Genomic DNA, 60,948 nt, shown 5'->3' on the forward strand with positions numbered 1-60,948 from the left:
ATTTTGATGGGGGCAAGCATTCAGTTTGCCAAGGGGTTGTCCTAGTAGTGGACAACCCTTTTAAAGGGGTGTAATGGTGCACTCAGACATTGCCAACTCCAAGTCTCCTCCTTTTACGTTTGAAATAAAAGTAATTTTCTCAGACACTGTGCCCCTAATGTACAGTGCTAGAGATTTCCATATAGAGGATTTTCAAGTCCCCTATATTACTGTACAGCATGTATATTGAAGGTTCTCCCTTTAACTAAAAATTACTGTCAATTGTAAGTAATGTTTTTCAAATTCTATTGGATGATTCGGCCTGATCTTACAATTTCCCATTACCCCTACACAATCTTTGCACAGGATGACGGGAGGCCCTGGATCACTATTGGCAGTAGAACATGTTCTTTATAGCTTTAACCCCTCTGCAACCTTGAGTTTTTACATTTGTGAGTTTCCATGTTTTGCTCCCCTTCTTTCTAGAGCCATAACTTCTTTATTTTTCTGTCAATATGGCCATGTGAGGACTTGTTTTTTTTCAGGACGACTTGTACTTTTGCATTACACCATTGGTTTTGTCATAGTGTACTGTAAAACGTGAAACACTAAGTGCAAAAATAATGCAATTCCACAATTATTTTTTGTTTTGCTATTTTACAATGCTCGATAAATGCTAAAACTGACCTACCATTATGATTCTCCAGGTCATTAAGAGTTCACAGATAACAAGCATGTTTAGGTTCTTTTTTAAGTGGTGGAACAAAAATTCAAAGTTTATTTTAAAAAAAAGAAGAAAAAAAAGTTGCCATTTTCAGAGACCAGTAATGTCTTCATTTTTAGTGATCTAGGTTTGGGTGCAGGCTTATTTTATGCGTGCCGAGCTGACATTGATACCATTTTGGTGTGGATACGATATTTCTCCTTCGCCACATTGGGGGACACAGGACGGTGGGTGTATGCTGCTGCCACTAAGTGAATACACAAAAAGGGGTTAACTCCTCTGCAGTATACACAACCTACTGGCTCCGGATCAAACCAGTTCACGCTTAGTGTCCGTAGGAGGCACACTGTGGTCTGCTATTGAGACCATACTATTTTATTTAAATTTTTCTATTTTTTTATTAATTTCTCTTTCCCCCACGACGGACCACGGAGAGAGGGGATCCGCCCAACGGGGACAGGAAACCTACAGATAAAAAGGTGATTTCCTGTCCCCATAGAGAACCTATAGACTCACCATTGTCGCGGGATATTGGGGCCGACCAGTCTGAAGGACGACAGCGGGGGTTCCCTGTTCCGGCTGGGGCGGTTACCTGAGGCACCACCGCTGGGGTCAGCGGGCCTCCAGGTTGTGCGGCAGAAGCTGTTCCAGAAGACCACCTCTCTAGGGTGCAATGGCGCCCTCCCTCAGATGCGTGGCTGGAGACGTCCGAGGCTGCCCTGGGCTGGGGCAGGTACCTGGGTGGATAGAGTGCCAGTGGGCGCCGGGATCCCCACGCGCCAGCAGCATGCATGGAGCAGAGCGCCGCCAGCCTCTGCACAAAGCATTTCAGGGAGCCCCGTGGATGGCGACAGTGCACGGGGCGGCGCAAGGCATCTCTGGGAGCCCCGTGACAGTGCGCACGCGTGGGGCGCCACCGGATGTTGAGCAGCAGCGCGAAGCATCTCTGGGAGCCGAGGGGCTCGGCTTGAAGATGCAAAGGCGTTGCGCGCCCGGAGGGGGAAAAAAAAACAAACCGCCACTCCGACTGGCATAATAGTACTTAAAGGTGCGCAGGGGACACAGCGCTGCCGTTCCTGGAACCATTAGTACTGAACCTCCAGAATAACCGCAGCTAGACATGTCCTCTGACACAGGACACCAGCAGCAATCGCCGCAACAGCACCGTAAGAATGATTCCAAGGGGAACCAGTCACAGCGATGCCGCAGCCGTTCGGAGTCCCGATGCAGCAAAGATTCCAGTGGGGGTAGGGGTCCCAAAAGACAAGCCTCTAGCAGATCCAGGGCCCCCTTCAAATTCGGTATCCTTCGGCCTGGTGGGTAAGTGAACTACGTGAACGTATATACTGTAACTAGGGCCTGTAGACCTCTTATAGGGGAAGAAGTGCACGCCAAAAGCCAACCACAAGATTTGCCCACTTTGTAAAGAGGAGCTTCCCATAGCGTGGGGGAAAAGGCTCTGCCAACCCTGCATTAAGCACACACTATGCATGGAATCTCCAAGTTTTGCCTCTAACCCTAATTAAACATCAAGTAGAGAACACCTTCAAATCCCTTCAGGGAGAAAGTAAAAAGCATAAGAAGCCTAAAAGTAAGGACCCCGAGTCAGATCACAGTGATAGGGAGAGCGAATCTTCTTCATCAGGTACAGACAGCCAGTCACCCGACTCCTCGTCCTCTGCGGAGGGGGGTCGCAGCTGTTTCCCTATAGAGGAAACGGATAACTTAATAAAGGCAATTAGAACCACTATGGGACTGGTAGACACCAGGCCCAAAAGGACCATTCAGGATGCCATGTTCAATGGGTTATAGCAGAAGAAGGAAATCATTCCCTATGAACGATAAAATTCAGGCGCTAATACAGAGGGAGTGGAAAAGGCTGGAAAAAAGGCCCCCGAGCCCCCAAAAGAAAATATCCTTTCATGGGGACATTGAAGGATCCCATGGACAAAAAAAAGTGAATACGTTCCTGGGAGGCAGCCGGAGGAGGACTAAAACCCGCTATAGCCGCCACTTGCACAGCTAAAGCCCTGATGGTGTGGTTGGATCAGTTGGAGGACCAACTAAAGAACAAAACCCCAAGAGATGCAATCCTAGACTCTGTCCCATTGATGAGAGGAGCAGTGGCCTTTCTAGCGGAAGTATCCACAGATTTGATCAGACTGACAGCCAGGGCAGCCTCATTTTCGAACTCAGAATAGCGCTATGGCTCAAATGCTGGATGGGAGACCTGCAAACAAAAACAAAACTTTGCTCCATTCCCTGTGAAGGCGAATTCCTTTTCGGGCCTACACTGGACAATATACTTGACAAAGCAGGGGATAAGAATAAGTCTTTCCCTAACCCATCCAATTTCCCCTTCAAACGTTTTCGGAGCAGGATATTTATCCAGAGGAAGCCACCTAAAAACTCCCAGAATAAGTGGGAAGACAGGAGAGGCAAAGGGAAGGGGTTAATGTTCGGGAAACGAGCAGACAAGAAACGACCCCAATGAAGGTGTCTCCCAGGTAGAGGGAAGATTGGGCCTCTTCTTCCCAACCTGGGAAAAGATATCAAGCAGTTCCTGGATCCTAAGCATCATAAAAACAGGCCTCAAATTAAATTTCCACACCTCACCCAAACCCTTTTTCTTTTCCGTCCACATCTAGGGAGGTTAGCCACTGTGCCATGGGCTTTAAACTTCTTGATGACATTGCGCACGGTAGACACAGGAACATTCAGGTCTTTGGAGATGGACTTGTAGCCTTGAGATTGCTCATGCTTCCTCAAAATTTGATTTCTCAAGTCCTCAGACAGTTCTTTGGTCTTTTCTTTTCTCCTTGCTCAATGTGGTACACACAAGGACACAGGACAGGTTGAGTCAACTTTAATCCATGTCAACTGGCTGCAAGTGTGATTTAGTTATTGCCAACACCTGTTAGGTGCCACAGGTAAGTTACAGGTGCTGTTAATTACACAAATTAGAGAAGCATCACATGATTTTTCGAACAGTGCCAATACTTTTGTCCACCCTCTTTTTTATGTTTGGTGTGGAATTATATCCAATTTGGCTTTAGGACAATTCTTTTTGTGTTTTTTCATTTAAGACAATTAAATGAAGATAATAATACCAAAGAATTTGTGTTTGCAATCATTTTCAGGAAGAAACTGAGTATTATCTGACAGAATTGCAGTGGTGTCAATACTTTTGGCCACAACTGTACACTCCTTTTCTGAATAATTGGTTGACCAAATGTGGCACATATTCAGGGCTATTTAGGAGTTTTAGGGTTCAGCCATCGTGGAACGGGGGCGCCAATCTCGATTGTGTTTAGGGTGCCAACCTCCGTTGTTAGGCAGCTTTCATATCAGTACCCCATAGTAGGGTGTAATAGGTGACACGGTTGCTTGTTGTTTATGTGGTTGTTTTGTCTACTATTTAGGCTTCATTAAAGGTTGTTTTTATGCACATCTGTATCTAGAAGTTGTTGTAAGGGTCCTTGGTTTACTTAACATAACCATAGATGCCCTCAGGCAAGAGTGTCGTCTCCCAGAAGGGAAAGTCCTACACATAAAACAGATAGCAGCAGGGCCAATAACGCATACAGTAACAGCACTGAGGAAGGTCATGTCCCTGCTCGGCTCAATAACAGCCTGTTTACCAGCTGTTCAGTGGGCCCAAGCTCATAAAAGGGATCTCCAGTGGGAAATAGTAGCGGCAGAAATTTCTTTTCACAGAGATTTAGAAGGGCGGTTAGACATCTCACCCAAAACAGCTCACTGACTGCAGTGGTGGACGGAGCCATCCAACCTATCCAGGGGGGGTCCCTTGGGTGGTACCGGTCCCTTTAGTCCTTACTACTGCTGCAAGTCCCAGGGTGTGGGGGATTCACTTGGACAACCAGGTAGCACAAGGATTCTGGACAGAGGGCTAAGATGCAGCCTCATCGAGTATGAAGGAACTGTTAGCGGTGAAGCTCGCCCTCCTGTATTTTCTGAACTCCCTCAGGATCCACCACGTAAGAGTGCTCTCGGACAACCGCACAGTAGTCACTTACTTGAAACAACGGGGGTACGAGATCCCGCGCCCTTATGGAAGTGACAATTAGTTTTCCAGTTTGCAGAGGGAAACCGAGGTTCACTGACAGCGCTACATATAAAAGGGGCAGACAATGTGACAGCGGACTTCCTAAGTTGCACACAGCTGAGACAGGGTGAGTGGGAGTTGAACCAGGAAATTTTCGATCAGATCACAAAACTATGGGGGAAACCCAATATAGACCTATTTGCCAACAGGGCGAATCGGAAGGTGAAAACCTTCTGCTCTATAGACGCCTCCGGAAACCCAGTAGCCCTGGACGCACTTATGATCCCCTGCCACTTTCCCCTTGCGTATGCGTTCCCACCAATAGCCTTAATTCCATCAGTTCTGAGGAAGATTCGGGAGGACAAAGCAAGGGTGATCTTAATAGCTCCCTTCTGGCCAAGAAGGACTTGGTTCTCTTGGTTGAGGAGAATGTCCATCTCCAACCCTTGGGTCCTTCCGGATATCCCGAACTTACTCTCACAAAGCCCAGTACTGCACCCTCAGGTGGCGAACCTACATATGATGGCCTGGAATTTGAAAGGGCTCAGTTAAGCAACAAAGGTTTCTCCCCAAATTTAGTGTCTACTCTCCTACAGAGCAGAAAACCAGTAACCACTAAATTGTATGGAAGGATCTGGAGGAAGTTCCTTTCAGTATCAAGGGCCAGCTCGGGTGGGAATGTACCTCTAGCAAAGATTTTAGCGTTCCTGCAAAAAGGCTTAGAGCAAGGACTAGCTACCAGCAAATTGAAAGTTCAGGTGGCGGCCCTTGGGGTCCTATACAACTATGACTTCGCAAGGAACCATTGGTTTTCCAGGTTCATTAAGGCAGCCAGTAGATCCAGTCCTATGTCTTCTCTAAACACACCTCCCTGGGATCTAAACTTGGTGCTCTCAGCTCTGACCAAGCCCCCCCTTTGAACCTTTACTAGAAACACCAATAAGCTAATATCACTTAAGACCTCCCTCTTGATAGCCCTGACATTGGCCCGTAGAATCAGTGATATCCAGGCCCTGTCAGCCTTCCCTCCATTTACGCAGATCATGGATGACAGGGTGGTACTCAGAACAGACCCAGCCTACCTACCGAAGGTAGCATCCCGTTTCCACAGAACTCCCTCCCCTCCTTTTGCCCCAATCCCAAAAACAAGGGAGAGGAAGTTCTACACACATTAGATGTCAGGAGATGCCTAATTAAATACCTAGCGGCCACCAGGGATTGTAGAAAGGATAGGTCTCTTTTTGTGTGCTTCCAGGGGCCAAGAAAGAGGCGGAAAGCAACAAAGAGCATGCTGGCGAGGTGCATAAGAGACGCTATCACCTTGTCATACTCGTCACAGGGTGCGGACATCCTGGACAGAGTAACAGCCCATTCTACAAGAGCGGTGTCAACTTTCTGGGCAGAGAGAGCAGGCGTCTCGATTGAGCAGATATGTAGAGCTGCTACTTGGTCCTCTCCTTCAACTTTCTTCAACCACTATCGGCTGGACCTAGCCACTTCCTCAGATCTAACCTTTGGTAGAAGGGTGCTGGAGGCAGTGGTCCCCCCTAATTCATAGACTCTGCAATTCTCTCCGTGGTGCCGTCATGGGGGAAAGATAAAAGAGGTTACTTACCATTAACGGTATTTCTCTGAGCCCATGATGGCACCCGTATATTCCCTCCCTACACACGGGGGTGCATACTTATTGTAAATACAGTTTAGTCAAATAGTCACGTGGTGTCTCCTCTACGCACTTTAATGATTAAGAAAAAATTTCTATCAAGTTGTTCATGTTAGTATTAGGCTGAAGTTCCATTAATGCTTTGTAAAACAACTGATGCGGGAGAGAGGTACCGCCTTTTTATCTTTAGGTTTCCTGTCCCCGTGGGGCAGATCCCCTCTCTCTGTGGTGCCGTCATGGGCTCAGAGAAATACCGTTAACGGTAAGTACGCATTTTTTACTTTTCTACGTTAAAGACTGGGGCGACGGACCCTTTCACGGGGCCAGTGTCCCACAACCAACAACAGGCTAGCACGGGGAGTGTCACCTCCCTGTATCCTCTCCAGCGGCATGGGATGCCGGGCCTGAGCTATCTTGGGGCGACGGTTCCCTTCAGGGCGCCAATCTCCCAGCAACATACGAGAACATGGAGTGTCTCCTCCATGTACCTCTTTCTGAGCCAGGCCACAGCCGGATAATAGCCCCGTGAAATCCTAGGGTAGTGAACCCTTAGGATACAGAGGTCCCCCTTGGCGTTCGTGTTGCTCCCACTGCACCACCACTGAGGGAACAGCGGTACTGCAGGGAACTGGAGGTCCCTCTCCACCTCCCCCCTCCCAAGGGGATGGTGGATGGAGGGTTCCTGCACAGACTCTGTTGCTGCCCTGACCTGTTATCACAGGGAGGCGGCTCTCCTATGATCCCCTCCGGGCCCGGTGGTGAGTACTTGATCGGGGACGGGGGGCTCCCGAGCGTGTCGCGGGTCCGGCTGCCTTTTCCGGCCAGGCACCGCTACTTTACTCCCCAGCTTCGGCCCTTGCTAGGCCGCAAGCCGGTATCCCCGCCCACCGGCCTGGCGCTTCTTGCATAGTGCCTTCCCCAAATCTCGGCCATATTCAGCCTGTGGACCGGAACCTAGGCGCCTGTATCCTGCACCACGCAACTCTCGGCGCCTTTATCCTACATCGCGTGCAATCGCTTGGGAACAAGGCTGCTTAGGGGCACAGGACCTGGGTAAGTGCCCTGCCACACTGCCCTCAGGCCCCCCTCTTCCCCTCTTTTTCCCCTCATAGTGCCCTGATGAACTTGCAGCAGCACACATAGCCTTCCCTGCAGTACATTAGGAATTAATAGTGGTACAACATGTCCCTATCTAAAACCTCCAAAAAGTCCACTAAAACAGTGTTTTTTGCTTCATGCTCCTCCTGTCAGGCTGCGCTACGAAGAAAACACACCACTCCGCTCTGCGATGCGTCATCCCTACATGAGCCCCCCACCATGACTAGCCCCCTGAGTGCATTTCCTCTTTATCGCAATCTATGGCTTCGTTAACTAAAGCGATTAAGTCCCTTCGGGACCCCTCCAGGAGCAGGAGCTCAAATCCACCTGTCTCAGAGAATTCCCCCATATCAGGAGAATCATCGGCCTGCAGGGCCGTTCTCGCTTAAAACACAGACAAGCGTCAAGGAAACGGGTACATAGCTTGTCCCCCAGGCCTTCAAGTGCCTTGGCATCCGTTAGCTCCGTTTCTCACTCTTCCTCTCCAGGGGCTTATAGCGAACATGATTCCGAAGCCGAGTCGGACGGGCCCCTCGACCTAAAGTCACCAGGCTACAGCAGTCAACCAGTCCCTGCGGGTCCACGAAGAGCATACTACGGCCCGCAGGATAACACAGTGCCCTTTAAAAGGGTCAAGCATCCTCATAGGGTGTTTGACAATCACCCTGAGTTTGAGGACATAGATCGGCGACATAGAGAGCGGAAAGACAAACGTTTTGTAGGTCAGGGATCTCTTGAAACCAAATATCCTTTCTCTCCTGACCTCCGCAAACAATGGACAGAATCCTCTCCAGTGGATCCTCCTGTATCCCGTTTAACTTCCAAGACTCTTCTTTCCTTGCCGGATGCATCCTCTATTAAAGATCCTACAGATCGTCTAATTGACAGCCTCATCCGTTCGGTTTTCGAGGCATCAGGCTCGGCACTTTTTCCCTCCTTTGCAGCTACCTGAGTGTTTACAAAGGTCATGGCGGCGGTCATGTCCATTCTACACTCTCAGGACGTAGTCTTCTTTTACCTAGACGACCTACTGATAAAAGGGCCAACCTTCCAAGCCTACGAGGAGTGCGTCCAAATTTCGTTGTATACCCTTTCTTGGTTAGGCTGGTTGATCAACCTGGACAAATCTCCCATTCCAGCTCAGCGAATATCCTTCCTGGGCATGATTCTGGACAGTTCCTGAGGGTTGGTGATTCTCCCTCAGGACAAGGTCTTAGCCCTGCAGCAGGGAGTCCGGGCCCTCTGCCAACCGTCTCCTCGTTCCATCCGTTTCGGCATGAGAATCCTCAGGAAGATGGTAACCGCAATGGAAACAATACCATTTGCGCAGCTGCATCTCCGTCCCCATCAACACTCTCTTTTAGACGTGTGTGACGGCAGGCCATTCTCCCTCAATTGACTGTGTCGACTGACCTCTCGGGTCAAGCAAGCACTCCACTGGTGGACGCTCAGTTCCTCCCTCCTACAAGGAAAGTCCTCTCTACCAGTCCATTGGCTGGTGGTCACCACCGACGCCAGCCTACTTGGCTGGGGAGCCGTTTTTCGGTGCCACACTTCTCAGGGGACGTGGTCCCCTCAGAAATTACATCTTCCCATCAACGTCTTGATGATCAGAGCGATTCGCCTGTCCCTGTGGCGCTTCCATCGTCTCCAAGCAGGCCGCCCCATCCTTATCCTGTCGGACAATGCCACAGCTGTGGGTTATATCAACCATCAGGGCGGCACTCGCAGCAAACCCGCAATGCACGAGGTAGAACACATCCTTTGCTGGGCCGAAAGGAACCACTCGGTTATCTCTGACGTTCACATCCCAGGAGTGGAAAACTGGGCTGCAGATTTCCTCAGATGTCAAGGCCTTGCCTTGGGAGAGTGGTCTCTCCATCAGGAGATTTTCCAGCAGATCTGCCTTCGTTGGCATCCTTGTTCAATGCCAAGGTGCCAAAGTTTGTGGCTCGGTCCCGGGACCTGAGGGTCATCAGGGTGGACGCGCTCGTCCTTCCATGGAGTCACTTCCGGCTTCCCTACCTGTTTCCCCTGTTGCCCTTGCTTCTGAAGGTCATCAGGAAGATCAAGGCGGAGGGGGGAACTGGTGATCCTGGTTGCTTCGGACTGTCCACGTCGAGCGTGGTACGCGGGGTTGGTCCAACTGGTTGCAGACGTCCCTTGGCGACTACCAGATCAACCGGACCTGCTTTCTCAGGGTCCAATTTACCACCAAAACTCAGTGGCCCTGTGTTTGATGGCTTGGCCGTTGAATCCAGGTTTTTCCAGCGAGGTAGTTTCCACCATGATTAATGCTAGGAAGCCAGTGTCGGGGCGTATTTATTATAGGATCTGGAAAATGTTTTTCGAATGGTGTAGAAGCAGACGTCACCCTCCATTGATTTTCAACATTCCCACCATTTTCAAATTCGTTCAGTCCAGCTTGGACTCAGGGCTGGCACCGAGCGCCCTCAAGGGACAGGTCTCGGCCCTGTCTCTCTTGTTCCAGCCCAAGATCGCTTCCAAACCTCAGGTGAGAACATTCTTTCAGGGAATCTCTCATGTGGTACCTCCCTATAGAGAGCTCCTAGGCTCCTGGGACATTAATCTGGTCCTAGGTGTTCTATAAGAGTCTCCTTTCGAACCGTTGCAGGACATCTCTCTGTCACGTGCCCCGTCCTGTGTGACGCGGCCAGCAGGCCGGTAACTAATACAACAAGACACGGGGATAGGGAAAACCTGGGTAACAATAACAATGGTGGCCCTGCGATAGGGAACGGGGACGTAGAGACCTTCTGCACTCCCGTGAGTCAGTGTCTCTACACTCCTAACGTGCCCTAAGCCGGTTCCGCACCAGGCGCCGATCAGGAACCTAAAAACCCTGACTCGCGCTGCACCTAAACCCTCACTAGGGAAATGGTCGGTGTGGAAACATCCCACCACTGCACTAAACACACATAAGGAAAAGTGACAAAACAGGGGAAACACCACTTAGCTTTGCTCTGTTGCTTACGCTCCCAGCAACAGAGCCCAACACCTGCGTGCATCTTTTCCTTCTACCGGATCCAACACCATAGTGCAGCCTTGGAGCAAACAGAGTCCACCAACTGCGTGCAGATGTCCGGAAACAGAGTCCAGCAAATGAGTCCAGCTTTTCTGCCAAAGAGTCCAACATTTTGAGTCCAGCTTTCCAGCAAGCGAGTCCAGCATCCTGAGTGCAGCTCTTCACCATAGCAGCCACTCCACCAAGCAATGCCAGCCCTCCTTGCGGACACCATAGCTGACACTCCACCAAGCCATGCCAGCGCTCCTTGCAGACACCATAGCTGCTACTCCAGCACTCTGACTGGGCTGCCCGGGATTCTCGTTCAGCTCCATCCTTCACCCAGGCTTGCTTGTAAATGAGGAACTATCACCAACAGTGATTGACACACCTGACACTCTTTTATAGAGCAATCACACCTGTTGCATAATCACGTGCACAAACTAAGGTAACCAGAGTGCAATGACCCTAATGGCCACCGGGGGGAAACTACAACTGAAACCACCACAGTGCAATGACCCTAAAGGCCACCTGGGGCAAAACCGCCTTTGGCACACAGCCAAAAGGAAAAAAAAAAGCTTACTTTGTGCATTTAATCTGTCAGATCCAACCTGGATCATGACACTCTATCTCATCTCGTGGAAAGTTGCCTTCCTGGTCACAATTACTTCAGTCAGAAGGGTCTTGGAGTTAGTTGCTCTTTCCTGCCAAGCTCCCTTTCTGACCTTTCACCAAGACAAGGTAGTCCTCAGGCCGTCTCTGCCCTTCCTTCCCAAAGTGGTGTCTTCTTTCGACATTAACGAAGATATTGTTCTACCCTCATTTTGTCCAAATCCGGTGCACCGGGTGGAGAAAGCTCTTTGGATCTAGTGAGGGCCCTCAGAAGGTATGTATCTAGGATGGCGCCTTTTCGCCAGACGGACACCCTGTTCATGGTCTCAGTGGGGCGCCGGAAGGGATCAGCTGCTTCTAAGTCGACAGTAGCCAGATGGATTCGGTTGGCTATTCAAAAAGCTTACTGTGTCAGAGGCAAGCCTATTCCAGTGGGGATCAAGGCACACTCCACTTGGTCGGTAGGCGCTTCGTGGGCCATTCAGCATCAAGTGTCGGCAGAGCAGGTTTGTAAAGTGGCGACCTGGTCTAGCCTTCATACCTTTTCAAAGCATTACAATGTCCATACTCAGGCATCGGCAGATGCGGGCCTGGGTAGACAAATTTTGCAGGCAGCGGTAGCGCACCTCTAGACAGCGGGTGCCGGGAGTTTACTCTGTATGAGGTTTTTTCCCACCCAGGAACTGCTTTTGGACATCCCACGGTTCTGTGTCCCCCAATGTGGCAAAGGAGAAACAGGGATTTTTGTGTACTCACCATAAAATCCTTTTCTCCAAGCCACTCATTGGGGGACACATCACCCACCCTGTTGGCCTGTTGCCTATGATAGTTTTCATAGTTGACATGTTGTATCTACTGTTAATTTATTAATCTCCTACTGCTTTGTCACTGAACTGGTTCGATCAGGAGCCATTGGGTTGTGTATACTGCAGAGGAGGAGTTAACCCTTTTTGTGTATTCACTTAGTGTCAGCCTCCTAGTGGCAGCAGCATACACCCACGGTCCTGTGTCCCCCAAAGAGTGGCTTGGAGGAAAGGATTTTACGATGAGTACACAAAAATCCCTGTTTTGTTATCCCGTTATTGCATTTTAATGCAATGTTGCGGCGACCAACAAAACCTAATTCTAGCGTTTTTACTTTTTTTTTATCATTGTGCCGTTTACCGATTGGATTAATTCTTCTTATATATAGATCGGGCAATTCTGAATACGGCGATACAAAATGTTTTTCATTTTTCCTTTGTTGTATTTTGAATGGGGCTTGATTTGAATTTTTATATATACAGTGGGGCAAAAAAGTATTTAGTCAGTCAGCAATAGTGCAAGTTCCACCACTTAAAAAGATGAGAGGCGTCTGTAATTTACATCATAGGTAGACCTCAACTATGGGAGACAAACTGAGAAAAAAAAATCCAGAAAATCACATTGTCTGTTTTTTTTTTCATTTTATTTGCATATTATGGTGGAAAATAAGTATTTGGTCAGAAACAAAATTTCATCTCAATACTTTGTGATATATCCTTTGTTGGCAATGACAGAGGTCAACCGTTTTCTGTAAGTCTTCACAAGGTTGCCACACACTGTTGTTGGTATGTTGGCCCATTCCTCCATGCAGATCTCCTCTAGAGCAGTGATGTTTTTGGCTTTTCACTTGGCAACACGGACTTTCAACTCCCTCCAAAGGTTTTCTATAGGGTTGAGATCTGCAGACTGGCTAGGCCACTCCAGGACCTTGAAATGCTTCTTACGAAGCCACTCCTTCGTTGCCCTGGTGGTGTGCTTTGGATCATTGTCATGTTGAAAGACCCAGCCACGTTTCATCTTCAATGCCCTTGCTGATGGAAGGAGGTTTGCACTCAAAATCTCACGATACATGGCCCCATTCATTCTTTCATGTACCCGGATCAGTCGTCCTGGCCCCTCTGCAGAGAAACAGCCCCAAAGCATGATGTTTCCACCACCATGCTTTACAGTAGGTATGGTGTTTGATGGATGCAACTCAGTATTCTTTTTCCTCCAAACACGACAAGTTGTGTTTCTACCAAACAGTTCCAGTTTGGTTTCATCAGACCATAGGACATTCTCCCAAAACTCCTCTGGATCATCCAAATGCTCTCTAGCAAACTTCAGACGGGCCCGGACATGTACAGGCTTAAGCAGTGGGACACGTCTGGCACTGCAGGATCTGAGTCCATGGTGGCGTAGTGTATTACTTATGGTAGGCCTTGTTACATTGGTCCCAGCTCTCTGCAGTTCATTCACTAGGTTCCCCCGCGTGGTTCTGGGATTTTTGCTCACCGTTCTTGTGATCATTCTGACCCCACGGGGTGGGATTTTGCGTGGAGCACCAGATCGAGGGAGATTATCAGTGGTCTTGTATGTCTTCCATTTTCTAATTATTGCTCCCACAGTTGATTTCTTCACTCCAAGCTGGTTGGCTATTGCAGATTCAGTCTTCCCAGCCTGGTGCAGGGCTACAATTTTGTTTCTGGTGTCCTTTGACAGCTCTTTGGTCTTCACCATAGTGGAGTTTGGAGTCAGACTGTTTGAGGGTGTGCACAGGTGTCTTTTTATACTGATAACAAGTTTAAACAGGTGCCATTACTATAGGTAATGAGTGGAGGAAAGAGGAGACTCTTAAAGAAGAAGTTACAGGTCTGTGAGAGCCAGAAATCTTGATTGCTTGTTTCTGACCAAATACTTATTTTCCACCATAATATGCAAATAAAATGAAAAAAAAACAGACAATGTGATTTTCTGGATTTTTTTTTCTCAGTTTGTCTCCTATAGTTGAGGTCTACCTATGATGTAAATTACAGACGCCTCTCATCTTTTTAAGTGGTGGAACTTGCACTATTGCTGACTGACTAAATACTTTTTTGCCCCACTGTATTTTATTTTTTTTAATATTTATAAACTTTTTTTTTTTTTCACTTTTTAAATAGTCTCCATGGGAAGCTCCAATCACTTGATCACTTGTGCTACACAGAAAGCAGGGCTTTAGCCCTGCTCTATGTAGCTAAAATAATCACTTGCTATGAGCCCCGACTGTTGAGCTCCGCTCATAGCTATCCAGCAATGACAACCACAGGGATCTGGTCTGGGTGACGTCACCTAGAGTGGGGAGCTGGGAATTGAAAGACGGTAGCTGCAAGGGGCCAAACGCCAACACGTTTCGAAGGTGCACGGACCTTCTTCGTCAGGGCTGCTGGCCTAGCTGCCGTCATAACCTTAAATAGGGAAAGAGAAGCCCGCCCCTCCACAAAAAAGCCTTCCTTGCATATCGAAAATTAAGAAATGACCCCACACAACGGTACATAAAAAACTTAGGTGTTTTAGCCTTAAGAGGTAAAACTTTGGGAGTACTCACTAAGAAGGAATATCACTTCATTTTTAATAAAACACCTAGTACGGCAATATTTTATCATCTCCCTAAAATTCACAAGAATGACACTTGCCCACCAGGAAGACCAATAATTTCGGGCATCAATTGCCTAACGTCTAATTTATCTCGGTATGTCGATGTCCATCTTCAAAAGTGCATGTCAATTATTCCCGCCTACCTTAAAGATACTACCCATGCTCTTCAGATATTAGAAACAGTTCAATGGAGTATTGAATTTATTCTGGGTACTTTGGATATAAAATCCTTATATACAATAATTAACCATGCTAAGGGCTGTGAGGCAGTCGAACATTTTCTCGATAAATTAAATATTTATACGGAAACCAAATCTCGCTTCATATTAGACAGTATTCTGTTCATATTAGAACATAATTACTTTATGTATGAGGGTCAGTTTTACCTCCAAATATGGGGGACAGCTATGGGTACAAGATTCACACCCAGCTACATGAATATATACGTAGCCAAGTGGGAGGAGTCTCACATTTTTCAATCTGTCAACCCTAGCCTAATATTGTGGCGACGGTTCATTAATGACGTTTTGTTCATCTGGAGAGGCCCCCAAAGCGAACTAGACACATTTATTTCTAATTTAAATACAAATGACTTTGGTCTTGAATTTACAGCGACAACCAGTACCACTAGCGTCAATTTTCTAGACCTAAACATTTTTATCGAGGATAACCAATTATATACAAAATGCCACAATAAGCCAGTGGATTCTAATGGTTTTATTAATATTGACAGTTGCCATCTCCCAATATGGCTGGAAAATATTCCTAACGGCCAATTCACTCGTATAAGGCCTCTTTCACACATCAGGTTTTCGCCGTCAGGCGCGATCCGGCGCTTTTGACAGAAACCGGATCCGGCGAAATGCAATGCCGGATCCGGTTTCCCCCCCATTGACTTGCATTTGCGCCGGATCGCGCCGTATGGCCATGCGTTTCATCCGGTTTTCGCCGGATCCGGCAATGTGTCGCGATCTGGCGTCTGGAAAAAACGGCTACTGTAACGTTTTTTGTCTCCGGCGAAAAAGCCGGACACGCCGGATCCGGCGTGTCCGGCTTTTTCATACAATGAAAGCCTATGAGCGCCGCAATGCGCCGGATCCGGCGACAGCCGGATCCGACGGCCGGATCCGGTTTCTTTGGTCTGAGCATGCTCAGTAGCTCTGCCCACAAGACATATATAAAAGCAAGACAGTGGGACCCACAGCCACACCCAACATGCCACCCAAGAAAGCAACCAAGCGAAGCAGGAGAAGGCAGGAGACCACTGCAGCACCATCAGCACCACCACCACCCCAAATGGAGCAGCAAATGGAACATGCTGAGGAGGGGAGGCCAGCAGCAGATGAGAGATGGTAATTATCAAATCCCCCATTCCTCTAAACTAGGGCTATTGAATATCAAGATATTCATTGGCCCTTTGTTTCTCTTTATTCAACAGCCGCCCAATAGATGCATCAGCAGCAGCAGCAGCAGCAGCAATGGCAGCAGCTGGAACACCACCCACAGGCATGGAGTGTGGCCACCTGGAAGACAGCACATCATCTTCTGGGAGCCCTCCCTCGCATCGTCAGCGTTTGACGGTAAGTTTTTATTTCCAAAATCCATCATCTCTGTAATATATGTCTATTCATTGCCTTTTATTTCAAAACAGGATTCCCAAGATGAAGAGGAGCTCCCAGAAGAAGAAGGAAGGGGTGGACAGACACCTGGAGTGGGCTCACAATTGGTAAGTTTTTTGCATCAAACGCAGAAACACAACATCACACTACACACAACACATAGAAAACAATGTTCTGCAGACCACACACAGCAAACAAATGCCTACATCCAAAGACATAACATTTTTTGTTTTCTTCTCTAGTCTTCCCAATCTGGTGCTCGGCCAAGAGGTCCTCGCAGTGCCTCCCAGGGTCGTCGGCGACACCAACGCGGCGGTCAACAGCGTGTAAGTATAAATATTTTTGCTTTGTTTTTTTGCACTTTTTATTTCATTTCTTTTGTGGAGGCTAATTATGTTATTTTTGTCTTTTTCTTTAACAGCCTTCACAGCGTGCTCCCGACTCTGACGGTGAGGATGGAGGACTCGATGTGGACCACCTCATCGATCTCGTCAGAGAAAGGGAGCCGCTCTGGAATATGGCTGACCGCCGCCACGCTGACCTTATCGTTACCCGACGACTCTGGGAGGAAATTGTTCGCTCCTTGTGGGCCGCTGGGAGGACCTCGATGTTCGGGACCAGATTAAAGAGCGTAAGTATACACAGTACCGGTTGCTTGATGTAAACCAGTGTTTCCCGAACTCCAGTCCTCGTGGTCCCCACGGATCATGTGTTCAGGATTTCTATTTACTATGGAAATCCTGAAAACATGATGACCCCTGGGGACCATGAGGACTGGAGTTTGGGAAACACTGATGTTTTATACTAACCACTTTGTCCTTTCTCGTTTCAGGGAACAGAATTGTGAATCTGTGGCGGTCTGTGAGGGATCGTTTCAAGAAGGAGTTCAATAAAGAGATGCGGGCCCCGAGTGGATCTGGAGGACGCAGGAGCAAGTACAAGTACGCAGAAGCCCTGTCGTTCCTCCGGGAAACAATGGTCACTAGAAGGTAAATATTACACACCACATGTGAAAAAAAATGTTAGATGTAAATTTTTTTTTTCAGCCAGGGCCATACCATGTCAGTATTTTAATTGTTTTTTTTTTTCTCTTTATTCCACAGCACGGTGAGCAGCACTCGGGAGCCTGCACGATTGGACCCTTCTGAGGCGATCCCTGAGGAGACCGGCACCGAGGGACACTTCGACCGCCCCGGTACATCTGCACCTTCCCAGCCTTCCCACACATTCGACCCATCTGTCCCATCCACCAGCACAGGAGCATCGTGGCCGCCTACATTACATGAAGCTGCTGGTGAGGAGATCGCTTTCCCTTTACCCCACCCTTCTGCCCCTGCCACCTCTAGTACACCTGCGGGTACTGGGCGGCAGCGGCAGAGGGGTCAGGAAAAGACTTATGCGCCAGAGTTCTTGCATCTGAATGCATCTTTCCAGAACTGTCTAAAAGTCTTGTCAGAGCAAATCTCCGCAGGCTATCAGCGTGAAGACACTTCTGCAAACCATGCATTCAGAAGCAAGATCTTCGCCAAACCACACCTTTTTCAGGTCTGTTGTGGAGCGCATGGAAACACTCTCTCCTGCCCAGCAGATGCATGTAATGCATTCATGCCACGCTGCTCTACAGCAAGTTACCTCCCAACCTCCTCCTCCCACCACAGTAGTTCCTCCACCTGCACCCCCTCCAGCCACTTTCCATCCTCCCCCTCCTATTACATCTACACCCCCTCCAGCCACTTTCCATCCTCCCCCTCCTATTACATCTACACCCCCTCCAGCCACTTTCCATCCTCCCCCTCCTATTACATACCATCCACCTCCCCAGCACCATCCACCTCCCCAGCACCATCCACCTCCCCAGCACCAGCAACCTCCCCAGCACCAGCAACCTCCCCAGCACCAGCAACCTCCCCAGCACCAGCAACCTCCCCAGTACCAGCAACCTCCCCAGTACCAGCAACCTCCCCAGTACCAGCAACCTCCCCAGTACCAGCAACCTCCCCAGTACCAGACATCTCCCCACTTCCAGCAACCTGCCCCGTACCAGACATCTCCCCACTTCCAGCAACCTGCCCCGTACCAGACATCTCCCCACTTCCAGCAACCTGCCCCGTACCAGACATCTCCCCACTTCCAGCAACCTGCCCCGTACCAAACTCCTTCCCCATACAACTTGCCATCAACATCATCTGCTCCTACAGTCCCTGCCCAACCCTCCACTCCACCACCCACCACCTCTTCTGCTTCCCACATGTCCACCCATTCTGTAGTTTTTTCCACACCTTCACCTCTAACTGTTCCTTCCCCACCACGATCCCAGTCCTCTCTCCACACTCCCAGTGTCGAAGTGTCCCGCAGCCCCTACAGCAGTATTTCCACCACACACTACACAGATTTATAATGTGTGTATTTAAATAAAAATGACCAGTTTTATGGTTTCAGTTTTATAGTTTCAAACAAGTTTATTAAAATTTTACAAAAGTTTACTAAAAAAAACATTTTTCAATAAAAGTTAAATTATTTTACACTGGTTGTCTGTCATTTCTTTCTGCGGCGAAAAAGGTTAAATACAGGGTATTTAAAAGATGAAATGGTATTCAAAACTAGGTATATAACTGTGGGTAAATTTTAGCTTTTTGCCACAGTTGTGTTCCTGGTTGTGTTTGAAGCAAAGTATTTCACCTAAAAAGTTGTGTTTATTGTTGGTGATTTCCTAACAATGTTCACAACTTTTGTTAAAAGGTGAAATACTTTGCATAAAACACAACCAGGTACACACCTGTGGCCTAAAGCTAAAAATAGAGACCATGACAAGATAGCCAACTTTGGTTGGCAAAGGTATATACTGTTGGTACAGAAGGTACACAAGTTTGGTTGGGCACAAATCTTTCACACTCTGTCATCCTGCCAGTGTACTCTGCCTTGAGGTGACATAAAGTATAGTGCAAAATTGTCCCTCATTACTGAAACCGTCACAGAACTTCTAGTGGTAATGTCATGGTAATCTTGCAAGGTGGTTTCTTCAGAGGTGTCCTCAATGGAAATGGGTTCCTTGCAGATAACAAAATTGTGGAGTACCACGCAAGCTTTGATCACCTCGTCCACAGTTTCTGTCTTGAGGTTGATCGCAGTCAATAGGACCCGCCATTTGGCTGTCAGAATACCAAAGGTACATTCAACCATTCTTCTTGCTCTTGTGAGGCAGTAATTAAAAATGCGTTTTGGTCTTGTCAATCCTCTGCTAGAGTACGGTTTCAGAAGGTGTTCTGACAGCTGGAAGGCTTCATCCCCTACACAGACAAATGGCATAGGTGGACCAGATGTTTGCGGCAGCGGTCTAGGTGGTGGGAACTGGAAGGTGTTTCCATACAGTTTACGCCCCATGGCAGACAGTTTGAAAACTTGAGAGTCATTGGAGCGGCCATAGGCCCCAATATCAACCACAATAAATTTGTATTCCGCGTCAGCGATGGCCATGAGGACAATTGAAAAATATTTCTTGTAATTGAAATATTCCGATCCCGATCCGGCTGGCTTTACAATGCGGATATGTTTCCCGTCCACAGCGCCCAAGCAGTTGGGAAACTGACATATCTATAGAAACTTTTCTGAAATTTCAATCCACCTCTCTGTTGTGGGCTCTGGTAAAAACTCTTCAGCTAAGGAGTCCCACAGTGCACGGCATGTGTACTTCACAATTCCAGATATGGTGGAAATCCCTAGTCTGTACTGGAAATGCAGTGACGAAAGGGATTCTCCAGTTGCAAGAAATCTGTGGGGAATTAAAAAACAATAAATTAGTTTTAAATCACAGCATTACATACCAAAACTGACCTATAACACTTGGAGATACAAACTACCACCAACAAGATTGCAGTGAAAGTGTGCTCTGATGCGAGCATATCCAATAAATGTGGCTTACCTTAAAGTCACCATCAGACGCTCTGCGGGTGAAACAGAGAAGCGGCAATAGGTGTCCGCTTTTCTTATGAGGTGTGCAATGCGCTCCACCAAGTAATCAAAATTCTCCATTTTCATCCGCACATATCCAAAAAATTTCTCCGGGTTTCGTCGAAGGTCCATGCAGAGTGTAGAATAGACCCCACGCGTCATTCTCTTGGCTGTGATGGGGTGGATCCACAAACGTCGTCTACGATGCCTGATGCGCTGCTGTCTCGCTCTCTCCTTCTCCAGAACAATCACCCTCAAACGATTCGCCTCCGCTGTAAAATCCGCCAAATTCTTCAAAATATTTCCAATCACAACATCCATCTTCGCCAGTAACTTGCTCTTCTCTCCAACCTGCACTTTCTCCTCTACAACCTGTCAAAGAAGGGCTGTAGGAACATGCTATATATAGTTTTCCAGTAGCCAATCCCGTTCGGAAGGCCACAAGGGTCAATTTTAAAAACCGGATCCGGCGTAATCCGTCGAAAAACGGATAGAAAAACGGATGAACCGGATGAGACGGATCCGGTTTTGTCTGTCAAGAAAAAGACGGATCCGGCAGAAAACCGGATCCGTCACATCCGGTTTTACGAAACATTTGCCGGATCCGGCGTTCCGGCACGACGCCGGATCGCGCCTGACGCCGAAAACCTGATGTGTGAAAGTAGCCTTAGACGCAACTGTACAAGGATCCAAGATTATGAGGATGAGGCAGCTATTTTAACTAAACAGTTTATGAAAAAAGGGTATCCTAAACAGTTAGTGGATGGAGCCAATGAGGTGATTAGAATATCATGTAGACATACCCTGATACACAAAAATCGATCAGCTAATGATGTAACATTGAATGTACCAGAACAAATTCGTAAGTTACCCATCATTACGCAGTTCCATCATGGTCATAAAAAATTCATTAGGATCATCCAGAAACACTGGTCTATACGTCAATCAGATAAGGTAGTGGGTGAATTTTTACCCAAATACCCAAGATTTGTTTTCAGAAAATGCCAAACAATAGATAATACGCGTATTGTGGCACCTACAGTAGGTAACATGAATACCAGAGCCTTGAGGGCGCAAGCCTCTGGCTTTACACCGTGCAAACAATAGGTAATATTGTGGCACTTACAGTAGGTAACATGAATACCAGAGCCTTGAGGGCGCAAGCCTCTGGCTTTACACCGTGCAAACAATAGGTAATATTGTGGCACTTACAGTAGGTAACATGAATACCAGAGCCTTGAGGGCGCAAGCCTCTGGCTTTACACCGTGCAAACAATAGGTAATATTGTGGCACTTACAGTAGGTAACATGAATACCAGAGCCTTGAGGGCGCATGCCTCTGGCTTTACACCGTGCAAACAATAGGTAATATTGTGGCACTTACAGTAGGTAACATGAATACCAGAGTCTTGAGGGCGCAAGCCTCTGGCTTTACACCGTGCAAACAATAGGTAATATTGTGGCACTTACAGTAGGTAACATGAATACCAGAGCCTTGAGGGCGCAAGCCTCTGGCTTTACACCGTGCGGTACATGTTTTTGTTGTACCCGCACAGAATTTAAGAAAAAACAATTACATACATTTCATAATTCTAACGGCTCCCAGGAATTTCGCAATAAAGATTGCATGTCCTGTAACTCCAGAGGGGTGATTTATTTAATTATATGCCCTTGTAATAAGCTTTATGTGGGTCGCACAAAGCGTAGGCTTTTGGACCGAATCAAGGAGCATTTTAATAATATTGAGAAGGGTTTTATTGGACACCCCCTATCCAGGCATTTTAGAGATTATCACAAGAGATCAGTAAAAGGGGTAGTCTTTTTTGGCATTCAGAGGGTATTTGAAAATGTGAGAGGGGGTGACTATCTCAAACGGATGTCACATATTGAATCGAAATGGATTTTTACCCTAGATTGTCTAGCCCCTAAAGGGTTAAATCATGAAATAGAACTCTATGCCTTATCATGATGCCAGATCAGACTATCCATGCCCTATTCTTTATACTGTTATATAAAAAAAAAATTTAAAAAATATATTTACAAAATATGTATAATTTATTTTATCTTTTCACAGAATAACTTGTGAATTACACTTCATGGTGAAAGCTGGAAGCTATCAAAATATAATACACAGATTAATGGTTTTTTTTGGTTCATCCCTGCAACCAAAAGCTGCAATTAAGGAGGTTATCTGGGGGCCATGTTATTTTTTTTCCTGTAAGTCCAAGGGTATGTGCACATGTTGCAGATTTGCCTGCAGAATTTTCTGCATGGAATCTGCATCTCTTAAAAATCCACGCGTTTTTTGTGCGGATTCTTTGCGGATTAGCATGCGTTTTTAGTCCTGCAGATTTCATTAATGGAACGGTTGTCAGAACGCATGCGGATCCGCAAAAAGAATTGACATGCTGCTGAAAATAAACCGCTGCGGATTCCGTGCGGAATTTTTCACAGCATGTGCTCAGCTTTTTTTTTTTTTCCCATTGAATTACATTGGTTGGTCACACACTTGCGGATCTGCAGCAAATCCGCAACGTGCCCACATACCCTAAGAACTTACAGGCAGGTAGTTGCTAACTACCTGCCTATTCTGCTCGCTGCCAATCTTTGCCAGCACAGAGTGGTCACGAATCGCTCCTGTCGGCGATCCTGAGGCTTCCAATAACATCACGTCGGCAGAGGAACAGCTTCTCTTTCATTCCACTTGATGGGATGTCTCTTCCAAAGTCATGCTGATTGATAACTTCTAAAAAACTCTTTTTTATATATATAAAAACTTATGAGTGTAACGCCAATCACAAACAAATAGTGAAATCCCAACAGGTAAAGTGCAAAATAGTGCCTACTCATACAACTGCATCAAGCAATTTTCAGCCATAAATAAGTACAGTACAAAAGCTTTCAAAGACCTAATTTGCATATTGACTGTATCCTGGAAGAGCTGTACTCTTGACATGAAGCAGCAGAATTTCCAGCAGGAGCGGGCTGTGATTGCTGTCAGCAGGCATTTGGCACAACAGGCACGTAATTGCCTGTCAGCTTTTAAAATAGAGAACTGCTTTAAGTGACTGAAGAATAGTATGTACTATGCCCTAAGGCCTCATTCAGACATCATTACTTTTTGTTGCATAAACAGACTGATTTTTCATCAGTATTTTGTCAGTGTTCCAGTCTGTATTCTCAGTGACTTTCTTGTATGAAAACATATTTAGTTGCAAAACTTTTCCTACCTGTTGCAATGTTAGCAATTATCAGTGTTTCGTGTTCTGTTGCAATGTTAATAGCAGACAGTACATGGATGCCATCTGTGAGCAATCTGTGATTTCCATGGACCTTGAAACTTGGATGGGTAATTTTGATTTGTGACTTGTATCAATAACAGACATGGCTGTGATTTTTCTTTTCAGATGCGCAGTCTGTAAAAAAAACAAAAACTGGACACGTGAATAGCTCCGTCCATTAAAATGGGTATCTGTTCTACCTGCAGAAAATACAGAACACATGAAATACGGTGTCTGAATGAGACCTAGCAGCATTTTTTTTAATGCAGAAAAATGTATGGTATAGCACTGAAAATATGACTTTTTTTCTTTTAGTTTATTGTAAAAAAGTAAAATAAATTTGATATAGCTGTAATCTTACTGAGCCACTTAACAAAGTTTCCTGTTTGTTCAGCATGTTAATGATTAAAATAACAAAAAAGGCAGAATCATTTTTTTCTATTTTTCCCCAAAAAGAGTCAAAGTTAAGTTATATGAACTCCAAAATGGTGCCACTGACCAATACAACTCGTCCCACAAGATACAAGCTGTGGTTTGATACACTCTTACATGTTGACATTGTAACACCAAGAAAGAAAAGTTGTAGAATTATGGGAATCACTGGATGGATAGACATGTTAGTGAGAAAAAAAGAAAACAAAGTTTGCAAAAGAATCTCAATTTATTCAGTATGGAATATGAGTGACACATGCAGAAATCCTCACACTTAGCCTCACTGATAGCAGCCAAGGTGTGAATTAATAGTTGTGTGAGGAATGTTCTGCACTTGGGCAAATCATCAAGATCCTTTGCTGACGGCTCCCTGTATAGGTTCTCTGACCAATGACATCCCAGATCTGTACAATAGGGAAACAAGTCTGGAGACACTGCAGGCCATGTTAGCACCTTTAGGCCATGCAAGGTGCTCACAGTAGGATGAGAAACATGTGGCCTGAGGTTGTCATGTTAAAAAAATGGCTCCTGGGATGCGTTGGAGAAATGGCCATACTACTGGTTCCACCACCACATCAAAGAAATGTTAAGCTGTTACTGTACCTAGAATGAGGACTAGAGGGGTCTGGCTACCATAAATTATGCCACCTCACACCAAAATTCCAGGAGTAGGACAGGAGTGACATTTTTTATGTTGGCCTCTGTGGCTTTGCCCACCCAGTAAGAAAATTTTATTTGCATCAATACATTTCATGCCTTTGGCTAAAGTGCCAAAAACATATGTGAACTCTGCAAATATTAAAAAATAAAATACGCATAAAAAAGGTGACCACTAATGCCAGACTTAGTGGGGTGCACAGCCATCTCCAATGCATTCATACACATGGACATAGATGGCACACCCAGGTGTATCACAAAATGTTGCTGAATCACTACAAAAAACTGATACAGAAAGATGACCAACCGCACATAACAATAGGCAGAGAACAAGCCCCGGGAAATAAGATACCAAGTAACACAAAGTGACAAAAATCTAAGATAACAATACATAATATACACGATGACGAAGAGATCTGGATTGGAGACTGCCACACGTATTGCAATGAATGTATATAGTTTTGTTTTCACTTTGACAGTGAAGAAAGTTTTTTTCTCTGGATAGAAATGAATAGGTAGGGTCCACTGCTTAGAGGAGAGGAATCTGTAGTCAGATGTCAGTAATGAATAGGAGAAAAAACCGACCTTGTGGAGAAAACCTTCACCTAGGGCTCATGCCCACCACCAATATTCTCATGAGAGCTATCTGTGGTTTTCACAGGACTTGTACCTATGATACCCGTCCCACCTCATCCCTAACCTCGCCACAGTCTTCATCCCAACCCTAACACACCTCTTTAACCTCTCACAAATGGTGTCTTCCCCAATACTCTGGAATTCTCTTCCTGAGGAAGTGGTGATGGCCAACTCACTGAATGAATTTAAGTAAGGAATGGATGCTTTTCTTGGGAGTAACAGTATAGAAGGTTACGAATAACAGAATATTATAGGTAGATGGTTGACCCAGCTTAGGGGAAGGAATTTTTTTCCCTATGGAGAAAATTGGCTTCTACTCTGTGGGTTTTTTGCCTTCCCCAGGATCAACAATGCAGAACATCTGCACTAAAAATAGGCTGAACTAGATGGACATAATGTCTTCCTTCAGCCTTCAAAACTGTTACTATGTTACTATGTTCAAACATGCCTCAATCACACCCATCCTCAAAAAACCCTCCCTCCACCCATCCTCTGTGTCTAGCTATCGCCCAATATCACTTCTCCCTTATGCCTCAAAACTACTGGAACAGTATGTCCATCTTGAACTATCCTCCCACCTCTTCTCCTGCTCCCTCTTTGACCAGTTACAGTCTGGCTTCTGACCGCATCACTCATCTGAAACTGCCGTAACTAAAGTCACCAGCGACCTACTAACCGCCAAGAGCAAGCAACACTACTCTGTCCTTCTAGTCCTGTCTTCTGCCTTCGACACTATGAACCATTCCCTCCTGTTACAGATTCTCTCATCTCTTGGCATCACAGACTTGGCCCTATCCTGTATCTCGTCATATCTAAAATCGGACAGTCAGTGTCTCCCTCTTTCACTCCTCACCTCGCCCCCTGTCTGTCGGTGTTCCTCAAGGCTCAGTTCTAGGACTACTATTCTTCTCCATCTACACCTTCGGCCTGGGACAGCTCATAGAATCCCACGGCTTGTAGTATCATCTATGCCGATGACACGTAGATCTACCTATCTGGACCTGATATCACCTCGCTACTGACCAAAATCCCACAATGTCTGCTATTTCAGCTCTCTTTTCTGCTCGCTATCTAAAACGGAACATGGACAAAACAGAATTCATCATCTTTCCCCCACCTCACTCTACCCCTCCATCAATGTCAATGGCTGCTCACTTTCCCCAGTACTGCATGCTCGGGGTGATCCTTGACTCTGCCCTCTCTTTCAAGCAACATGTCCAAGCCCTTGCCTCCTCCTGCCGACTCAAACTCAAAATATTTCCCGGATCCGTGCATTCCTTGACCAAGAAACCGCAAAAACGCTAGTGCACGCCCTCATCATCTCCCGCCTTGACTATTGCAACCTCCTACTCTCTGGCCTCCCCTCTAGCACTTTTGCACCACTCCAATCCAGCCTACATTCTGCTGCCCGACTAATCCACCTGTCTCCCCGTTATTCCCCAGCCTCTCCTCTCTGCCAAGCCCTTCACTAGCTTCCTATTGTCCAGAGGCTCCAGTTAAAAACCCTAACTATAGCATACAAAGCCATCCACAACCTGTCTCTTCCATACATCTGTGACATGGTCTCCCAGTACTTACCTACACGCAACCTTCAATCCTCTCTGGATCTCCTTCTCTGCCCCCCTCTTATCTCTTCTTCTCACAACCGAATACAAGACTTCTCCTGTGCTTCCCCTATACTCTGGAACTCTCTACCCCCAAAGCATCAGGCTTTTTCCTATCACAGAAACCTTCAAAATGAATCTGAAGACCCACCTCTTCCGACAAGCCTACAACCTGCAGTGATCCTCAGGCTGATGAACCGCCACATGACCAACTCCACCCTCTCCTAGTGTATCCTCACCCATCCCCTGTAGACTGTGAGCCCTTGCGGGCAGGGTCATCTCTCCTTCTGTGCTTGTGTGTGCCAGTTTTGCTCAAGTTTATTGCACTTGTCTATATTTGCACCTTTCACATGTAAAGCGCCATGGAATAAATGGTGCTTTAAACATGTATAATAATGATATTCTATGGAGCTATGCACATGACCAATTTATTCCTTAAACTAAGTTGTTCATTGGAAGACATGTTCGATTTTGATCCGAATGTTGGATCAAAATCAGAAATGCAAATCTATGGATCCGCATAAAAACTTACCACACTTGGATGACATCTGAGTGTGGTCCAATTTTCACATACTGACCAAATGTCTCGCCACGTCCGAGAAAGACCGATGCCACTCAATGTCTGATCAGAAATATCAGAGTATTTTTTCGGAGGTGGAGAAAATAGTTGTGTGACCCTACCCCAACCGACAGACTGTCTTACATCTGAAAACAGACAAACTTGTCTGGTCTCTTGTTCCACCAGGATAATAAATCTAGTGAAAGGGGTCTGTGGTGAAATCTGCCCGTGGAAAAGCCACTATGGAGGCACTCGAACCCAGCAACTTTGACACTGCTCTAACCCACATGAGGTCTCCAGATATCAAGCTGCCCCCAGAGAATCTACTCCAAACTTGTCAGAGTCTGGCCTCATTCAGATATCTGTTTTCATGGATGGCATGCGTACCTGTGATAGTTTATGGGGTCATTCACATGTCTGTGGTTTTTCATGGACTGAGCATTCTGAGGAAAATTGTGGAGACATGTCCGATTGTAATCCTAGGGTTGGCTCAAAATCAGCAATGCAAGTCTATGGGTCCGTGAACAAATTGGACCATACTGATGACATCCAAGTGCGGTCTGACTTTCACGGACTGACAGAATGCCAATCTGACATGAGAAAAAAAGTTGCAGCATGCTGAGAATGGCTCCGGAATTTGGATCGTGCTCGCCCATTCTAGTCTGTGAGTACATGTGAAACATCGGACTGCACTCAGAATTAAGTTCTCCATCCTTTTCCGCACCTGTGATACGATTGTCCCATGTAAGAGAATTGGCGCACACTAAGAGGAGAGCCAATAGCATAATCGATCCGATTCTCTCACATAGAAAAACATCGCTCTCGTGACCCTGGCCTTATCACAATCAGTCCGTTTTTCTCGTATGGGAGAAAAACTGACGTATGAATGAGGCCTGTGGGCAATGAACAGATATTCTGTATTTAACACGTGCACAAAGCATCTGATTCTTTAGATGGCGTTATTAGCGAATTCTCCCAATTGACTAACACCAACAGAGTGAAAACGTGACGTCTAAAACAATCAAAAACATAGTAAAGGAAGAAAAATTAAAAAATATATAGTACTGTAAAGATCTAGAAGTCTAATAGGAGACACAGATTAGCTATATAATTTATATAATGGAAGTTTACTCCAATTAAATAAATATATATATATATATATATATATATATATATATATATATATACTGTATATTCATCGACTGAGCCTGGAAAGTACACGAAAAATCCACAAGACGGAAGCGGAGTGATGCTACAGTGAGCAGTACAAGCGGAAAGCAAAAAGCCTGGAGGCCAACTTACAGGACACGTATAGCCCCTATATAAATCGCATCTTTAGGCCTCATTCAGACATTCATGAGTCTGTGTTCTATCCGTGTTTTTGAACTCATTAGATGCAGAAGATCTGTAGTTAAGGTAAGGCATGGATTCCACACATGACCGTTTTTGTCAAAGCCAAATACCAGGAATATAAAAAATGAAGCAGCTGTGTGTAAAATATGACATAGGAGAAATAGACAAAACCACAGCGTCAAAAACGCGACAATGCATTCAAGAAAAATGCACTCAAAAATGCAATGGAAAAACCCAAGTCACTTAATTTATTCAATTAGGTGCTGAAAATTTGCAACATCAAAAACTCACTCAATACTTAATACTGATGGGAACGCAGCCTCCCACTATGAGCTTTCGATGAGTTTTTGATGTGGATTTTCTGCACTAATTAATTAAATTAGGTTACCTGCATTTTTTCATTATGGTTTTGACTGCGTTTATTACATGAGTTTTTTTGTCTCTTTACGCTGAATAAATAAAAAGCACAGTGGACGCAAGATTTCTATAAATCTGTCTTTTGCTGGAACTAAGTTGCATTTTTGAAGAAGCAAAAATACACAGTGTCAAAAACTCATCATGGGCTTACAGTCTTAGGGGACGATTCATCAAAGCTTTTATGCCATTACACTGTTGTCGAAAAACCAGCTGGCGTCAGCTCTGCCAAAATGGGCGAAGTAGTGGAGGAGGACAAGGGGTGAATACGCACGCTCGTCAAGTTCACCAAAATTCTTGGCGGTTTTTTATGCCAAGAAATATTACGCCAGGTGCACAAAGGTGCATGCCAGACTGGAGTTGCACCAAATTTATAAGAAAAAAATGAGTAGCCTAAATTAACTAATTAGTATAAAATTGCTGCAGAAAATCAGCATAATCCAAAGCGCACCAAATACTCGCTGTGGGAATTTAGCCCAAGACGTAAAGCTGGTGTTTGTGAATAAGCCTATGTGCACACGTTGCAGATTCCGCTGCGGGTTTTTCCGCGTGGAACCGCAGGTAAAGTGACCTGCGGTTTTGCCTGCGGTTTCACACCTCTACTATGTTAAAGGTGGGAAACTGCCCAAACAATTGACATGCTGCGGTTTGTAAACCGCAGCAAAACCGCACTGTGAGCACAGCGTTTTTGAAAACCCATAGGCTTTCATTGTACTGTACTATGTCAGCGGAACTGCTGCGTTTCCGCAGGGCTAAAACCGCTGCGGAAACGCAGCAGAATCCGCAACGTGTGCACATAGCCTAAGATGTGTGTCGAAGCGAACGCCGCTGCTCGTAATGAATTTGATAAGCAGCGGTCACCACGTTGCCAAAATGGGACATAGACACCAGAACTCCCAAAGTTTAGATGCAGTTGCACCTAAATATTGTGATTTTTTTTAAAGCTTTTATGCCAGACTTCTGCTGTGAAAATTTGATTAATCGGGCCCTCTGTGTGCATGTGATTACTGCAGCAATTTAGTCACCGTAGAGCTGTAGGGAGTAGTGATGAGTGAACGTGCTGGAATAAGGTGTTATCCGAGCATGCTCGTATGCTGAATATCTTTGGCGTGCTCGAATACTATGTTCAAGTTCCCGCGGCTGCATGTCTCGCGGCTATTCAACATCAACAACACATGCAGGGGATTTTCTGTTTGTTAGGCTACCCCAACTTGTGTTGCGGCTGTTGAACAGCTGCGAGGACTCAAACATAATATTCGAGAACACCAAAGACACTCAGCACATGAGCATGGTCCGATAACACCTTACCCCAGCACTCTCCTCATTAATAGTAGGGAGTAATCCTCAGGGTGTGTGCACACGCTGCGGATTCTGCTGCGGTTCCGCAGCAGTTTTCAGTTTTTGCTGCACTGTACAGTACCATTATTCCCTATGGGAATAAAAATGCGCTGTGCAGACAGTGCGGATTTTTCCGCGCTGTTTTGAAACCGCAGAAAGAAATGACATGTCAATTCTTCTGCGGATTCTGCTGTGGTTTGCCATCTCCTCCATTGTGCAGATGAAAAACCGCAGGGCAAAACCGCAGAGCAATCCGCAGGTAAAACCGCAGGTCTTTTGACCTGCAGATTTACCTTCGGATTTTACAAAATCTTCGCGGCCAAATCCGCACCCCAATCTGCAGCCTGTGCACGTACCCTCACAGTCAGAAGCAGGAGGTGCCTTGCATGTGTGACTGACATAGAGGGTGTGACCGACAAGGAAATTAATGAGTTAAGCTGATTCCCATAAGGTTGGGAGATTTTTTGCTCTTGTATTTCTTTTTAAGCAGAGAGATATGAATACCGCAGAATTGGTGCTATAGAGGAATGGTTGGGTGGCTGCAGGAACACAATGTCCAGTCATGGTCAATTAGGAACTTCTAGACACTTCTGTTTCTAGAGAACAAAGGCAAGTACAGAGCCAGCATGTGTAACACAAGGAACCGCGTCCATTGTATCACCTATATGTATGAGGATGTCTCTGTGCTTCCCACGGCTGCTTCAGACATGGCCGTGAGTACATCGAGACAGTTTCAGTTAAGCCTGGAAATATCTAAGCACATTACACCCTGAAGGTCTGGTCTAGTGATGTGGATGGCAAAATAAGTGCACCATTTTTTTTTTATTTATACATTTTTACTTTTTATAGAATTTGCTTAAAATCAGGACTGTTAACCAAAATGCATGTAATGTCAAGTCCTGAGTTTGATGGTTCCAGTCTGGGTCTACCTATGCAAAACTTCTAGATTAGGCCACGTTCACACATTCAGTATTTCAGTCAAAACCAGGAGTGGAACAATGAGACGAAAAGTATAATAGAAACCCGTCACCACGTCTGTATTTATCACCCACTCCTGGTTTTGGCTTACAAACACTGATCATGGGAATACAACCTTAGGCTTTGTTCACACGTTGCAACTTTTGTTGTGTCTTTAAATGTAAATTTTAAGCTGCGTTTTACAGAAACAGCGAAAGCTATGAGATTTTCTTTTTTCCCTAACTAATTTGGAAAACTGCCACGTTTTTGCGAACTGCAGCATGTCACTTCTTTCAGCTTTTTTTTTTTTTTTTTCTTCCAGCCTCTTGCAGTGCTTTTCACCTGTGGAATAGTGCAGCAACAACCGCAGGTATCAGGTTTTGGTGCAAAAACCTAAGGAAGTTGCATCGTGTGTGTTGTTGTGTGTGTGTGTTGTGTGTTTTTTTTTTTTTTTTTCTTCACACTAAAGGGGGTTTTACACATAGCGATATCGCTAGCAATATAGCTATAACGTCACCGATTTTCTGACGTTATAGCGATATCGCTATGTGTGATACTTACCTCCGACCGCGCAGCTCCATTTCTCGTCGGCCGCTATCTGCTGGTGCTGACGAGTGACGCGGACGGGAGGACGTCAGGATCGCTGCATGTGAAAGGTAAGTAACGACTGCTGCATCGCTGTGAGATCTTCCTGTGTGGCAGCTCACTAGCGATTATTTAGCGATGCACCAGCGATCCTGACCGGGTCGTATCGTTGTCGGGATCGCTGGTGCATCGCTAAATGTAAAAGGGCCTTAACCTTTATCAGCATGCACAAGAGGCAATAAAAACTCAGCAAAACCTGTTGTTTTTCTAAGCAGTTTCTTTACTACCAAGAGAGCAGGTTTTGCCTGCAGGAAAAAAATGCAGTGTGTGAACCTAGCCTTAATGTCATTCACCTGTTTCTCTCAGAGATTTGGGCACAGCTTCAGGCTACATTCGGACGGACACATTTGTGGTTTAAATGGCACATAGCACTGAGCAACATGGACAAACACCAGATGTGACGGCCCTTGAATTACCATGTCCGTCTGAACGTAGCCTTAAGGTGAGTTCACACTGCATTGTTTAGAGTTCAAAACGACAAGACTTTCCAGTAGAAACGACTTAATGTATTTTTTTTTTTTTTTTTTCTTTTCTCGCCTGAAGCAGTTTTGACTCTTTGGAACATCTTGTTTTTCTTTTATCCTGATTCTTTACCCCCTCTCGATGAGATGTGTGCCTAGTTTGGAGAGGTCTCATTCAGGATCTGTTTCAAAGAAGTGACATAAGCTTTATTTTTCCAACCAAATGTTTTTGGAAACCTCTTCAAAAAAGGAAAAAAAAAAAAAAAAAAAGCTTAGAATACTCCAGTCCTCATATAAACTGCAAAGTGAGTTTCTCAATATAAATTCACTGGGTGAGTGAAAAAACATGGATTTCTGCATGGTATACGTTGTAGAGGCTCAATTGCAATAATAACAAATGAAACTATATTTGACTTTTTTAATGTTATTTATTGATATGTAAATTGGATACCATACAAATGAAAATTCATATAAAAAAATCGTCGTTTTTTTTCTAGATGATATAGGGATAATTCTTCAATCACCTGAGCCTGGCCTTAAGGGCATATTAACACTTCGCTATTGTGATTTCACCCCCCCCCCCTTGGCAAGAACAGTGCTCTAAAATTAAAACATTTGAATATGACTTTAAATCAGGCCAAATTCATATGGAGGTATTATGACCTAGTAGCGTTGCCATGTAGCTTCCATAGACTCTTATCTTTTGGCTACGTTCCCATGATGTCCTCTTGGTGACTTTTTGATGATGCAGATTTTTTTGCACCGATTACTTTTTTTTTTTCATGCATTTTTATGGCTTTTTTTTCTCTAGCATGTCATGTTTTAAATAAAGCTGCTTTGTTTGTGATATTTGATGGTATTTGGCTTTGACAAAACTTTTTTGACACAGTCGTGCATTACATGAGTTTTTTTAAATTTACTTTTTACGTGCGGATTTTCCACAACTGATGAGTCATATGGGGAAAAACTTGCACGTAAAACTCACCATACCCACAAGAAGTTGACATGATGGGTTTGAAACATGTACCGCAGGTGAGTTTACGATGTTTAAAAAAAAAAAAAAAAAACAGTGGGCAGGAGACTTCTATAAATCCCATTCACTTTGCTGGAACTGTAAGACGCTGTTTTTGATGTAGAGAAAATACAGTTTTCCTAGTCAGTAATCAGGTAAAAAGTGCCAATAGCTCGAAACACCGTGTCTGCAAATTGAGATTCTGATTTGGCTTTGTCAAAGTCTTATTACAAGACTCGTTAAAGGGTTGATTGTGACTTGTAGGATCGCTACTACCAATAGGTGGCGCTGTAGAGTAAAAGTCCTCTTTCTTTCTGAAGAGGCAATTTGCAGGTAAAAAGTGTGATCAGCTATTAACCCCTTTGCGACATGCACCGTACTAGCACGGCGCATGTCGCATCTCCCCCCCCCCCCCCCCCCCCCCCTTTGAAGTGGGCTCCGGCGGTGAGCCCACCTCAAAGCCGGGAAATGTCAGTTGTTTTCAACAGCTGACATGTGCCCGCAATACCTGCAGTGGGAATCGCGATCCGCTCACGGCTATTAACTAGTTAAATCCCGCTGTCAAACTCTGACAGCGGCATTTGACAAGCGCTTCCAGCCATCGGGCCAGAAATACGCTCACTGGTGACCCGCGCCATATGATCGCGAGTCACCGGTGTGTCGGCATGACAACCAGAGGATGTTGATGCCGGATTGCTACGAGCCCCACCCAGTGGTTGGCGCTCATAGCAATGCAGTAATTCTGCTACATAGAGGCGATCTGATCATCGCCTCTATGTAGCAGAGCTGATCAGGCTATAGCAGCTTCTATGATGTTTTTCTGCACTTTTTATCTTTTCAGGGTGCAATTGGGCCCAAATGGTTCTGTAAACTGTGGCCTCTGTTCACATGAGATGCATTCTAGTTGGCACTGGGCAGCCCCCCTATATGGTGTTACTAAGAGGCTGTGAACCATATGCTCTGCATTCCCTATGTGAACATTGCCACATACGGATTATTTTTTTGCACTCGTGTGCCATACGGCCAATCCCTGATTGTAGGCTGGCTGTTTCATTAGGTATTATTGCACCTGTGCAGTTGCCATTTTACTTGGGTCCGCTGCACCCTGTTAGTGCATTTGTATTGGGTTTTTTTTCTCAAATATTGGAGGATTCATTCCTCTTTCTGTGGTTTTCATGTTAGAGTAGGACTGGCAAGTGTAAGGAACTATAGCAGCTTCTAGCCTTCCATGGAGGCTCCATTCAAAATAAAGCAAGTAAAAAAAAAAAAAATCAAACATACACATTTGGTATTGACACGTTTAGAATCGCCCGATTCTATCAAAAAAAAAAAAAAAAAAAATAAAATTAACCTAATCGCTAAATGCCGCAGCGAGAAAAAAATTAAACGCCAGAATTCCTTTTTTTTTGGTCACCTTGACATTGCGTTAGAATACAATAACGGGCGATCAAAAGATCATATCTGCACCAAAATGGTCTCCTTAAATACTTCAGCTCGGCATGCAAAAAACAAGCTCTAACTCAACCCAAGATCATGAAAAATGGATATGCTAAGGGTTTTCGAAAATGGCGCTGTTTTTTTTTTTTTTTTTTTTTTTATTCACCACTTAGATAAAAATGAACCTAGACATGTTTGGTGTCTATGAACTCATAATGACCTGGAGAATCATAATGGCAGGTCAGTTTTAAGGCCCTTTTACATTTAGCGATGCACCAGCGATCCAACCAGCGATCCGACCCGGTCAGGATCGCTGGTGCATCGCTAAATGATCGCTAGTGAGCTTTCATACAGAAAGATCTCACAGCGATGCAGCAGCGACGCAGCGCACGATACTTACCATTCACACACAGCGATCCTGGCGTCCTCCCGCCCGCGTCCACGCGTCGCTGGACGTCACAGCAGGAAGCCCAGCAGGAAGCAGCCCGACGAGAAATGGAGCCGGACATTCTCGCGCGATCAGCGATGGACAGCGGGGGAGCCGGTCGCTGGTAAGTATCACACATAGCGATATCGCTAGCAATATCGCTATAACGTCACAAAACCAGAGACGTTTTAGCGATATTGCTAGTGATATTGCTTAGTGTAAAACCCCCTTTAGTATTTAGTGAACGTGGTGAAAAAAAACAAACCCAAAAGCAAGTGTGGAATTGCACTCTTTTTGCAATTTCACTGCACTTGGAATTTTTTTCCTGTTTTTGAGTACGCGATATGGTACATCCAATGGTGTCGTTCAAAAGTACAGCTCGTCCCTCGTCCCGCAAAAAACAAGCCCTCACATAGCCATATTGACAGAAAAATAAAAAAGTTATGGCTCTGGGAAGAAGGGGAGTAAAAAAAAAAAATGCAAAAACGAAAATGGGCTCTGGCGCGAAGGGGTTAAAATCATATATTTTTTTTTTTTTTTGCCATGATACAACATGTCTGAGGAGAGAGAAACTACGTCCCCAAGCCTCCCTCAGTACCTCCGCCATCCCCTGGCCCTCTGTCTCCTTGATGGAAAAAAAAAAATGGTAGGCGCATGTTCAGTGTTCGCGAGATGCAAATGTATATAGGCGTACTCCGGATCAAAACTAGGGGGGGGGACAAGCCATGGACATGGGCTGTAAAATTTTAGAACGAAAAAGGTGAATTAAACGAAAGTTTCAAGAAAATTATATGTAGTTCTGGTCAGTTAGAAACTACAGTCACAAGATGGCGCCGAAGGACCAGATTGGTGGAAGGTGAGCATAACAGGGGCAGGGGGTTTAAATTTAGACACTGTGCCCACGTTGCATTTTTTTAAGCGTTTCCGCAGCGTTTGTGTCGGATCAGACGCTGCAGAAGCGCTTAAAAGAAGCTTCACATTAAATTGCATGCGTTTTTGGCTTTTTGTGCCAATGCATGCGTTTTTAACCGCTCAGGAATCGCTTAGCGGCTAAAAACGCAGCATGCTCATTAATTTCCGCATTGCTGAGCGGTTTTAGCCTTTTCCAATGTTCCCAGAAAACGTGCGGAAAGAAACGCGTCAAACGTGCGTCTTTTGTGCAAGAAACGCGTGGAAATAAAACGCACATTCACTGGGAAGGAGATCAGTTTCCTGAGCGTTTAAAAACGCTAATGTGGGCACATAGCCTAAAAGCGCTACTCCAGCGCTGAAGAAAAAAAACTGATGGAGCGGTGCTTTAATGTCACCAAATGCTATGTTCACATTTTTCAGTTTAAAAACATTGAGTTTTCAAGCCAAAACCACTTGAGAAAATATTGTTTTGGAGAAGTCGTGTTTTTTTTTGTTTTTTTTTCCCCCTGCCGCTGTTTTGAAGACTTATGTTTTGATTGGACTGAGTAGTTTGAAGAGGCATCCTTGCGGATCCGCTTTAAACAAGTGACCTTTTTCCCCCCTCAGGAGTTTTTCATAACCTCAACAGGAGAAAAAGAAGAAAAAAAAATTCAAAAAACTTTAGAAACTGGAAAGTGGATTTGCCCACAAATTAATTGGAAGACCGTCAAGAGTTTTTGACAAGAATTTTGTAGAGTTTCCGCTCAAAACTCTCAGGGGGGGGGGGGGGCACAGACTTATAAATGCTACCATTTAATGCAATCTTTAAGATGTACAAAAAAAAATTAAATGCCCACAAAATCTTAAGGATGGCATAGTTAGTGGCGCCACATGAGGAGGCATCACTAGGGATCCACATTCGCTGCGTAAACAGGAATGTACGAGTGCAAAAAAAAATCTATATATAATTACCTTAAATTGTCTGTCATCCACTTCCATCTGGATGTCCCCGAATCCCACAATCCACCGTGCCGACCGGAAGTATGCTGACCGCAATATTGAAATAGCCCAGTGATGGGTATTCCAATATGGCACCCGCTGGTGGTACCAGGACCACCAGCGGGACACTGCCGGGACCCCCCCCCATAATGGGGTTTGTTGAGTTTCCAATAGTGTATCCATGAAATAATGGACCATTACATTCAGATATTAGTTTCCATAAGTCCTTGAGCCTGACACTTAAATATAGGTTGTCAGGTTGAATATCACCATTTGTCCATGCGTAAATGGTTCATAAACAATTATTCTATATCTAACTTTGAAAACCCAAACCCACTCCCTGTTGAGCCTCACCCCTAAAGTATATCACTTTTTAATTTTACTAATGGTGGTATTATTTATTGAAAATGGTATCAATTTTAATGGAAGTGGTCGTCAGCTTACCTGACCCATCGAAGGGGGGTGGGGGTGCGTTAGGGCGCCTTTCACTTTAGTCTTTGTCCAATTCCTTTACTTGGGGGATGAGGGTTCATTTGGGGGGTGGGGGACGGGGAGTGCCATTGTCTTCATCTGCCTAGGGCACCAAAATACCTTGTCCTGGCTATGGGCAACAGCTTTCTTTCTGCTGTTTCTTTTCTGCAAGAATAGGATTTGTGTGTTTTTTCTTTTCGCCACGACAGCACCCACTGAGAGAGGGGATCCGCCCCCAGGAACAGGAAACTTACAGAGAGATAAAAGGGGCGGTCCCCCTCGCTCCCTCAGTTGGTTTCCTGTTCCTAGGAAGGAACCCACAGAGAAGAGGATGCCTGGCCTGGCAGCCGCCCGCGGCATTATGTGAGCAACGGGGGCCCCAGAGCTGGAAGCAGCAACGGGCGGATCCGAAATAGGAATCCCCCCTCTGCTGGTAATGCGGGTGAGGCCGTGGCGAGGAGTGCTTGGCTCACCAGGAGGTGCAGTGGAGGAGCACCTGGGAAATCCCTAGGAGGGGATTGTGCATTACGAAGCGCGGCACAGACGCAAGGTATGCCACAGGTGCTTGAGATGAAAACAAAAGACCGGCATCCTCAGGTATGATGCGGATTGCGGTAAGAAGCTGAACGCTGATTCCATACCTGATTCCTGGCGATGGTCAGTGGTATGGTCCGGTCCGACAGCATAGACCGGGAGAGGCCAGCATGGCGCATATAAGAGGGCACGGCGCAGAAGGCCAGCAGCCGGGGGCTTGGCATGGTGATGCAGCATATGGCTGGAGTAGAACTGGCTCCGGTCTGACAGCGTAGACCTGGAGAGGCCGACCTGGCGCGTATGAGAGGCGCAGCACGGCGCAGAAGGCCAGCAGCCGGGGGCTTGGCATGGTGATGCAGCATATGGCTGGAGTAGAACTGGCTCCGGTCTGACAGTGTAGACCTGGAGAGGCTGACCTGGCGCGTATGAGAGGCGCAGCACGGCGCAGAAGGCCAGCAGCCGGGGGCTTGGCATGGTGATGCAGCATATGGCTGGAGTAGAACTGGCTCCGGTCCGACAGCGTAGACCGGAAGAGGCCGACATGACGCGTATGAGAGGCGCAGAAGGCCAGCAGCCAGGGGCTTGGCATGGTGATGCAGCATATGGCTGGAGTAGAACTGGCTCCGGTCCGACAGCGTAGACCGGAAGAGGCCGACATGGCGCGTATGAGAGGCGCAGAAGGCCAGCAGCCGGGGGCTTGGCATGGTGGGCCTGAGTCTCAGAGGAGAGCCGAGGTAGATTGACTCCCCCCCTCGGCCGATAATGACAGCGTGAGGCAGGGGCCAGGTGAGGCCATCCTCGCTCACGGATGCAGCACGATATGGCTGGAATGTAACAGGCGTGCATTTGCGCAGAGGGTCTGCAGTTGAAGGCCTTGTATAGCCACGGATAAAAGTGGTAGACAGATTCCACGGAACGAGGTGGTACTACACGGTGAAGCAGACCACATCTTAGGCTGAGTTTCCACAGCCGGTACCATGTGTTAATCATCAAGGAGACGCAGGGTTGCTCTCTTTAGGTGGCTGCTGAGCAGATGAAGGCCGGGCAATTACCAGAGTGGGAGAGAGACCAGCTGATGATCCCTAGTCTGGTTGATGTGTGAAAAGAAAGAGAGAGAAAAAAAAAAAAAAAAAAAAAATGCACTAACCTCACCCTGCTTCCCTGGAGGGGGAGGCTCAGTATAGCTAGACCCTCGGCTTGCAATTGGGGGCTACAGCACCCGGAAGGGGTTAATGAAGCAGTGTGCAGGAGTTTGATCATTCTTCCTCCTGCTCTCCGAGAGAAAAAAAGGAAAAAAAAGGAAGGGTCGGCAGCCTTTCCAGTCTGACTGCTCTCGTTAGATGGCAGCAGCTAAGTAGCTGGAAGCCAGGCAAGTACCAGAATGGAATACCAGTCATAGATCCTGGTAAACAGCAGCATACTGGTAGCAGTCCAAGAGGCACACACAATTTCATGTGCTGAGAGCCTTATGGGGGACTTCAGCAGCGCATTGTCTCCGTGAAGATTGCCAGCTGCAGCTCGTTAATTGGCTCCTTCGGGTGAGGTCACTCTGACAATTGAGATGTACCATTCAGAGTGGGGGTTATCTGGAACTCTGAGAGGTGCCCCCTTGAGTGTAACTGTGGGCCTGGTCTCTTGTTTAGCACCTTCAAGCGGGGCCGTAAGTCTGTGTGTACCCCATGGGGCCTATGTATATCATATGATATAATAGAGTCTGGATGTATCGTATTACATCATAGCGGCTCTATGAATCGTACTGCATCATAGAATACTTCATGGTAATTCACAGTACTTCAGGGTACTGCTTGGTGCTTCATAGTACGAAAGATATGCAGTGAAAGGTGGACACCACTGTATAAATTACCAAATATTACGGCCCGCTGCAAACATGCGCCAAAGATGAATAAAAAAAAAGAGAGAGCGCAAATAGTGATGCACATGCAGCCAATGATATAATTCATGGTACGTCATATTTGCTTTGTGGTACTTCATGATATGTTATAGTACTTCATAGTACTTCTAGTTGCATCATAGTGTGCCATAGCTCATCTGACTGCTTCATGGTACTTCATGATAGGTGATATGTGTGTCATAGTACCTTGTGGTACTGCTTGTTGCGCCATAGTACATCATAGTATGTCATAGCGCATAATATTGCTGCATGGTATGCCAGGGTACTTCATAGTACTCATCATATTTAGTATTGCATCATAGTACTTCAGATGGCATAATAGTACTGAATAATGCTGCATTGTGCATCCTTTGTGGTTCATAATATATATGGCTTCATGGTACTTCATAGTACTGCCTCATACTTAGTATTGCTCCATAGTACTTCAGATTGCATCATAGTGCTTCATATTACTTCATGGTACTTTATAGTACCTTCACAGTACTTCATAGTGCTTCATATGGCATCACAGTGCTTCATGGTACTTCATAGGGCTTCATAATGCTTATTAGTACTTCATGGTACTTAATGGTACTTCACAGTGCTTCAGAGTACTTCATGGTACCTCAAGATACTCCACATTGCTTCATGGTAATTCATAGTACTACGCCTCACAGCATGTAATTTGAGGGGCAGCTACTGAAGCTAAGCAGATGACTTATTTGGCACCCTCTTGGAGGAAAAACTTTAAATTTTCCATTCAACAGACCTTTCCGGGGAGGGTCTTTTTCCTTGCCATATTAGAGTTCCGGCAGGAGGGGCGTGAGTTTGGACTTGCAGGTAACACCCTAAAATTCCAAGTTTCGGCTCTGGAGGCCAACTATAATAACGTGTGGGCAACAAAGGGGTAGCTCGATGCTTGCTTGCCAGCAAGCAAACCCGGTTCACATTCTTCAAGGACCGCCTTGGGGACCTTAGCTTAGTCCTAGATGCTTTCACACAGGGACCATTCGGGCCCATACACTTGACCTCAATAAAGTGCGTTTCATTGAAAGCCGCCATATTGGCAGCTCTAGTATCGGCAAGGAGGATGCATGATCTCCAGACCCTGTCAATAGATCCTCCATCCTGACAATATTTCAGGACAGAATAGTGTCAAAGACGGACCGTCCTACCTCCCTAAGAAGGCTGCTAAATTCCATAGATCCAAAAAATCTACCTTCTCTCTTTTTTTATGATAGCCCGGCAACACCAGAGAAGGAAAGATAGCATGGCCTAGACGTAAAGGGGGCCATCTTAGTCTATATAGATAACTCTAGGCCCTGGAGGCAGAGCAGGGCTCTTTTTGTCTCTTTTTCTCTTTCCAGGGTAACAAGATGTGTGGATCAGAAACGCATTGGCATATTCGGCAAAAAAAGGAGAAGGCCCGCCACAGGGCGTGAGGGCACATTCTGCAGGAGCCATATCTTCTTCCTGGGCCAAAAGGACGGAAGTCCCAATTGAGCTAATATTGGTCTGTTTCCCTAGAGGTGAGTAGGAGGTAAGGCCGCAACCTGGTCTTCTCCTTCTGCCTTTTATAATCACTACAGGCTACATTTGTCTTCTTCCGATGACTTGGCCTTTGGTAGATCTGTCCTTAACACGGTGGGCCCTCCCAGGTGATTATCTCTGAAAATCTCAGTGGGTGCTGTCGTGGCGAAAAGAAAAAAACGGATTACTTACCGGTAATACTCTTTTGTAGAGCCACGACAGCACCCGCTCACTTCCCTCCCTTGATATATATATACATGTGGTTCACTCTGGTGGGTGAAGGATAGAAGCTGTATATAAATATATGCTAGAATCGCTTACTGAGCAAATTGACTAAAGCATGTGTGGTGGTTCCTCTTGTTCTCTGTAATCCAACTGAGGGAGCGAGGGGGACCGCCCCTTTTATCTCTCTGTAGGTTTCCTGTTCCTGGGGGCGGATCCCCTCTCTCAGTGGGTGCTGTCATGGCTCTACAAAAGAGTATTACCGGTAAGTAATCCTTTTTTTTTTGACATCCACCAAAGAAACTGACATGTCAGTGGGTCAGTTTACACTGAGTAAAAAAGCAGAGAGAACATGAGATTACTATAAATCAAATCCACTGTAAGACGCTGCGTTCTCGACTCGAAGTCAAAAACTCCCCAAAACTCATCACACAGCCTTAATATGATCTTTTATTTTTTTTCTAGGTCGATATGTCACCTGATCGAAGCCATCCATCACATTTAATAAAGGTTTTGATTAATTCAACATCAGGAGCAATGGGTGAGTGATAAGGAGAAGAGTGGACACAAATTACTATCCACACACTTTAGCATGTAGTGTTAGACAGTTAATTAATAATTAAAAAGGATGAATCAATGATTAAATAAAATTCAGGTAAATAAATTTTAAAATCCCCACTGAACGCTCCTTATTGTATTTTTTTTTTTTTTTTTTTTTTTTTAATTTTGTCTGCGGCTTGCAAAATTGACATATAATTGAGCCCAATGACAGGTTAAAACACAAACGAAAGAATAGGTATAGACACATAGAATTTATATTTCATAGAGTTCTACATAGTAGAATAGCCGCTAAATCAATTGCCAGCTTCTGTAAAATCATTCCAAAACCCGACATGAAATGACACATGGTTTACATACAGGTAACCATTTAACTTCATTATATTTTTTTTTTTTTTTTTTTGTCTTTGACTAATAATTGAGGGTATGTGTGCAAAATTTTGGACATGTAGGTGTCAAATTAAGGGGTTAATTCATTAAAAATTGCATGGGTTCCGGAGGCAATTTCTCAGCAAGAGAGGTAAAGTCAGTGAGTGAGGGCAGATATTAATAGCTGTGAGAGGGACCATTGTTTTTTGCCCCCCCCGGCTATAAAAAATCTGCCCTCAGAAAAGATCTATAAGATGCTCCTTTTCTGGCACTTATCCTCTCTCTCCGCATACATTCAATTGTATTGCAAAAACGCTTAGGAAAACGCATGCAAAAAACGCTTGCAAAAGTGCTTCATAAAACGCATGCATTTTCCCGGGAAGAGGGTGTGCTTTTCTGCTCAGGAATATTCTGCATCAAAAACACTACGTTTGAGGCTATGTGCCCACGGTTAAAAAAAACACAGACCTTAATAAAAATTCTTTTAATGAAATAGACACCAAGTTTTTGACCATGTTTATTCCTCTGCGAATCCATAAATAAACCATGGACCTGTAACAAAAATAAAACAAACCAACAATATCCTTACCTCTCCGCTGGTCAGTCAGGTCAACTGCTGCAATCCATCAGAAGGGATTAACAGGTTTATAACGGGACCGGTGCTAATGCGACCAGCCCGCTGTAAACCACTGCCAAAACAAATTAGTTTATCTCTGCGCAGCCTCACTGATGTCCCTGGCTGACCTGAGGTGAACTGATGAGCATGGGAAAAAATGCAGAAACTTTCCCACGCTCATTGGTTCATGTCTGGGCAGCCGGAGAAGCTGCACAGAGATTAACTAATTCATTCTGGCAGTGGTTTACAGCAGGCTGGTCGCATTAGCACCCGTCCCGTTATAAACCTGTTAACCCCTTTTGATGGATTGCAGCAGGGGACCTGACTGACCAGCGGAGAGGTAAGGATATTGTTGCTTTTTGTTTTATTTATGTTACAGGTCCATGGTTTATTTATGGATTAGCAGAGGGATAAATATGGTCAAAAACTTGGTGTCTTAATTAAAAATTAATTTAATGAAATAAAGGTCTGCGTGTTTTTTAACCGTTTAATAGTCTAGGGTTAATCATGGATAAGTGTCTTATTGACGCCTCTCCATTATTAACCCCTTCACGATCAATGACGCCACATAGGCGTCATGAAAACCTGTGCCATTATGACCAGTGACGCCTATGTGGCGTCATGACTTTAAAGTCCCCCTGCGGGTTGGGTGACCGGGGTCACTAAAAGGTCACCCGACCCGCAGATACAGAGGGCTTTGTACCTCACCACAGGGGGCATGGCTTCGCCCCACGTGGCTACGATCGCTCTGATTGGCTGTTTCACTTTTAACAGCCAATCAGAGCGATAGTAATATTTCATCAATGAAATGATGAAATATTACAATCCAGCCAAGGCCGATGCTGCAGTAGCATCGGACATGGCTGGTGACACCGATCTGCCCCCAGCCACTGAATGACAGCGGCGATGTGCCGCCGCTGCCATCATCTGCTCCCCCGCCTTCCCTACGCTCCCAGTGCCTACCGAGTGCCGCTATCGCTCCCGGTGTCCCGTGGTCCCGGACCATGGGCGCCGCCATATTGGAAAATGGTGGGCGCATGCGCAGTGCGCCCGCTGGCTGCAGATTGCAATAATTCATTTTGATCACTGTGATAAACTCTCACAGTGATGAAAATAGAGTGAAAAGTAAATAAACCCCCCTTTATCTCCCCCATAGGCAGGAACAAAAAAATAATTTCTTTATTTTATTATATTTTTCCACTAGGGCTAGGGTTGGAATTGGGGCTAGGGTTAGGGATGTGTTGGGGTTAGGCCTGTGGTTAGGGGTGTGTTGGGGTTGGAGTTAGAATTGAGGGGTTTCCACTGTTTAGGCACATCAGGGGGTCTCCAAACGCGACATGGTGCAACCATTGATTCCAGCCAATTTTGCGTTCAAAAAGTCAAACTGTGCTCCCTCCCTTCCAAGCCCCGACGTGTGCCCAAACAGTTGTTTACCTCAACATATGGGGTATCAGCGTACTCAGGAAAAATTGCACAACAACTTTGGGGTCTAATTTCTCCTGTTACCCTTGGGAAAATAAAAAATTCGGGGCTAAAGTATTTTTGTGGGAAAAATATTTTATTTTCACGTCTCTGCGTTATAAACTTTTGTGAAGCACTTGGAGTTTCAAAGTGCTCACCAGACATCTAGATAAGTTCCTTGGAGGGTCTAGTTTCCAAAATGGGGTCACTTGTGGTGGGTTTCTACTGTCACATCAGGGGCTCTGCAAACGTAACGACGACCGCAGACCATTCCATCAGTCTGCATTTCAAAACGTCGCTACTTCCATTCCGAGCCCTTAGTGTGCCCAAACAATGGTTTCCCCCCCATATATGGGGGACCAGCGTACTAAGGACAAACTGGACAACAACTTTTGGGATCCAATTTCTCCAGTTGCCCTTGTGAAAATAAAAATTTACGAGCTAAATCATTTTTTGAGGAAAAAAATGATTTTTTTTTTTTTATTCTCACAGCTTTGCGTTATAAACTTCTGTGAAGCACTTGGGGGTTCAAAGTGCTCACCACACATCTAGATAAGTTCCTTGGGGGGGTCTAGTTTCCAAAATGGGGTCATTTGTGGGGGAGCTCCAATGTTTAGGCACACAGGGGCTCTCCAAAAACGACATGGTGGCCGCTAACTATTAGAGGTAATTTTAATTTGAAAAAGTCAAATGGCGCTCCTTCCCTTCTGAGCCCTGCCGTGTGCCCAAACAGTGGTCTCCCCCCCCCCCCCCCCCCCACATATGGGGTACCAGCGCACTCAGGACAAACTGGAAAACAACTTTTGTGGTCCAATTTCTCCTGTTAGCCATGTGAAAATAAAAAATAGCGTGCTAAAAAATCATTTTTGAGGAAAAAAATTTTCACTGTTCTGTGTTATAAACTTTTGTGAAGCACTTGGGGGTTCAAAGTGCTCATTACACATCTAGATAAGTTCCATAAGGGGTCTAGTTTCCAAAATGGTGTCACTTGTGGGGGGTTTTCACTGTTTAGCCACACAGGGGCTCTCCAAACGCGACATGGTGTCCGATAAAGATTGGAGCTAATTTTCCATTCAAAAAGTCAAATGGTGCTCCTTCCCTTCTGAGCCCTGCCGTGCACACAAACAGTGGTTTATGAGCACATATGAGGTATCGGTGTACTCAGGAGAAATTGCCCAACAAATTTTAGGATCCATTTTATCCTGTTGCACATTTAAGGCTGGGGTCACACTGGCGAGGAATACGGCGGAGTGAGAGGCGCTAAAAGCACGCATTAGACACGGACCAGTGATTCTCTATGGGGTCCCTCGCACCAGCCGTATATTTCTCATCCGTATTCTATGCTCCGTGCCAATCGCAGCATGCCATAATACGGCCATAATACGCCAATGCAAGTCTATGGGTGCGTAAAAAATACGGATTACACACGGACCACACATGTGACTTGCGAGAAATACGCACCCGGTGTCTTTTAGCAAAGCCGGCAATTCAGTGCACGATACAGTAAACTCACACTGACAGTTTTAATAAAGAAACGAATAGATATATACACATATAATACATATATATTTCTATGTGTGTATATCTATTCTTTGGTTTGTGTTATAATGGAGCCCTATGACAGGGTTTATATGTCCATTTTGCAAGCCTGCGAGAAAATCTCGCCATACGGATGCTTACATGCGCAAAATACGCGACCACACCTTGCTTACGGATGACCTACGGAGCACTGTTTAGGGGTCATTCATCCGTATTACGCATGTAAAATACTGACCGTATTTTGCGTCGGTTAGTGTGACCCCGGCCTCAAAATTAAAAACTGAGGCTAAAAGAAAACTTTTGTTGGGAAAAAAGTACTTTTTTTTTTTTTTTTTACGGATCAATTTGTGAAGCACCTGGGGGATCATTATGCATCTAGATAAGTTCTTTGGGGGGGTCTAGTTTCCAAAATGTGGTCACTTGTGGGGGAGCGCCAATGTTTAGGCACACAGGGGCTCTCCAAACGTGACATGGCAACCGCTAAATATTCCAGCATATTTTCCATTCAAAAAATCAAATAGCGCTCCTTCCCTTCTGAGCCCTGCCGTGCACACAAACAGTGGTTTATGACCACATATGAGGTATCTGTGTACTCAGGAGAAATTGGCCAACAAGTTTTAGGATCCAATTAATCCTGTTGCCCATGTGAAAATGAAAAAATTGATGCTAATAGAAAACTTTTGTTGGAAAAATTAAAATGTCCATTTTTTCCTTCCACGTTGCTTTAGTTCCTGTGAAACACCAGAAGGGTTAATAATCTTCAATTTAGTTTTGAGTAGCTTGAGGGGTGCAGTTTTTAGAAGGTGTCACTTTTGGTTATTTTCTGCCATATAGACCCCTCAAAGTGACTTCAAATGTGAGGTGGTCCCTTATAAAAAAAAAAAAAAAAGTGGTTTTGTAAATTTTGTTGTAAAAATGAGAAATCGCTGGTCAATTTTTAACCCTTATGACTTCCTAACAAAAAAAAATTTGTATCCAAAATTGTGCTGATATAAAGTAGACATGTGGGAAATGTTATTTAGCATCTATTTTGTGTCACATAACTCTCTGGTTTAACAGAATAAAAATTCAAAAGTTGAAAATTGCAAAATTTTCGCCAAATTTCTGATTTTTTTTTTTTTTCCCCCACAAATAAACGCAAAAATTATCGACCTAAATTTACCACTAACATGAAGCCCAATATGTCACAAAAAACAATCTCTGAATCGCTAGGATCCATTGAAGCGTTCCTGAGTTATTACCTCATAAAGGGACACTGGTCAGAATTGCAAAAAATGGCCTGGTCATTAAGGTCAAAATAGGCTTGGTCATGAAGGGGTTAATCGGCTTAATGTCACCTTCCAATAGCAAGGTGACTAGGGATGAGCGAGTAGTGAAATACTCGGACTTGCTGTACTCGTTACGAGTAGCACCTAATACTCGGATACTCGTAACGAGTCCAATGTAAGTGTATGGGAAATGCGAGTAATGTGCTGGCCTGTGCCGGGTTGTGCTGGACTGTGCGGGCTGTGCCGAATGTTGCTAGTCGAGTAGTGAAATTTACTCGCCAGGATTCGTGTACCGCATTACTCGCCAAATCCTAACGAGTATACTTGCTCATCCCCTAAAGGTGACATTAACCCATTAGCCACCACTACAGGGCAATGAGAATAGAGAGGCTAAGTGCCAGAAAAGGCGCATCTTATATATGCACCTTTTCTGGGGTGTCTGGGGGCAGTTTTTTGTAGCCGGGGGGGGGGGGGGGGGGGGCAAAAACAATGGTTCCTCTCAAGACTATTAAAATCTGCCCTCACTCTCACTGGCTTTCCCTCTCTGGTTGCGATTTTTACAGCGGGAGCCCACGCAATTTTTTTTTTTTTTCAACGAATTAACCCCTTTAACAACTACATGTCCCAAATTTTACACATAAACCTTAAACTAATTATTAGTCAAAGACATATAAAAATAAATAAAACCGTTTACTGCATGTAAACAATGTGTCATTTCATGTCGGGTTTTGTATTGATTTTACAGAAGCCAGCAATTGAGTTAGCGGCTATTCTGCTATGAAGAACTAATTATATTATACTTACTGCTCAAAAAAAATAAAGGGAACACTTAATAAACAACAGAATATAACTCCAAGTAAATCAAACTTCTGTGAAAATAAACTGTCCACTTAGGAAGCAGCACTGACTGACAATCAATTTCACATGCTGTTGTGCAAATGGAATAGACAACAGATGGAAATTATTGGAAATTATCAAGACACCCTCAATAAAGGAGTGGTTCTGCAGGTGGGGACCACAGACCACATCTCAGAACCAATGCTTTCTAGCTGATGTTTTGGTCACTTTTGAATGTTGGTTGTGCTTTCACACTCGTGGTAGCATGAGATGGACTCTACAACCCACACAAGTGGCTCAGGTAGTGCAGCTCATCCAGGATGGCACATCAATGCGAGCTGTGGCAAGAAGGTTTGCTGTGTCTATCAGTGTAGTGACCAGAGGCTGGAAGCGCTACCAGAAGACAGGCCAGTACACTAGGAGACATGTAGGGGCCCATAGGAGGGCAACAACCCAGCAGCAGGACTACTACCTCTGCCTTCGTGCAAGGAGGAACAGGAGGAGCACTGCAAAATGACCTCCAGTAGGCCACAAATGTGCATGTATCTGCACAAATGGTTAGAAACCGACTCCATAAGGATGGTCTGAGGGCCCGACGTCCACAGACACCTTGCCTCCATAGTGCGCCGGTGTCCCTGACTATGAGTGGGCCTCCCTGCCTGACGGCGAGTGGGCCCTGGCACTTGCCCGGGTGCACCTGATGCTGGCCCTGATCAGACACACACCGATCAGCAAGTGATCAGCTAAATTATGGAGAGGTGATAACGTGGTTTCACTGGACAACCCCTTTAAATTCCTTCTTAATGAATCTGATAATTGGGTATAGGCATTTAGTCCATTTTGTGGTATAGCAGGTTGTTTTTTCTTTTTTAAAATATCTTTTATCTCACGCTTTTTTTGGTAGGTGGTGTCGCATGTGTTTTCAGTGGACAGCCCTTTGACACCGTCAAGGTTAAGATGCAGACTTTCCCATCTTTGTATCGAGGTTTTGTGGACTGCGCCGTGAGGACCTACCACACAGAGGGATTGCGTGGGTTGTATCATGGCACTGTCCCTGCTTTGTTGGCCAATGTGTCAGAAAATGCAGTGCTGTTTGCATGCTATGGCTTTTGTCAAAATCTTGTGTGTCATCTCCTGGGGATGCAAGATCTGTCACAGCTTAGGTGTGTGCTACTTTTATCTTTTCCTTAAATATGGATCTTTATTGGAGCCCCTCTTTTCATTTTATTTCTTGATGTTACACTAATATGTGACAAAAAAAAGAACTGGAAAAGATCTCTAACTCCCTTGCGTCATGAGGAAAACTGTCAGTGTTGTACCTGCCCCTGGAGCGATTAGTCAGTGATGTGAATATTTCAATAGGTGATATCAAGGATGTGGTGTTCTAGTGTTCACTTTTTCTTTAAAGCAATATTTATTAATATTATGGTATTCTTAAAATATTCTATTTTGTGTAATTTTTGCATATTTGGTCGTACTGATTCTATACCACTAGGTGGAGACATTGTACCATGAAGTATTTACAGCTGTGAATCTTGGACTATATATAAATTCAACTATTCAAGAGTCACATCGGTAAATACTTCATGGTATAATGTCTCCACCTAGTGGTATAAAATTGGTATGGCCACACATGCAAAAATTACACAATAGATTTTATATTTTAAGAATGCCATATAGGATAATCAGAAATTATAACCCAAAACAATGCAGCTATATCTCCAGGTGTCAGGAGATTACAGATCAAAAAGATGTGGTGATATATATAAATTATATCCAGTGCTTGTATGAGCAGTCACCGATCCAGACACTAAGATCTATTGAAATGCATAAATTATGGCTAGCCACATAGTGAAAAGTCCCCTGTGCTGAAAGAGTGAAGGCTGGACACTTCAAAAGGTCTATGTGGATATTTCCGAAATTTATCCAAAATAAGTAGGTGTCAAGCAGAGAAGATAGCGCAATTATTAAGCTGGGATCACACATGCGAGGAATACGACCGAGACTCGCATGTTAATACCGGGCAGTGCCTCCGGCACTCTGTGTATTGCTATGCGGCCGCACGCTTCGCTCCTGAGTGCCGGGTATTAACATCCGTGTCTCGGCCGTATTCCTCGCATGTGTGATCCCGACCTTAGGTCGTGGTTATTTATCTACTCTGCAGCAGCTGATATGTTAATATTCTCTTTAAACACATGTTAAAGTGTTTGTTTTTTTGTTTTTTTTGCTTTTCTTTTTTTTTTTTTTTTTAAACCCATGTACTCTGCCCCTTTAGGGGTATTGTTATAAACCACTTCCATGCTTCTATTCTAATATTCTTCCCTCCAGAGACCACCACAAGGCTACTGCCGGCTCTTTAGCTTCTGTCGTCTCCTCGCTGGTCCTTTGTCCAACAGAACTGGTGAAGTGCCGTATGCAAACCCTGCATGAAATGAGACTATCTGGTCACAAGGGCGTGCCACCGAAGAGGTCACTACGACCACGTCTGTTAAGTGGGCAAATGAAAATGATAATTATAAATATATTGGGGGCGCTAATACTATGAGAGGAATATCCGCTGCAAGACAAAGCAACACACCACTAGGTCGTTTGATTATGATGCAGATAAGATAGAAAATGTCTGTGCTGGATAAACCTCACGGATTAGGGAACAACACAAAAATTATAAAGATAAGTGGCAGATAAATATGGAAGTCTCAATAGACAAATATATCCAACGAAATATTCACCAAACTGACATATTCTGAAAAAAAAAAAGTGATCACGATCCCAGAGATCAAACTAATTGAGACCATATACCAACACCATACAAAAGGATTTAAAAATCAAACATGTAAAATAGGCATATAAAAATGCAGACACTACAAGGGAATATATATATATATATATATATATATATATATATATATATATATATATATATATATATATAATTTTTTTTTTTTTTTTTTTTTTTTTTTTTCACACCTTAGGTGCATTCAAAAAAATGTGCAAGGCCACATAAAGGAGCCCAGAATGTAGCGATTATATAGGAGCTAGTGAGGTTGAAGCTCCGTCGCTGCAGTGGTAATCAAATGCTATGTTATGCACATGCAGGGTCTAAAACCAGGATAAAGTGCGTTTCAAGCACTGAGTCCAGCAATAACTGCTGAGAGAACTGTCCCGGCCGGTGACAGTCTCTTAATTACTCACTGTACGCTGCTCCCTCGGTGCGCCGGTGTTCTTCGCAGCATGATGCTACCGGCTGCAGTGGAGTTGCAGGACCTTGGTGACGTCAGAAGGTCATGTGGCTGAGACCAGCGAGTAATACAGACCAAATTATATATATATATATATATATATATATATATATATATATATTTTGAATGCACCTAAGGTGGGTGTATGTATGTATGTATGTATGTATGTGTGTGTATGTGTGTATATATATATATATATATATATATATATATATATATATATATATATATATATATATATATATATATATATATAAATATATATATATATAAATTTTATTTTTATGGCGCCGACATATTCCGCAGCACTTTACATTTCAGAGGCGATTTGTACAGACAATAGACATTACAGCATAACAATAATCACATACAGTAGATTATAACAAATACCAAGAGGAAAGAGGGCCCTGCTCGCAAGCTTACAGTCTATGAGGAAAGAGGTAGACACGAAAGGTGGGTGGTAACAGTTGCCCTGATTGTATGGACCAGCCATAATGTTAGGTGTGTGACAGTACGGACACAGAGGGCTAATGGATGCATAAAGCATGTGGGAACATGATGCTGGGAACCTGGTTATGGTAAAACTTTTGGCTGTGCCACACAGGGATAGATTAGGTTAATGTGTTGAGGCGATAGGCCAGTCTGAATAAATGCGTTTTCAGGACACGCTTAAAATTGTGGGGATTGGGGACTAATCGTGTTGACCTGGGAAGTGCATTCCAAAGAATTGGCGCGGCACGTGTAAAGTATATATATATTCCCTTGTAGTGCCTCCATTTTTATATGCCTATTTTACATGTTTGAATTTTAAATCCTTTTGTATGGTGTTGATATATGGTCTCAATTAGTTTGATCTCTGGGATCGTGATCACATATTTACTTATTTATTTATTTTTTTCAGAATATGTCAGTTTGGTGAATATATCGTTTATCATTGGATATATTTATCTGTTGAGACTTCCATATTTATCTGCCACTTATCTTTATAATTCTTGTGTTGTTCCCTAATCCGTGTGGCTTATCCAGCGCAGACATTTTCTATCTTAAATGAAAATGATACACTGCTGATTTTTAACATGCAATATTGAAATGATCTGTTCAGATGCGTTTTTTTTTTTTTTTTTTTTTTTTTAAATATTTTGCAACAAGACATCTTGAGTAGTTACTAGAACTTTGCACAAAGTCCAAGCTTGCTTCCAGGGCGCAGTACATCTGTGCTACAATTTTTTTTTTTTTAAAGGCATTTTATTTCATGAATTTGTCTAAAACATCTGGAAGAGCCCCATTGTAGTAAAAGTCTGACCTCTAACTAAACTAAAAAAGACAACTTGAAAAAGGCACAAATCATTTGAATTTGTCGCACATCTAAAAGTCTCTAATTGAACCCCAAAAAACTGTCAGAAATGCAATGAAGAATTGGGCACTGTTTCCAACAAAGCTGGGAGCAACCAATAATAATAGTAATTAATTGCTAGAGAAATCAGCAATTATACAGTGATATGGGAGGGAGGATGTCTTGGGGCTCAACCATGTGTGAAAATCGCCTGACTGCACTCAGATGAAATATAAGTGAAGTCAAATTTCCACACAATGGAGAACTTATTTCTCCATCTTCTATCATCTGAGAAGCACACTATGCTGACACTGATCAAACTCTCATCAGAGTGTCCTTTGCATAATTCAATGAGAATCTGACTGTCAGTGTGACATATATTTGCACTGAAAACTTCCTTCAGGGGTTTTGTCAGAAGGCAAAAATACCATAAATCTGATGGAAGTCCTGTTCACCAGACTAAGAAGAGTGAAGCTTCCCTGTGCAGAGAACTTGCTCTGACCTGGGGTTCTCAATGTAGAAAAATGAGGATTCTATTCTAACTCCAAAGGGTAAAACTTCAAATACATTATTTCTTGATGTATTAAAAAGTTATTTCGTCAGTAAGGAATTTGAAGCTTTAACTTCCTGGAGTTGGGAGAGGTTTTTTATTCTACCATACAAAGTAGTTTTATACAATGCAGTTGTGTTCTCAGACTTGGGAAACTGGATTGCCAACCAAAGTACATAATCGCCAGTAATTTCTTCTTTGTCTCATCATTTTTTTTTTATATTGCAGCACACCATATTCCATTGTTTCTGATATCGTAAAAACAGAAGGTGTTTGTGGCCTTTTCCGTGGACTCAGCAGCACGTGGCTGCGGGAAATTCCAGGGTATTTCTTCTTTTTTGGAGGCTATGAGCTGAGCAGCAGTATTCTAAGTCGATCTTCCCAAGATCAGCCAGGTAATGGGTAAGACCTGTATGGGCTCGGGTCCTTATGAGGTTGTATTTAACACATGGCTGACTGTACTTACAGGTGCGCTAGTGGTCACAGTAAGTGGCGGAGTCGGCGGGGCTTTTTTTTGGCTCTCTGTATATCCAGTGGATTCTGTGAAGTCAAGAATTCAGGTTTTATCCTTGGCATCTCCTACTGGAGGTTTCCTTATCTCCTTCCTGCATATCTTGAAGACAGAAGGTGAATACCCTTATTTCACTGGATTGCTTAATCTACAGTACATCTAATACGTCAGCTGAACCTGGTTTGTCCAGACTCTGATCATCCGATGCGTACAGGGGTCTCAGCACTCTCTCGCTACAACAGATGTTATTGGGCAACATAATCAGGCAGTGAAACCAAATGCAAAAATTATAGCACCCTCTTAACACTTTTTATCTTTACCTAAGGCCGGTTTCACTTTTGCGTTAAAGGCCGCAGCTAAGCCCCGCCCCCTGCCGCGCCTCCGCCGGTAGCTCCGCCTCCGGGCGCATGACGCTGCATGTGTCATGCGTCCCCTATCTTTATCACTGAGGACGCACTGCGCACGGCGGCGCATGCGTCCTTTTGACGGTGCGCCGAGCGCAACCAAATTGCAACAGGTTGCGTTTGGCGCTGGTCAGCACACCGTCAAAAGGACGCATGCGCCGCCAAACGCATACTGCGCACGGCCTGCGTCCTCAGTGGTAAAGATAGGGGACGCATGCAGCATCATGCACCTGGAGGCGGAGCTACCGGCGGAGGCGCGGCAGGGGGCGGGGCTTAGCGGTGGCTGTGCGCAGGCTGACGCTGCGGCCTTTAACGCAAATGTGAAACCGGCCTTAGTTTGTTATCCTGTCACATTAACTGTGATATGTTCACATGTGGCATTTTTGCATCGTATTTCGTGTGTAAAATATGCAGTGTTTTACAGTATCAGCAAAATCTGAGGTTTCTAAAATCTTGTGCACACACTGCATCTTTTTTCTGCACATTGCTGAATTTATCCCAAGATGTAGAATGCTGATTTTGTCACTGTTTGTTTTTTTTGCAGCGATTTTTCACATGTTTTCAAATGACTGGCTGAAAAAGGCAAATTAAAAAACACAACAAAAAGTACGAGGAAATAATGTGACCCAAGCAGAGCCCCATAGCATATCAATCATCAATCCAATGCTTTGCCGGCAAGAGCTCTCCACTAGTGATGAGCGAGTATACTCGTTGCTTGGGTTTTCCCGAGCATGCTCGGGTGTCCTCAGAGTATTTTGGCGTGCGCGGAGGTTTAGTGTGTGTCGACTTAGCTGCATGACTTGCTACTGCTGGACAGCCTGAATACTTGTGGAGATTGCTTGTTTGTTAGGGAATTCTCACATGTATTCAGGCTGTCTTGCAGTCGCAAATCATTCAGCTGCAACGACAAAAGGTAAATCTCCGAGCACGCCAAAATAGTCGGAGGACACCCGAGCATGCTCGGGAAAACCAGAGCAACGAGCATGCTCGCTCATCACTACTCTCCACCACAGGTCTTATTCACAGGTCATTGTTTTGCTAGTGTTTCTAAGGCTATGTGCCCACGTAGGTTTTAGATGCTGCTGATTTGTCCCCGCGGATTTTTAAAAAAAACGCAGGTTAATCCGCAGGTCAAAAGTCCTGCAGTTTCACACCTCATAATGGAGAAGGCGTGAAACCGCTGCGGATTCCGCAGAAAGAATTGACATGCTGTGGATTGTAACCCGCGGAAAAATCCGCAGCATGTGCACAGCGTTTTTGGATTTACCATTGAAAACAATGGTACTGTACAACGCAGAAACTGCTGCAGTGCCAAAACTGCTGCGGGTCCGCATCGTGTGCACATACCCGAAAGGTCCATTTACACAACCTGACCAGCAGAATGACCCGACCACTAATCGGGGAAACTCTTACTGACTGGTCTGCCTGTGTAAGCAGGCATTTAAATGACCAATCTATACTAGACCGCTCAATGCACATAAGTTGTCTTGGTTCTCGGCAGCGAGTTTTCTGTTTACACAGGATGATGTGCCGCTGAGAATGATGACCTTTTGTGCTGCACAGAAAATCATTTAACTTGATGTTGGCTGATCGACATTTAAATGCCTGTTTACATCACAAGATGATTGTGAAACTATCGTTTTTAACAACTCATTCACGATTATCTTGCAGTGGGAATGGCTCTTAAGCTAAAACCAGAAGTGTCTCCAAAACACTGAAGAAAATATATAATATATATATATATATATATATATATATATATATATATATATATATATATATATATATATATACACACATAGAGTGTGTGTGTGTATGTATATATATATATATATATATATACCGGGTGAGTCATAAAGGACGGATGTATTTGAAGTGGCTATAACTCACCACCAGGTGGAGGTAGAGATGTGCGGGAGGCGGGGTTATGTTTGTGAGGTGAAAGCATTGTTTTTATTTTAGTTTCAGTTTAAGCTATGGTGCCGTGGACGATAGAACATCGCGTTTTTGCGTACGACAGTTTTGTCAAGAATAATGAGTGTATCACAGCCGTTCAGCGTGAGTTTCGGCGTCATTTCAATATTCACAGAAATCAAGCTGTTCCCGCTCGTAACACTATCCTACGTTGGGTTGAAGCACTCCGTACACGAGGTACACTAATGAACAAACGACCACCGGGGGCTCCACGAACGGCACGTACCGCTGCACAGCCCTAAGGTAACGGTGTGGTGCGCTATGGGCAAATATGGCGTGATCGGTCCGTACTTTTTCGAAGGCGATAATGGCAATACTGTTACCGTGAACTCACAACGTTATATCGCCATGATAAATAACTTCTTTGTTCCTGAGTTACGACGGCAACATATCCCCATCTCTAGTGTGTGGTTTCAACAAGATGGGGCAACGGCCCACACAGCCGGAGCAACAATGAACGTTCTTCGCCCTCTCTTCCCTGGTCGCATCATTTCCAGGTTTGGCGATATTAATTGGCCTCCTAGGTCCCCAGACCTGTCCATGTGCGATTATTACTTATGGGGTCACCTCAAATCACGTGTATACAAGCTTAAGCCTCGATCATTACAAGAACTGAAGGAAGCTATTCGAGTGGAAGTTGCCCAAATCGACAGAGTTGTGTTGGAACGTGTTGATGCCAACTTCCAAGAACGCCTTTGGAAATGCATCACTGATAATGGCCACCACATGGCAGATGTTGTTTTCCACACTTGAATTTGTCAAATGCTATTAGTATACGTAACCAAATCTGTGAATACATTTATATTTAATAAATATTTAACGATTTTATGATTAGTTTAAAAACGTCCGTCCTTTATGACTCACCCGGTATATATATATATATATATATATATATATATATATATATATATATATATACTCTATGTATTTTTTTTTTTTTTTTTTTTATCTGTAGCTGCCACTCCTGATTTTTGGCTCACAACCTATTAAGGAATATACTGGTGTGAATAAGGCCTAATGCAGACGCTCGGGCTGCATTGATATAGGGGAAATGAGCTACACGAGGCTTTAATCCTTTCTGCATTCCTAACAGTCTTCCATTTCCACACACAGGACTCCTCACTCTGTATAGTGGACTAATGCCCACTATCATCAGGTCCTTCCCCTCCAACGCTGCTCTTTTCTTGGCCTATGAAATGACGAAGAGGACTCTTACAGAATGGTCATCTAACCGGAACTGAGTGAAGGAGACTGTTTCCACGTCGGCCTTTTTCTACCGTCATCTGTATTTTTGTTTTGTGAACTTGAGAGTCGAACATTTTACTTGTCGTTACATGTAGATTGAAAACTACATTAGCTTGTGCCCTTAAATATTATTCTTTATCTTTTTGACCTTTGTTTTATTCCACCCATATGTATATTTATTATATAATAAACTTAAAACGCAGAATACTGTGTGGAGGCTAAATCTGATGCAAACTTGGTGATGAATGAAAAATCACAGGTCTTGGTAAAATCTGGACTGTTCTCTCTTCATTATACACGAATGTTAGAGCACTTTATTTTCTTTTTTCCCTCTTCATTTTCATGATTATGTAATTTGGTAAAAAATATTGTGATAGGTTAATTAACCCTATTTTGCTGTTCTCCTGCAGAAAATGTATGCTGATCTTTGCTGAGACAGCTGCTTAGAGCAGTACATCATATCTTGGGTATAGATCTATCAACTTTGAGTAGTGGAGAGCAATAACAGACACTGTACGAGAAGTGTAGGCGCCTGCACAGCCTCCACTTTCACTGTAGTTAGGATTCCAGAGGCACAGAAAGCTGTGCAGGAGCAGCCCCTCTAACAGGTGGGTAAGGGGGGTTTGAGAGTTCTCTGTGTGCACCTGTAAGGAGATAGACCGGACCGCAGGTACCTGCGTGCCGGGTCCGGAACTAGAGAGGCTGCATCCTTTGTTCCCAGGGGAAGCCTGAGAGAGGTTGACCTTCCCCTGCTGCAGGAGGGAAGGAGGAGAGAGACGGAGCTTCCTGCTCACAGAGGAGAGCTGGGAAAGCGCGTGCGCAGCAGAAGGGGGATAAAGGGGAGAATCGCCCCAAAAAGGTCAGTCTGGCGCCAGCGCAGAGCAGTGCGGAGAACAGCGCGCTCTGCTTCCCCCACCAGAAAGTGCCGGTTTGGCAACGGGCTGTATAGAAAGAGCTCCCATTACCTGCAGAGAGGACATGTGCCAGCAGAGCTAAGCTGAGTGCCGTACCAGGCGTGATGGTGAGTACTGCACACGCTCTGCCCATGAGTGACCTCATACTTGACAGACCCCTGCATACAGGTCCACCGTTTGGATGACCGACTGTCAGCTCCCTGCTACCCTCCATGCTAGGAGGTGACCCTAGTGAAGGCAGAGACTGCACTGTGAGTGCGACGCACAGAGAGGGATACAGACGACTAGGATAGAGCCTTGCTATCAAGGACTTGTGTACACCGCGGAGCGAAGTCCTGTTCAGGCAGTTCCCCCACACTAGACTCAGTACCATGCTATATACTTTGAGCACGGGAAGTCTTCCTGCCTCCCAGAAACTTTGAGATGTCCTGTGGCCCTGTTGTCGGTGCCACCGTTGGATCCCTGCCTGTTACAGACCTTACTGAGACGTCACGTGCCGCTGTTGTTGGTGCCACCGATGGAATCCTGAGGAGTCCAGTGCATATTGGAGACAGAAACAGTTCTTATAAGTTTTTCCGCTTCATTGAATGCATCAATGTCAATAGGGTGGGACTAAGGCTTACATCTGAGTGCCATACTACCAGCATTAATTTTCTTGACTTGACTATTTCCAAGAAGGCTGATTGGGGGGGGGGTATCAGCACATGTACATGCAGAAAGCCAACTGCAACAAACAACCTATTGAGATGGACAAGCCATCATCCAGAGCCATTGAAAAAGGGAATACCTAAGGGACAGTTCCTTAGGATTCGGAAGAACTGTTCTGAGTTAAGCACCTATAGGAGGCAGGCAAAGGATTTATATAACGGGGTTAGGATGAGAGGATACCCCCCTCGGATGTTGACTGGGCCACAGCATGAAGCATTTATAGCGGATAGACCCTCCCTGCTTCAGAAGAAAGGGCTTCGAATCCAGCTAATGACAAGATAGTTAGACTCTTTGGGACCTATGATGGTCAAGCAGATAGGGTCTATCATTTTCTCAAAAAACATTGGGGCATTCTATTGACCGATCTTAACCTGAGGGGTCTTGTTGCACCAAAACCGAGTATCGCCTATAGAAAGGGAAGGTCTGTAGGAGACAGGCTTGTTCACAGCCTTTATCAAAGGCCAAGGTGGGGCGGGTACTTGGTTGGATAGGAAGCCCCTGGGCTTTTTTAAATGCAGAAATTGTTCCAGATGTAAAAATATGTTGCACTGCAAAATCTTCACAAGTTCGTATAGTGGGAAATCCTTCTGCATTAGGGACTTTGGAAATTGTAGATCAACAGGCTTGGTTTATAAAGCTACATGCACTTGTCTCTTGTATTATGTGGGTAAGACCACAAGAGAATTGATGGTGAGAGTGGGGGAGCACCTGGGGGATATCAAAAATAAGCGAGATACCCCGGTTGCCAGACATATGAATGCGGTGTATCAGGGCCGCACGAGCGACATCACCTTCACTATGATTGAATTAATCAAACCAAGAACGAGGGGAGGACATTTGGACAATATTATTTTGAGACAGGAGTGTGAGTGGATTTTTAGGCTGCAGTCCCTCTCCCCTGGTGGTATGAATGAATGCATGTCATATGCCTGTTTTATATGAAAAAACTGTTCTGGATTGGTTAATGTACCTTACATAAATTTGATTGATGTGGTTTTTTATCTCTATGGCATATTGGATTATGCTTGTAAGGCATTGTATAGTAATATCTATGCATCATATGACTAATTCTATCATACAGTCATATGTTAAAGTTTGGGCACCCCTATTAATGTTAACCTTTTTTCTTTATAACAATTTTGGTTTTTGCAACAGCTATTTCAGTTTCATATATCTAATAACTGATGGACTCAGTTATATTTCTGGATTCAAATGAGGTTTATTGTACTAACAGAAAATGTGCAATCTGCATTTTAACAAAATTTGACCGGTGCAAAAGTATGGGCACCCTTATCATTTTCTTGATTTGAACACTCCTAACTACTTTTTACTGACTTCCTGAAGCACTAAATTGGTTTTGTAACCTCATTGAGCTTTGAACTTCATAGCCAGGTGTATCAAATCATGAGAAACGGTATTTAAGGTGGCCACTTGCAAGTAGTTCTCCTATTTGATTCTCCTATGAAGAGTGGCATCATGGGCGCCTCAAAACAACTCTCAAATGATCTGAAAACAAA

The 60,948-nt window shown here is 44.7% G+C and overlaps 1 protein-coding gene across 5 annotated transcripts; it reads left to right on the forward strand.

Moving 5' to 3' along the window:
• Positions 1-30,898: 30,898 nt before the first annotated feature.
• On the forward strand, positions 30,899-58,014 carry LOC141059945 (mitochondrial ornithine transporter 1-like). Of its 5 annotated transcripts, none has more exons than XM_073556181.1 (8): positions 30,908-31,037; positions 31,708-31,755; positions 42,371-42,446; positions 49,458-49,716; positions 50,882-51,022; positions 53,904-54,070; positions 54,144-54,302; positions 57,678-58,014. In XM_073556181.1, the coding sequence occupies exons 3-8, from the start codon at positions 42,377-42,379 to the stop codon at positions 57,803-57,805; spliced, it is 924 nt and encodes a 307-aa protein (XP_073412282.1). In that variant the 5' UTR covers positions 30,908-31,037; positions 31,708-31,755; positions 42,371-42,376; the 3' UTR covers positions 57,806-58,014. The 5 variants fall into 5 exon arrangements, with proteins under 5 accessions (XP_073412283.1, XP_073412282.1, XP_073412279.1 ...); XM_073556178.1 differs by lacking the exon at positions 30,908-31,037 and adding an exon at positions 31,073-31,141; XM_073556182.1 differs by lacking the exon at positions 31,708-31,755 and having other exon boundaries at positions 30,899-31,037.
• Positions 58,015-60,948: the final 2,934 nt, after the last annotated feature.

Source organism: Dendrobates tinctorius, unplaced genomic scaffold (genome assembly GCF_039654945.1).
Source record: "Dendrobates tinctorius isolate UK_male_01 unplaced genomic scaffold, ASM3965494v1 ptg000231l, whole genome shotgun sequence".
Classification (NCBI taxonomy): Eukaryota; Metazoa; Chordata; class Amphibia; order Anura; family Dendrobatidae; genus Dendrobates; species Dendrobates tinctorius.

Excerpts from the sequence above, each read along its gene's own strand:
- LOC141059945 (XM_073556178.1), top strand. The coding sequence starts at position 31,094 with ATGTATGAGGATGTCTCTGTGCTTCCCACGGCTGCTTCAGACATGGCC. Across the intron at positions 54,071-54,143 it reads ATCTTCCCAAGATCAGCCAG|GTGCGCTAGTGGTCACAGTA; the intron begins GTAATGGGTAAG and ends CTGTACTTACAG. Across the intron at positions 54,303-57,677 it reads GCATATCTTGAAGACAGAAG|GACTCCTCACTCTGTATAGT; the intron begins GTGAATACCCTT and ends TTCCACACACAG.